This window comes from Triticum aestivum, chromosome 4B (genome assembly GCF_018294505.1).
Source record: "Triticum aestivum cultivar Chinese Spring chromosome 4B, IWGSC CS RefSeq v2.1, whole genome shotgun sequence".
Lineage (NCBI taxonomy): Eukaryota > Viridiplantae > Streptophyta > Magnoliopsida > Poales > Poaceae > Triticum > Triticum aestivum.
In genome coordinates, this window is record NC_057804.1 from 526625606 (window position 1) to 526697694 (window position 72089).

Here is a 72089-nt window from a genome sequence, read left to right on the forward strand (position 1 = left end):
TAACACCAAATTAAGTAAAGAATGAGTTCATTACAATACCTTATGTGGTGTTTTTGTTTTCTTTCACTAACGGAGCTTATAAGATTTCCTGTTGAGTTTTGTGTTGTGAAGTTTTCAAGTCTTGGGTAAAGCTTTTATGGACTATGGAATAAAGGATGGCAAGAGCCTAAGCTTGGGGATGCCCAAGGAACCCCAAGACATTCAGGAATAGCCAAAAGCCTAAGCTTGGGGATGCCCCAGGAAGGCATCCCCTCTTTCGTCTTCGTTCATTGGTAACTTTACTTGGAGCTATATTTTTATTCGCCACATGATATGTGTTTTGCTTGGAGCGTCGTGTATTATATTAGTCTTTGCCTTTTAGTTTGCCACAATCATCCTTGCTGTACACACTTTTTGGGAGAAGCCTATTTGATTATAATTTGCTAGAATACTCTATGTGCTTCACTTATATCTTTTGAGCTTGATAGTTTTTGCTCTAGTGCTTCACTTATATCTTTTAGAGCACGACGGTGTCTTAATTGTGAAGAAATTGCTAGTCTCTCATGCTTCACTTATATTATTTTGAGAGTCTTTTAGAACAGCATGGTATTTGCTATTATCATAAAGTTGGTCCTAGAATGATGAGCATCCAAGTTGGGTATAATAAAAACTATCATAGGAAGTGAATTGGATGCTATGATCAATTTGATGCTTGATAATTGTTTTGAGATATGGAGGTAGTGATATTAAAATGATGCTAGTTGGGTGATTATGAATTTAAAGAATGCTTGTGTTAAAGTTTGTGATTCCCATAGCATGCACGTATGATGAACCGCTTTGTGATGAAGTTGGAGCACAATTTTATTTATTGATTCTCTTCCTTATGAGTGGCGGTCGGGGACGAGCAATGGTTTTTTCCTACCAATCTATCCCCCTAGGAGCATGCGCGTAGTGCTTTGGTTTTTGATGACTTCTAAATTTTTGGAACAAGTGCATGAGTTCTTTTGATTAATGTTGAGTCCATGGATTATACGCACCCTTTCACCCTTCCATTATTGCTAGCCTCTCTTGTGCCGCGCAACCTTCGCCGGTACCATACACCCACCATATACCTTCCTCAAAACAGCCACCATACTACCTATTATGGCATTACCATAGCCATTCCGAGATATATTGCCATGCAACTTTCCACCGTTCTGTTCATATGACACACATTACTTTTGTCATATTGCTTTTTGCATGATCATGTAGTTGACATTGTATTTGTGGCAAGGCCACCTTCATAATTTTCATACATGTCGCTCTTGATTTATTGCATATCCCGGTATACCGGAGGCATTCATATAGAGTCATATCTTGTTCTAGCTTTGAGTTGTAAATCCATAAAAGTGTGCTGATCTTCATTATTAGAGCATTGTCCTCGTGAGGAAAGGATGATGAAGGCTATGATTCCCCCACAAGTCGGGATGAGGCTTCGGACTTTACAAAAAGAAAAAAAAGAAAAAAAGAAAAAAATGAGAAAGGCAAAAAAGAAAAAAAAAGGAAAGGCCAAAGAAAAAAGAAAAAGAAGAAAAAAATAAAATGAGAGAAAAAGAGAGAAGGGACAATGCTACTATCTCTTTTTCCACACTTGTGCTTTAAAATAGAACCATGATCTTCATGATAGAGAGTCTCATATGTTGTCACTTTCATATACTAGTGGGAATTTTTCATTATAGAACTTGGCTTGTATATTCCAATGATGGGCTTCCTCAAAGTGCCCTAGGTCTTCGTGAGCAAGCGAGTTGGATGCACACCCACTTAGATTCTTTTGTTGAGCTTTCATATATTTATAGCTCTAGTGAATCCATTGCATGGCAATCCCTACTCACTCACATTGATATCTATTAATGGGCATCTCCATAGCCCGTTGATACGCCTAGTTGATGTGAGACTATCTTCTCCTTTTTTGTGTTCTCCACAACCACCATACTATTCCACATATAGTGCTATGTCCATGGCTCACGCTCATGTATTGCGTGAAAGTTTAAAAAGTTTGAGATTATTAAAGTATGAAACAATTGCTTGGCTTGTCATCGGGGTTGTGCATGATTAAATACTTTGTGTGATGAAGATAGAGCAACAGCCAGACTATATGATTTTGTAGGGATTACTTTCTTATGTCAATATGAACTTTTATCTTGTATTCATTTGGATCTAAACATTCATGCCACAATAAAGAAAATTACATTATGAATTATGCTAGGTAGCATTCCACATCAAAAATTCTCTTTTTATCATTTACCTACTAGAGGACGAGCAGGAATTAAGCTTGGGGATGCTTGATACGTCTCCAACGTATCTATAATTTTTGATTGTTCCATGCTATTATATTACCCCTTTTGGATGTTTATGGGCTTTATTTTACACAATTATATCATTTTTGGGACTAACCTACTAACCGGAGGCCCAGCCCATATTGTTGTTTTTTTGCCTATTTCAGTATTTCGAAGAAAAGGAATATCAAACGGAGTCCAAACGGAATGAAACCTTCGGGAGCGTGATTTTTGGAACAAATCTGATCCGGAGAGCTTGGAGTGCAAATCAAGAAGCTCCCGAGGGCCCCACGAGATAGGGGGCCACGCCCCCCTGTAGGGCGCGCCTCCTGTCTCGTGGGCCCCTCGGGCGGCCACCGACATACTTCTTCCTCCTATATATACCTACGTACCCCGAAAACATCCAGGAGCACCACGAAACACAATTTCCACCGCTGTAACCTTCTGTATCCACGAGATCTCATCTTGGAGCCTTCGCCGACACTCTGCCGGAGGAGGAATCAACCACGGGGGGCTTCTACATCAACATCCTTGCCCCTCCGATGAGTTGTGAGTAGTTTACCACAGACCTACGGGTCCATAGTTATTAGCTAGATGGCTTCTTCTCTCTTTTTGGATCTCAATACAATGTTCTCCCCCTCTCTTGTGGAGATCTATTCGATGTAATCTCTTTTTGCGGTGTGTTTGTCGAGATCCGATGAATTGTGGGTTTATGATCAAGTTTATCTATGAATAATATTTGAATCTTCTCTGAATTCTTTTATGTATGATTGAGTTATCTTTGCAAGTCTCTTCGAATTATCAGTTTGGTTTGGCCTACTAGATTGGTTCTTCTTGCCATGGGAGAAGTGCTTAGCTTTGGGTTCAATCTTGCGGTGTTCTTACCCAGTGACAGAAAGGGTTGCAAGACACGTATTGTATTGTTGCCATCGAGGATAACAAGATGGGGTTTATATCATATTGCATGAGTTTATCCCTCTACATCATGTCTTCTTGCTTAATGCATTACTCTGTTCTTATGAACTTAATACTCTAGATGCATGCTGGATAGCGGTCGATGTGTGGAGTAATAGTAGTAGATGCAGGCAGGAGTCGGTCTACTTGTTTTGGATGTGATGCCTATATACATGATCATGCCTAGATAATCTCATAACTATGCACTTTTCTATCAATTGCTCGATAGTAATTTGTTCACCCACCGTAATACTTATGCTATCTTGAGAGAAGCCTCTAGTGAAACCTATGGCCCCCGGGTCTATCTATTATCATATTTGCTTTCAATCTATCTTTATTTGCATCTTTACTTTCTGCATCTATCTTATAAAATAGCAAAAATATATTTATCTTATCTTACTATCTTTATTAGAACTCACTTTCGCAGGTGGCCGTGAAGGGATTGACAACCCCTTTATTGCGTTGGTTGCGAGTTCTCAGTTTGCTTGTGTAGGTGCGTGGGACTTTTGAGGAGCCTCGTACTGGATTGATACCTTGGTTCTCAAAACTGAGGGAAATACTTGCGCTACACTTTGCTACATCACCCTCTCCTCTTCGAGGAAAACCAACGCAAGCTCAAGACATAGCAATGCTTAGCAAGCTTATTAACTTTCTCTTGTTTGGCGCTTAAATCCTCCAGCGCTTGTTGTTGCACTAGAAAGTATGCATATGAATTCTGCAGGGACTTTCTCAGTCCTTCGGCTTCTTGGCGTAGCACAACTGACTGATGCCTTTCATCTTGTAGCTAAGACTGAAGAAGCCGAGGTGATTCAGGCAACGAGTTCGAAGAGCTTGTGCCAGCGGTACTGGCCAGTAACTCGAACACTACATCAACGCATGACTGTGGGGTTTTCTCACTGTCTACAAGATCGTTTTTAGCACCTTTCTTGGAGACCAATAGGGTTGTCTCACTATCTTGAACCTTATCTGCATTACTTTCTCTACCATTGCATAGTGGGGTGCTCTTCTCCAATATTCTGTTTGCATACTACAAGAGAAACAAGCAGACACATCACATGTTTAGCTTGTAGTATACGAAACTCATTTTGGTAAACCGGTTCAGTAGTAAGGTGGACATGATAACATCATGAAACAAACACATATCTATGTACTATGGTCACTGTATTGTCCATATCATTCTAGTTTATGTTCCCTAATCAAGATAGAGACACAATTCAACTCATATATTTTTAAGACACAACAACATAGACAGAATATAAGTGTGAGAAACTACACAGCATTGGTAGCACTTGTAATGTGCATCACATGAGAACATAACTGTTTATACAACTTAAACTAAAATCAACATAGAGCAAGAAGTTAGAACAACAATCCAGTTAAAGAAATAGGTTTAAAACATACCTGTTGTGCCATTGGAGTTTCAATTGGATCCTTCAAATTCTAAAGTAGTTGGTATGAGTAAATACAGTGATGCAACAGCAAAGGAGTATGGACCATAGCTACGGAATCTGACTTGAGAACAATTGCTCTTCTACTTTAAACGTGGAGTTTGGGTTAGCTGTGGTGGTCTTCGTGCTTTGGGCACTGCAGTAGCTTTACAAACTGCTCGTGTGGGGGTACTCTGTGGTGGACATGGTGCTTTGTCAACTAGAAGTGGGTTACTATCCGCTGGGGTTGCGGTTAGATGGGTTGTAGCTGGTTCTCTGCCCAACGGTGTAAGTGTGCAATCTGGAAGAGTCTCGATTATGTGTGGTGGGCTAGTTTGTGGGCCAGTACAACCATGGTTCTAGCTGCATCGACGGGTAGCACTGTATTTTGTGAAGAATGGGTTTTTGCTCCCTTAGATACTGCCATCACCCCCTCCAATTCAAATGACTGATAAACAAGAAAAGAAATTGAACATCCAGACATTGTATGATAGACATATGTGGTAATTCACATATATGTTGTCTAACCAAACATGACAGCATGACACAATTTCACATATATGATGCCTAACTAAACAGGATAGCATGACACAATTTCAGATATATGATGGATAACTTAACGGGATATAATGGCATAATTCAACATATGATGAGTACCTAAACAGGATGACATGACAAAACTATATGATGTCTTTCTAAAATAGGTTGGGATGAAATAATTCACATACATGTTGTCTAAGTATACAGGATGGCATGATATAATTGACATAATTGATTCATATACTAAGCAGCTGGCACTCGCATGTATGATCTCTAAACTAAGCAGATGGAATTCAATATTGTGCATATGATGTCTAAACTAAGCAATGCAAGACACCATATGCATCATATGAGAAATATAAACATTGCAACTTAGAGCATACACCTCAGGTGGGATATAGGACTGGTCATCTGTCTCTGAATCCTCCTCTGAGGAGCTCCCTGTAACCATCGAGATATATGCTTCAACAGGTACCATTGCCTGCTCTGAAGACCTTGTTTTCACTCCAGATTTTTCCATAACCGGCTCAAATGGCTGATACACATGAAGAGTAGTTCAATATACACAGATTGTCGACAAATGGAATACGTAATGAAAAAAAGATGGCATGAGATAATTCACATATATGATGCCTGGCTCCATGGCGGTGCATAATTCACATATATGATAACTGGCTGAAAAACATGGCATTGCATAATTCACATATCTGATATAGAAAGCAAACAGGAGGCATTCACACAAAGCATGTCTAATCTAAGCAGATGGCATGGCAATGCAAGACACCATATGCATGATATGAGCAATATAACCCAGCCAAGTTAGAGCATGCACCTCGGGGGGGGGGGGATACGACTGGTCATCTGTCTCTGAATCCTCCTCTGAGGAGCTATCTGTAACCAGCAAGAAATCTGCATCGACAGGTAGCACTGACTGCTCAGAAGACCTTGTTTTCACTCCAGATTTTCCCATGACCGACTCAAATGGCTGATGCACAGGAAGAGTAGATGAATGTATAAACATTGTTGACAAATGGAATACATTATGGAAAAAATATGGCACGATACAATTCACATATACGATGACTGGCTAAACAGGATGGCATTGCATGATTCACGTATATGATGCCTGGCTAAAGAAGATGGCATTGCATAATTCCCATATACTCCCTCCGTTCCTAAATATTGTCTTTTTAGAGATTTCAAATGGACTACCACATACGGATGTATATAGACATATTTTAGAGTGTAGATTCACTCATTTTGTTCCGTATGTAGTCACTTGTTGAAATCTCTAAAAAGACAAATATTTAGGAATGGTGGGAGTATGATATAGAAACCAAACAGGTGGCATTCACACAAAGCAAATCTAAACTAAGCTGATGACATATAAGATGTATAATGTAAGCAATGCAAGGCGCCATATGCATGATGACCAACATCAGCATGCCAGGTTAGAGCAAACACCTCAGGTGGTAAACAGGCGTGGTCGGCTCCTTCTGAATCTCCATCTGAACAGTTATCTTCCTCTGGAATACAATCTGGAAATGCAGGAGGGGGGGCCACTTCGCCCACCATGGAGCGGCGTCTGCATGACATTATATTCCCACGCAACGGTCTTCTCTTTTTCTCTACATGTTCAGTACGATTGTGTACAATATCTGACATGCATAATAAAAAAATAGTTAGATTTTGTAAGGCCTAAGGGGTGCATGCAAAAATCAAGACTGATGGTAGCAAACGAGTGGATGGATCCAAAACTAATGATAGCAGGTAGATTATAGCTTCAGTTTAAAAAGATAGACAATGGATCATCTATTGTTTGTTGCCCACCCAACATGAACCACATAGAAGACCCCAGATGAACCAGATAGTAGACAGATACTATTCGTTGCTGGCTCGATATGAGACCCATGGGCATTTCAAAACTCAAGTTTGAACGATAAAGTAGCAGGTAATAATAACCGATGTATAACGTAAGCAAACACGAAAGACTGCGACCTCTCTTCCGGAACTGTGTAGTCCTCAGGTTCATCTGCTCAGTCGATGATGGTAATGCAGTTGGCGTGGCTGCCGGCAACGGGGAAGATGATCTGAGGCGGCGAAAGAAAGTCTGCAGGGGGGATCTCTGCTGCAGTGAACGCTTCTGTCGATGGTGCACCTCAGGTGGGGTGGATGACGGCACGGCAGGAGCAGGACATAACACACAGAGTTTTCTTTGACGCCTATCTGAAAATGAAGTAAATCTGTAAGGGCTCCTTAGAATTGGAGGATTCTATAAACGCAGGGACAGGAAAAACACAGGAATAGGATAGGAATGCACGTGCAAAACAGAGCATTTGGAAACATAGGATTTCAGTCAACCTGGGTGTTTGGTTCACATGAATTGGAAGAACACAGGAATGGAGAAACATGGTCAAATTAAAGTCAAACCACGTGAAAATGAAAAAAATAAGAATCTTATTATGCCAGTAATGCAATTAGTTCTGTTCTTCATGCATATTAATTTGAAAAGGACGTCCAAGTGAATAAAATTCCTACGTTTTTTCTTCGAAAGAGACACCAAAGGAAAAAAAATCCTCCAGTTTTGCTTTGCTCCACTCCTTCTAACAGATTTGCACGAATAGTAGTTCCATAGCAAAGGATCCCTGAGGGATCGACATGAATGCAGAGTAACAAAGTGATGCGACGAGTATACAACCTCTTTGGCATAGCCTTGTGGACCTCGGCATCATTGGGTTGGACGTGGAGGATGGTGATGATGCTGGTGTGACTGTCAGAGGCGGGGAAGAAGATCTAAGGCCTCTGGAAACGGTGCCAAGGGTACTGCTCCACTGTGATGGACGGTTTCGTCGTTGGAGCAGCTCCGCTAAGGTGTACGGCGACGAGGCTGAAGCAGGACAAGACAGACAACGTTAATCTGAAGTGGGACCCTAATATCATCTGCAATAGATGATATAAAATACATCACCAAAAAGTGCTAGATGTAAAACACATCAGCCGCACCACGGCTGCTCCGACAGATGCTGTAAGTACTCTTCACTCTGAACTTAACTGAAGAAAATGAACTTTACAGTCGAAACTGAATTTTACTGTCGAAACTGATTGAACTAGTAATAGAGCATTGTGATAGATGTTTAGGGCGTTCGAGCACTAATAGCAATGAAGCAGTGATCTAAATCAGCAGACGCTCGAGTAGGGAACGCACTAGCAGAGAGCAAGTCGTGCAGTAGCACCGCGAGCGAGTGCTAAAGCAGCAACTCTTGTAGCTGCCGGAGGTCGTGCAGCAGCAGCAGCAGCGCAAGCAAGAGCAAGAGCAGAGCAGCAGCATGAACGAAAGCATGAGCAGTGCAGCAGCGTGACCGACAACAAGAACAGAGCCGCGATGCGAGTGAGAGCCGGAGCAGCTGCAGCTAGTGCCGTTGTGGAAGCCGCCGCCGAGGAAGCAACGACATGGGGGAGAGACGTCGTGGATGATGTGGCCGACGACGGCGCCGTTGATGGAGACCCACCATGTCTACTCGGTATCGAGCACTGGCAGCCCCGTCAGATTGAATAAAAGATAAAATGCAGCGGTGAGTGTAGAACCTCCTTGGTGGCGCCAAGTTGGCCTCGGCTTCATCGGAGGAATTGGTGAGGGTGTTGCGGTTCCGGTGGGTCAGGTCAAGACGGCGCTGTGGGGATTGAGGTGGCGCGATAGACGAGGCGAACATCGAGGCAGCTCCTTGGAGGTGTAGGACGGGGCGGCTGATCCAACCGGACGACAAGATCGACAACAGATCCTCATCCGGTGCGGTGGATGATGGACGGCGAGCTGTTGCGGTGGACGACATAGTCGGGGAAGAGTCTTTGGCTGGGCGGCGGTCGAGAGGCCGACAGAGGATCGTGGGGTTTCGCAGGTTTTGGCCGCCTCAGTGTACGAATGGGGGGGGCGAAGGGGGAGGGGGAAGCCAAGCTTAGGGACGCGCTTGTCCGAAATGTAGGGTAAGTTACCAGCATACCCCCACCGGTTTTGACACCGCGACGTGGAGCTTCATTTCTGGCTGAGGGGTAGAAGGGGGATTTCACGTGTCTGGGTTGTGGGACCGATTTCAGATGAGGAGGGAGTTCTCGTGCGTGTCCAAATTTCGGGATAACAAGGCGCGGCACGGTTTGAAGAGGCGGGAGTTTCAAAGCAGGTGAGACAAAAGATACTCGAGCTTGAAAATTTCGGGATAACAAGGTGCGGATTCCTTGTTCGGCAGAACAAATTTAACATGTAAAAAAACAATTCATACAAGACACAAGAGAGTCATGTCCCCTTTTACTATATTGCTATACATGCCATTGAAAAAAACTACAAGAAAAATGTAAAAAAACCGGGAGAACAAGATTACACTGCACAATACCAAATTGATTCGCACTTCCCTCAACAACAACAAAAAACAAATCAATTCCCACCAAAGAAAGAGTAATGTCCCTTTTTATATGATTACATATGTGAGGATCTTGAGTTTCAATTTTTGAATCCACGTTATGTTGAATTCGAATATATCGTTAGGTGACCTTGCGGTTTATAATTGATGTAGTCGTACATTTTGATCTTCCATCATATATAAACATTTTACTCCACCATGTGAACATATATATTGTCATCTACCATATGGACTAAATTTGAATCAATTTTCCTTATTTGAATACGATTGTTATCAAGTTATACAATAATTTAAATATTATCTTGATAACAAAAAACATGCATATAGCAGTAATCATATTTCACTATGAACTACATGTACCATACGCTCTCCAATTCAAATATTTGTATCCATTTTATGTTGAATTCAAATCATAGTACATTATTGGTCTAGGTAGCGAGATGTTCGGGATAATCTAAACCCTGTTTTCATATGTATAATTTTTGGCTGAATTGGGACAAGTTTTGGTATAAGCTTCTTGCAAAACCGGAGATTCTCTCAACAAGCCTCGTGGTTCCGAGAGGGAACGTGTCACCTTTGTGTGCGAAACGATATACGCTGCCTCCCCCCTGATTTTCTTTACAGAGGCAACATAGAACTATATGAGTGCCCTGTTAAATTTTGGAATTATTTCGGGTTCATTTGGCCTTTTTATACATTAATTGAGTTTCTGGACTTTTAATGTGCATAATCTAAATATGAATTGCATGCACATGCTCCGGTGCACCAAAGTGGGTTGAAAAATCACATGTGTGTCCTTGGTTGAATTTCTAGGTCCCATGGAAGAAATGAGAATGAAATTCAAACATCTGGGCGTCATGACTCGGCCGAGAACATCGAGAAACTTAGATTTTAAATTCATGTAAATCCAAAACTCGCCTGGAAATCATGAAACTTGGCATGGTGTCATGTCATGGCACTAACATGTTGTGGTAAAAAATTGGGCCGATTTGGAAGCTCGTGGTTCTAAGAGGGAACGTGCCACCTTTGAGTGTGAAACGATATACGCTGCCCCCCCTTGAGTTTCTTAACAAAGGCAACATAGAACTACATGAGTGCCCTGTTAAATTTTGGAATTATTCCGGGTTCGTTTGTCGTTTTTATACATTAATTGAGTTTCTGGTCATTTAATGTGCATAAGTCAAATTTGAACTACAAGCACATGCTCTCGTGCACCAAAGTTGGTTGAAAAATCACATTTGTGTCCTCGGGTGAATTTCTAGGTCCCATGCAAGAAATGAGAATAAAATTAAAACATCTGGGCATCGTGGCTCGGCCGAGAACATTGAGAAACTTGGTTTTAAAATTCTTGTAAATCCAAAACACGTCTGAAAATCATGAAACTTGGCATGGGTGTCATGTCATGGTACTACCATGCTGTGGTAAAAAAATTGGCCGAATAGGAACAGATTTTGGTATAAGCTTCTTGCAAACCGAAGCTTCTCTCAAGAAGGCTCGTGGTTCTGAGAGGGAACGTGCCACCTTTGAGTGCGAAACGATATACGCTGTCCCCCTTGAGTTTATTTACAAAGGCAACATAGAACTACATGAGTGCCCTGTTAAATTTTGGAATTATTCCGGCTTCGTTTGGCCTTATTTACACATTAATTGAGTTTTTGGTCATTTAATGTGCATAATTCAAATTTGAACTACAAGCACATGCTCCCGTGCACCAAAGTTGGTTGAAAAATCACATTTGTGTCCTCGGGTGAATTTCTAGGTCCCATGCAAAAAATGAGAATAAAATTCAAACATCTGGGCATCGTGGCTCGGTCGAGAACATTGAGAAACTTGGTTTTAAAATCATGAAACTTGGCATGGTGTCATGTCATGGTAGTACCATGCCGTGGTAAAAAAATTGGCCGAATAGGAACAAATTTTGGTATAAGCTTCTTGCAAATCGGAGCTTCTCTCAAGAAGGCTCGTGGTTCTGGGAGGGAACGTGTCACCTTTGTGTGCATAATTCAAATTTGAAATACAAGCACATGTTCCAGTGCACCAAAGTTGGTTGAAAAATCACATGTGTGTCCTCGGGTAAATTTCTAGGTTCCATGCAAGAAATGGGAATGAAATTCAAAATTCTGGGCGTCGTGGCTGGGTTGGAAACATTGAGAAACTTAGTTTTTTAATTCCTGTAAATCCAAAACACGCATGAAAATAATGAAACTTGGCTTGGTGCCATGACATGGCACCAACATGCTGTGGTTATTTTGCAGTCCGATTTGCTAAGACGCACACAATAACAATCAACAAAGTCATTTTGGAACAAGTGCTGTCACGTTACAATCGGAAACACAAGTATTATTGAAACCGTGGGCGTTCTACTTACTAGTACCATTTACATGCCGCCACGCGTCCCCATTTTTTATTAGCTAGGAGGCACCATGCAGGGTAGCTATTTGAGTACGAGAGGCGTGCGATCAGACCCCTGCGCGTGCTTATCGGGAGGAGAGCCCTTTGACCTCCATATGCCGTCCACCTCTCTCCCAAGGTCTCCGTTAATGGCGCCTGAGCCTCTGTTTGAAGGCGTGGCTATGTCTCACTCGATTGAGATTTAAGAAAGAAAAAAGAAAATCTAAAAGCACAGATCTTGATGTAAGATCCGACGGACCTATATAGCATCTACTGTGACTTATAGCAAGACTGATGAATATATAAGGACGATTAATTGTCTTACATAATTAGAAAGATAATTTAAAAAGCCACATGCGGCTACGCCCAAAATACACAAGGGCAAAAGAAGAAGGAAGACAAGGATCTGGCTTGCTGATCTCTACTTTCTTGATGCGTTGCTGCAGGCCGCGGGAACTAGTCTCCGCGGCGAGTGGCGATGAGCTCTTTCGTGTCCTCAAGACGCTGCTTGAGAACTTCCACGGATTCCTCCACCAACCTTTGGCGCTCATTGCGGAGCATGTCATTCTCGTCCATAAGTTTCTTGATGATGACACCGGTCCTCTTCGACAAGGCACTGGTCCTCTCCTGTTGGTCTGCACTTCGGACGATCTTCTCCCTCAGCAGGTCGCGCTCGGCCCGGAGCCTCTCATTGCCCTCCCTTAGTTGTCGGATGACGCCGGTAGCCTGTTCAAATGAGGCTTTCATGTTGTCCTGCAACCTCGCCCAGCCAGAGATCTGATCCATCTGGCTATGGACGACCGCATGCATGCGCCTATAACAGTCGTCGCCTGCCTGCGAGAAATTTTCCCAGGCCGCCGCGGCGCGGCGGGACATCTCTACTGCATTCGCAGCGCGACGGGACATCTCTGCTGCTTCCGCGGCGCGGCCGGACGAGTCTGCTGCATCGTCAATGCGGCGGGACCTCTGTGCTGCTTCAGCGGTGCAGCGGGACCTCTGTGCTGCTACTTCCGCGCGGCGGGACATGTCGGCTGCTCTTGCAGTGAGGCGGGACATCTCTCGTGCTTCCGCTTCCATGCTCGCCTCTCCCTGGTGGCAATCTCTCAACCCAGAACTCACACTGGCCATGGCAGACACAAGGGAAGGATGCTGAATGACTTGTTTGTTTTTGTGGATGAGGAGTTGAGGAGGAATGTGCTGTCATCTTGGCATACTAGTATTTATAACCGAGTACTAATACGCTCCTAAGTGGGAAACCGTTTAGGTTGTGATCGGTGTGAACAGGTTTGCAATTCAATATAGCATGGTACTAATACGCTCCTGAGTGGGAAACCGTTTAGGTTGTGATCGGTGTGAACAGGTTTGCAATTCAATATAGCGTGGAGTAATTTGGAATGTGACGAGACGCAAGCTCAAAATTTATTGACGGTTCTAGTTTCGAAGTGCGGCACTATTCCCGGATGGAGTAGTTCTTTTTCTAGTCCCTCCTTTCCGGTTTATAGGGCTTATCTCAAAATTTTAATTTTTCCATTTTATAAGGCTCAATTTGGTTGTTCCCCATCACATGTTCAGATTCCAAGGTGCATTAAATCATTGCATGCAAGTATTAAGAGAAAATTGACCAATGCATGCACTTTATGCATGCATGCATTGCAATTAATGCGTTGATAAACATAATTTTATAAGAAAAACAAGAGCATTAATTAGGTGCTTTTGCAAACTACAAAAAATATTCCACCACTCACCATCTTGGTTGGTGAGATTTTTGAATTAAGCCCTATAAACCGGAAAGGAGGGAGTACTGCTGTGTACGTGCAATAACTGGCACCGTCGTATACATATCTTACGGTTAATGGGGCGTTCGACAGGAATAGCCGCGTGGCGAGCTCTAGGCTAGTCTTTTTTTCAGACGCATTAAACCTATCTCTCGGGACTTCTCGCACGCACCATCGTGCCACCCACAAAAACTTGTACTCTGAGTTTAGTACGTTATACAGGAAGAGAAGAGGTGCACGCACGCACTCGTCCTCTCACACACGCGTCTGTTTTTTCTCGAAAAGGAGGATGATGACCCCCGGCCTCTGCATCTGGGAGTCACACACGCATCTGTAGCTACGAATTGTAGTGTTCTCAACCATCCGATTGGCTCTATCATGGATGTACCTATATACTAAAACATGTCTAGATACATCTATATTTTGACAAATGGAAGGCGTGTATTGTGGAACGGAGGGAGTGCTTGTCATCAAAATGGATAAAAAGGGACGTATCTAGAACTAAAATACGTCTACATGCATCTCCTTTTATCCATTTTGATGACAAGTAGTACTTCTTACCCAAAGGAACTTTATTTCCAACCGACACAAAATATCCGTTCGACTGTTGGAAATTACTGATCTGATGTCGAAGTAATTGCTGCATTGCCACCAAAACCCACCATTTCTTAAGCTAAAGTAGACCGAGTTAATCCCTATATTAGCATATTACTAAGATAAACAGAAGGAACTGTAGAAACATTTAGGACGTGAGCTTGTCAATCTGAATGTGGAGGGACACCAGCTTAGCCCCGGCCAGCAGCTTGGGCGGAACTATGAAGAAGGTCAGCTCCTGCACATCGACATCGCCGGGATCCTTGCTGCTTGTCACCTCCATTCCCACCTTGACGGCGGCGGTCGTGCCTTTGGCTCCCCTGGCGGGCCGTTCACCCACAGCTTGGCCACGTAGTGCGGCAGTGGGGACGCCCCAGCTCTGATGCAGACGGCCGACACGGCGATAGGCGCGCCGATGTCGAGCACGCCGCCGACCAAGAAAAACGCGCGGCCGTCCTCCTCCGCAAACAGCAAGAGTCATGGCTCCGACAGTGGCACTTGCAGCTGGAGCACCTTGCCGTACTGGATCCTGTGTACGGGCATGGGATGCGCGGTGCTGATGTGGTGGTAGAGCGCCGGCGGCGGGCCTTCGTAGCCGCAGATGGGCATGGGGCATTTGCACGGTGCGAGCGGACGCACGCTCTGGTGATCGGAGAGCTTGTGGTAAGTGACGTAGAGCCCACAGCCTTCGTGCGGGCACTCCACCCTCACCAACGAAAGGACGGAGTCCACCGCCGTGTTCCGCACGTTGAAGCCACCGCCGCGCTCGCACTTCTAGCACTGCCGCTGGTTCCTGGGGCGCTCGACGCGGCAGTCCGCGCAGGCCAGGTGCCCTCCCTTGCACTGCAGAAATCAATCGAACAACACATCAATCAAGAAACCTGCACCTTGCTCAATCAGCCGAACGGACGAGGTGTATTCGAACCTCATACACTGGAGGAATCAAGGGGCGGAGGCACAAGGGGCAGTGGATCAGGGTGAGGTCCATTGAGACCTCAGAGAGCTCCATCGTCGGGTCCTGTTCGGTCTGCATGATCTCGCCCTCCTCGTGCACAACCATCTCTCGACTTGGGCCGGGGCATTACAAAGCTTTACCGTCACATATTTTATACTACTTCAAGGTGCATTAAATCAACACATGCAAGTATCAAAAGGAGAGTCACGGCATGCATGCATGCATTGTAATTAATGCATCGGTAAACGAAGATTATTGAAATATATCGAGTGCAGTGCTTTGATGTGTTGCGTCAACTCGTACATCAACGAGAAGTTTGATTATCCTCTCCCTCGCTGTGACGCTCCCGATTCAATCGTACACTAATCATGCACGCAAATGTGTACGATCAAGATCAGGGACTCACGGGAAGATATCACAACACAACTCTAAAAGTAAAATAAGTCATACAAGCATCATAATACAAGCCAGGGGCCTCGAGGGCTCGAATACAAGTGCTTGATCATAAACGAGTCAGCGGAAGCAACAATATCTGAGTACAGACATAAGTTAAACAAGTTGCCATAAGATGGCTAGCACAAACTGGGATACAGATCGAAAGAGGCGCAGGCCTCCTGCGTGGGATCCTCCTAACTACTCCTGGTCGTCGTCAGCGTCCTGCACGCAGTAGTAGGCATCTCCAGTGTAGTAGGGGTCATCGTCGACAGTGGCGTTTGGCTCCTAAGCTCCGGCATCTGGTTGCGACAACCAGGTAGAAGGGAAAGGGGAAAAGAGGGAGAAAAGCAATCGTGCGTACTCATCCAAAGTACTCGCAAGCAAGGATCTACACTACATATGCATGGGTATTTGTGTAAAGAGGCAATATTGATGGACTGAACTGCAGAATGCCAGAATAAGAGGGGGATAGCTAGTCCTATCAAAGACTACGCTTCTGGCAGCCTCCGTCTTGCAGCATGTAGAAGAGAGTAGATTGAAGTCCTCCAAGTAGCATCGCATAGCATAATCCTACCCGGCGATCCTCCCCTCGTCGCCCTGTGGAAAAGCGATCACCGGGTTGTATCTGGCACTTGGAAGGGTGGGTTTTATTAAGTATCTGGTTCTAGTTATCATAAGGTCAAGGTACAACTCCGGGTCGTCCTTTTACTGAGGGACACGGCTATTCGAATAGATAAACTTTCCTGTAGGGGTGCACCACATAACCCAACACGCTCGATCCCCTTTGGCCGCACACACTTTCCTGGGTCATGCCCGGCCTTGGAAGATCAACACGTCGCAGCCCCACCTAGGCCTAATAGAGAGGTTAGCACGCCGGTCTAACTCCTATGGCGTAGGGGTCTGGGCCCATCGCCATTGCACACCTACACGTTGCGTGGGTGGCCGGAAGCAGACCTAGCCTTCCTAATACAAGAGCAGGCATTCCAGTCCAATCCGGTGCGCACCGCTCAGTCGCTGACGTCTAGAAGGCTTCGGCTGATACCACGACGTCGAGTGCCCATAACTGTTCCCGCGTAGTTGGTTAGTGCATATAGGTCAGTGGCCAGACTCAGATCAAATACCAAGATCTCCTTAAGCGTGTTATTATGAAGCAACCGCGAACGCCGACCAGGGCCAGGCCCACCTCTCTCCTAGGTGGTCTCAACCTACCCTGTCGCTCTGCCACATAGTAATAGTCGGGGGCCGTCGGGAACCCAGGCCCACCTCTACCGGGATGGAGCCACCCGTCCTTTCAGCCCCCTTATCCGAATCACTTGCGGGTACTCAACGAGCCAACCCGACTTTAGTCACCATCTGTATAGTATGTATATACGTATAGTATATACCCGTGATCACCTCCTGAGTGATCACGGCCCGATAGTATAGCAAGGCAGACTGACAAGAATGTAGGGCCAATGATGATAAACTAGCATCCTATACTAAGCAATTAGGATTGCGGGTAAGGTATCAATGACTGTAGCAACAATGATAGGCTATGCAACAGAATAGGAGTAACCGAACAGTAACATGCTACACTACTCTAATGCAAGCAGTATAGAGAAGAATAGGCGATATCCGGTGATCAAAGGGGGGCTTGCCTGGTTGCTCTGGCAAGGAGGGGTCGTCAACACCGTAGTCGAACTGGGGGTCGTCGGCAGCCTCGGGGTCTACCGGAAAGAAGTACCGGAGGGGGAACACAATAAATAACAGAGCAATCAAAGTATCACAAAGCATAACATGGCAATATGCGGTGCTAGAGGTGACCTAACGCAGTAGTAGGTGATACCCGCGAAGTGGGAAAACATCTGGGAAAGTATCCCCGGTGTTTCACGTTTTCAGACAGATGAACCGGAGGGGAAAGTTGCGTGTTTGCTATGCTAGGGATGTGTGGCGGACGAATGGGCTGCATATCCGGATCCGTCTCGTTGTTCTGGGCAACTTTCATGTACAAAGTATTTTCATCCGAGTTACGGATTATTTATTATTAATTTTCAAAGTTTTAATCATTTTTTGAATTTATTTTAATTCGAAATAGAAGCTAAAATGTTACAAGTACCCAACCCTGGGTACACAGATGTGTACCCAGAGGCTGACAGGTGGGCCAAGGGGGACCCAGTTGACCGGTCAAAGCTTGACTGGTCAACAGGGGTGGGGCCACCTGTCATTCTTTGATTTACCTAATTATAGTTTAATTAGTTAACTAGCAGGTTAACTAAAGTTAAGTTAATTAAACAGCTTAATTAATTAATTAATTTTAATTCTTTTTATTATGACTTTTTTTGATCGTTTTCTGGGGCGGGTCACACTTGTCATTCGGCCAGGGGCCTTAACAGGTCGCTGGTGGCGGTTCTCGAGCGTCGAGCGGAACCGGGCGACGGGCGCCAGCCCGTCCGACAAGGCGCTCCGGCCAGCGGGTGAAGGGGGCCGGCGCATGGCCCGGCACGGGTGACAGTGGCCGGAGCGGGGCGGCACGGCGAGGTGTGGTGGTGTGAGCGGGAACGGTAGGGCGTGGGCGTGCGCAGGAGATACGGTGGCGATGCGAGCCAGGGGGAGCGACCACGCGGCCGGCGCAATTATGGTGCGCATGGACCACAGTCGGGAGGTGCAGGTGGTTTGGCCGGGGCACGGCCTCATGCGAAGTAGCGCAGCCAGAGCGGGAGGGGGGAGCCGGGCGGCCATGGCAGGTGCGTAGCGGGTGCAGGCGGTGCGAGCCACAGCGGGGGAAGGACACGACAGCGACGGCGCGCGGCGATAGCCGCAGCAGAAGCAGAGAAGGAGCAAGGCCAAAGCCCAGGGGCTTACCCACGTTGCAGGGATGAGGGGAGGCGAGGCTCGTTGGAGCCGTTGAGGAGGAAGACGGGGACGAGTAGGCGACGGAGAGGACGACAAGGAGGCAGTCCGGCGATGGCGTCCAGCGAGGTCCAAGCGAGGCGGCGGTGGCCGCTACGTCTGCGGCCTTTGGGCGTGATCTTGATCAAGGGGGAAGGGCGAGGGAGAGATGACGGGACGATGCCGACGGGGTCTGACGAGCGCCTGGCGACGGGGGATGGCGGGGTAAGCAGCGGGACACCGGCGCCGAGGTTGTTGCCTCGATCCAGAAGGGGATCGAGGAGTGGGGGAGCGAGGCGTGTTGGGAGAGTGGGGGGATCGATCCCGATCCAGGGGAATCGGGGGAGGGAGTGGAACGAGTGGGGGTTAGGGTTTCGGTTTAGTGGGGTTAAGGGGATATAGGCCAGGGGGTAGTGGGCTGGCCGGCTGGCTGACTAGCTGGGCCGGTTGGCCCAGTGGGGGGGGGGGCTCCCTTTTTCTTGTTTTTTTTCTTTTGTTATTTTTTCATTATTTCTTTTCTGTTACTTTTAATTTCACTTTTATTTTAGATTTATGACTTATAAAAGTAGTCCCTAATTTAGTCTAAATAATTATACTACGGCCACATAAGTTTGGGCAACTAGATAGAATAGTTTAATAATTTATTAATTGTAAAAAGCATTTGATTAATTGTTTTGCTACTATTTTATTTACTTTAGGACAATCAAACACTTTCAAAGAGGTTGGTTTCTCCACCATTATTACTTATTCATTATTTGGCTCTCTCCGAACATTTTAGTTTTAAGATTGGAAAACTTTTATTATTTGTTTGATTTTGAATTTGGATTTGAATCGGTTTTGAACTAACGCGACATTAGAAACAGTAACTGAGATGATGTGGCATCATTACCAGAGGGTTACTATAGCTTGATTACCCGGGCGTCACAAGTCTCCTCCACTACAAGAAATCTCATCCCGAGATTTAAGCTGTGGAGTAAGGGGGGAAAAGTGCTGGTAGCGAAAATCTAACGAGTCTTCTCGGTCTTGGCTGCCCGTTCGAAGAGGTTGATCCCTTTCGTTGATGTCTTCATTTCCCTCCTTTAAGTCACCATGATCAAGTCGTCATCCTTTCCTCGGTATCTCCAACGTCCTACGAACGCGGCCAAGGGGAAAAATTCCGGAAGAATGCATCTCCACAAAGTTGGGCATCTAACGGTGAACTCAATGGGAAATACATAAGGTACCCCACAAGTTGGATTTCAGTGAATTCGTTGAGTGCAACATACGATGGTACCAAAGTTTCAAACGGGTAGGCAACCATTCGATGACTAGACAAAAGCTGAAATGAGGGTTTTGAACAACAAGAATAACATGGTGTTTGATTCCAGGATGAATAATGGTATAGCATTTAGCTCGTGAATCACATACGAAGCGAGGTGCAAAGGATACATTAGAATCTGGGTTGTAAAGAAGAGTCAGGTTTCGATCTAGTGGACCTGTGGGTTATGGTCCCACCATGTGGGTTGAAAGTAGGAAGGGTGGTGACATCTTGCACAGCCACGACATGGAGGCATGTTAGTGAATAGCTTGTCAGCTATGCCGGCAACAATGTCGGTACCAAGGACGGGGAACAAAGAGAGCAATTTTCCTACTTGTTGAACGAGGCAAACCAATTGGCAAAGTTATCACCCTTAAGTGGTTACCGGAATGTCATCAACAATAGTAATAGGATCTTACAGAATTACCTCTGCTTAGTTAAGTCAGATTCAGGAAAGGTTAAACAAAAGAATGGAAAGGAAAATGATTACACACAATTATTAGGAGTATATCCTTCCCATGTACAAGCAGAGCATGGCATACAGGGTGGGAGAGTAAGTACTCAACCATTCAGACAAAGAGGCAAGGATTAATCAAGATGTTACCCATACAAAGGTCTTTGGATAACTGACCAAGAAACATTTAGCATCGCGCCTCCAAAGTTCTTGTTGATGAGCGGGGTACCATAGTCATGCTTCGAGGTAGCGATGATATGGTGTTTCAATCAAGGGACGGACTTTGGATACACAAATGATCCATCAAGAGCAACTTATAAAATAAGCCTTACAATTTCCTCATGGAAGAATGGCTAACCTTGTGAAAAAGAAAACTATAACAATAGGTCCTCAGGCCAGGGGTGCTAAGCAAAGGCACCACCTTGCCGGGTCATGTAAAGATGTTATAACTCCTGGAAATATGTTCCAACCATCATATCTGACCGAGATTTAGATCTGATTGGTGTCAGGATACCTCAGACTCAGGATGTCTGAGAAGAAAAGGTGCAACACAAATTGTCGAGATGACATTGTAAGATTCTCGAGAATTGAACCATGGAAGCGAGTTCCAAAACAAGAGTTCATCATTAAATCAAAGAGAGGATAAGGGGGTGGCTGATGGTCTCAGCAACAATTCATCGAGATTTCCAAAAGATGGATCTCCACAATTATGTGAACAAGGAGATAACATTTAACAGATCAAATGATATAATGATGTATGCTCGAGGGAAACATACACAATTAATCACTGGTTGAAAGGTGCACCCGAAATATGGGCTTAGGTAGCAGGATCAATGTTACAATGGTGATTCGATAACCAATGGTCTAAGAATGAAATGTCGACCATTAACTTCAAAGCAATAGGGTTGCTAGAAGTATAGAATCCAAGCAGCATGGTTCACGTGTTGGTATCCCGATTAGAATCAACACGGGGACCAAGAAAGAATGGTGAGGGTGAGAAGTATCACAATACCAAGAATTCCTTAAGAGGTGGAGCAGTCCTCACAACATCCTTGACATAAAAGATGGTAATACTCCAAGGTAAAGAAGAACAAATACTGGATAGCAAGGAACTCAAAGGTATAACACAAAATACGAACAAGTTTGTGTTGGAGGGAAGGCAGTAGAGTGGTCGATGATAACACTAATCATCGAGGGCAAAGATGGTCTTTCTCATCATGAATTCAATTGTTATCCTGGAAGAGCTCAGGATGATGATGATGATCATGACACATTTGTCGAGAGATTTCATGAAGATGTAATCGATCGGCGATGACATCAAGTAAAAGGAATGATGAAGTGAAAGGTTATTGGAACCACGAGTACGACACAAACTCGAAATCAAGCTTGCTGTTCAAGGCGAAATGATATGTCGAGGAAAATCGACGTAAGCTTAGCTCATCATCGAAAGTGGTGCTCTGGGAATAAGGACTAGGTAGCACAGTTAAAATCATCACGACAATGGAATAGCCAAACAGGCTAGGAATGGCGTGATCGGGTACAAACTCGTACGTAAAGAAGATTACTAAGAGTTGTTGAACCGTAGTGCGGACTCGGTTCAGTTATCGGTGTCTTTGGGTGTTCAATAACTTAGAGCCCGTGAAAAATTGGAATCATTGACAATGTATTACTTGATGAAGAGCTCATAAGAAGTTATGAAGTTCCATGATAATCTCGAGATACCAGGGGGTAATACTCGATGACAGATCAAAGTAGAGGTTGGACTTGGGTATTGCTCTACGGAAGACAAGTGCTAAAACTTGCACAAGAAATGTTATTTAAAGGAGAACATGGTTGGAACCACGATTGCAAAAGGCCAGATCCCAGATATACGATGAACTTATACCAAAGGAATAATTAATTTAAGAGAAGCTTTAATGATAAGATCTACATCGTGTCCATGGGCATGAACATGAGGTTCAAGGTCGACTCCCACTTCTCCAATGCATGACCATTCATTCACTGCTCTATTAAAACTGATTTGAGTGTGAAAACCTACCTTGTGAATTAGCAAAGTATGACCCGTGAAAACTTTCGGGTTCACACAGGTTAAGGAAAGCATAGGTTCATCCCATCAGGGCATCTTAGAACATATACCATGAACTGTAGGATCAATTAACACATTCTTGAAGCAGAGCATGGTTGACAAAGGCATAGGATATAACTTGCCAAAGGCAGAAGACACAATTTACCAAAGGCATTATGTATCAGGGGAGAAGCTCTCAAGGTTATTGGATATGAAGGACGCCGTCGAATAATAACCAAGCAATTGGTCTCGCGGACCACAAGGAACCTGACATGAGTATCGGTAATCAGAATGAAAAGAATGCAAAGATATCGGATTATAGAAACAACTGACTAATTCAGAGCTCAAATGCAAACAAATTATGATTTTAAAATCAAGGTATCAGAAGCCAATGATCTGATTAAGAATGGATAAGTCGAATAGACTTAGGGGTGCAATCGACGGCAATTTGATTGGTCGATAACCAGCTCATGTTTAAAATGACGTCTGAGCCAGAAGGAAGAATTCTAAGATCTGATTGAGGATTGTGAGCATTCGCAATATTTTGAATCAACAGACTCAAATGATAATGATAAGGGATGACAGTAAGATTACGAGACTTATGGGATTAACCATAATGCAAGCAAGCAAGAATTTCAAGAGCAATAGGTTGCTCAGGATTTTCGGAAGTCCAAATAGTATTTCAAAGACGTTTTTGAATTACTTGAATCAGCTGGGGATGAGCGGATACTCGATAAGTGCAAGAAATTATTCGTGGGGGTATTCAGGTGGCAAAGAACTGCAAGGTAGTAGGCACAAAGTATTCTCGTGGTATCTTGTAATAACAAGATCGAGTGGGAATAAAAGTAAGCACGGCAGGTGTAAGTATTTATCCATAGGGATATTTCGGTGGTAGGGAATTGCAAAAGCAACAGGCACAAGGTCTCGAGAGAATATTAGAGAGTATCTTCGAAATCTTCTGGTGCAGCCAGCGATCATCTAGACTGAAGGGGCTCTCCGGGAGAAAGTATTTTCGAGAACCTAAAGTTAGATTTTAATAAATTCATTAAACCCGAATAGAAGAGAGATCAGAGTCCCAGAGTATAGACGAGGAGTAAAAGATCCTAATACCACCCAATGGCGACGTGGGCCCATAAGCCGCACGGCCAAGTTAGTAAAAACTTTTCCAATGACTAGACTCAACTTTGGCCAAGGAGTTTGGAAGGGGGATTCCTAAAGGCAGTCGGCTCTGATACCAACTTGTGACGCCCCCGATTCAATCGTACACTAATCATGAATGCAAATGTGTACGATCAAGATCAGGGACTCACAGGAAGATATCACAACACAACTCTAAAAGTAAAATAAGTCATACAAGCATCATAATACAAGCCAGGGGCCTCGAGGGCTCGAATACAAGTGCTCGATCATAAACGAGTCAGCGGAAGCAACAATATCTGAGTACAGACATAACTTAAACAAGTTGCCATAAGATGGCTAGCACAAACTGGGATACAGATTGAAAGAGGCGCAGGCCTCCTGCCTGAGATCCTCCTAACTACTCCTGGTCATCGTCAGTGTCCTGCACGCAGTAGTAGGCACCTCTAGTGTAGTAGGGGTCATCGTCGATAGTGGCGTCTGGCTCCTGGGCTCCGGCATCTGGTTGCGACAACCAGGTAGAAGGGAAAGGGGGAAAAGAGGGAGAAAAGCAACCGTGAGTACTCATCAAAAGTGCTCGCAAGCAAGGATCTACACTACATATGCATGGGTATTTGTGTAAAGAGGCAATATCGGTGGACTGAACTGCAGAATGCCAGAATAAGAGGGGGATAGCTAGTCCTATCGAAGACTACGCTTCTGGTAGCCTTCGTCTTGCAGCATGTAGAAGAGAGTAGATTGAAGTCCTCCAAGTAGCATCGCATAGCATAATCCTACCCGGCGATCCTCCCCTCGTCGCCCTGTGGAAAAGCGATCACCGGGTTGTATCTGGCACTTGGAAGGGTGGGTTTTATTAAGTATCCGGTTCTAGTTATCATAAGGTCAAGGTACAACTCCGGGTCGTCCTTTTACCGAGGGACACGGCTATTCGAATAGATAAACTTCCCTGCAGGGGTGCACCACATAACCCAACACGCTCGATCCCCTTTGGCCAGACACACTTTCCTGGATCATGCCCGGCCTTGGAAGATCAACACGTCGCAGCCCCACCTAGGCCTAACAGAGAGGTCAGCACGCCGGTCTAACTCCTATGGCACAGGGGTCTGGGCACATCGCCCATTGCACACCTGCACGTTGCGTGGGCGGCCGGAAGCAGACCTAGCCTTCCTAATACAAGAGCAGGCATTCCAGTCCAATCCGGCGCGCGCCGCTCAGTCGCTGACGTCTAGAAGGCTTCGACTGATACCACGACGTCGAGTGCCCATAATTGTTCCCGCGTAGTTGGTTAGTGCGTATAGGCCAGTGGCCAGACTCAGATAAAATACAAAGATCTCGTTAAGCGTGTTATTATGAAGCAACCGCGAACACCGACCAGGGCCAAGCCCACCTCTCTCCTAGGTGGTCTCAACCTACCCTGTCGCTCTGCCACATAGTAACAGTCGGGGGCCGTCTGGAACCCAGGCCCACCTCTACCGGGATGGAGCCACCTGTATTTTCAGCCCCCTTATCCGAATCACTTGCGGGTACTCAACGAGCCAACCCGACTTTAGTCACCATCTGTATAGTATGTATATATGTATATTATATACCCGTGATCACCTCCCGAGTGATCACGGCCCGATAGTATAGCAAGGCAGACTAACAAGAATGTAGGGCCAATGATGATAAACTAGCATCCTATACTAAGCAATTAGGCTTGCGGGTAAGGTATCAATGACTGTAGCAACAATGACAGGCTATGCAACGGAATAGGATTAACCGAACAGTAACATGCTACACTACTCTAATGCAAGCAGTATAGAGAAGAATAGGCGATATCTGGTGATCAAAGGGGGGGCTTGCCTGGTTGCTCTGGCAAGGAGGGGTCGTCAACACCGTAGTCGAACTGGGGGTCGTCGGCAGCCTCGGGGTCTACCGGAAAGAAGTAACGGAGGGGGAACACAATAAATAGCAGAGCAATCAAAGTATCACAAAGCATAGCATGGCAATATGCGGTGCTAGAGGTGACCTAACGCAGTAGTAGGTGATACCCGCGAAGTGGGAAAACATCCGGGAAAGTATCCCCGGTGTTTCACGTTTTCAGACAGATGAACCGGAGGGGAAAGTTGCGTGTTTGCTATGCTAGGGATGTGTGGCGGACGAACGGGCTGCGTATCTGGATTTGTCTCGTCGTTCTGAGCAACTTTCATGTACAAGGTATTTTCATCCGAGTTACGGATTATTTATTATTAATTTTCAAAGTTTTAATCATTTTTTGAATTTATTTTAATTCAAAATAGAAGCTGAAATGCTACAAGTACCCAGCCCTGGGTACACAGATGTGTACCCAGAGGCTGACAGGTGGGCCAAGGGGGACCCAGTTGACTGGTCAAATCTTGACTGGTCAACAGGGGTGGGGCCCCCTGTCATTCTCTGATTTACCTAATTATAGTTTAATTAGTTAACTAGCAGGTTAACTAAAGTTAAGTTAATTAAACAGCTTAATTAATTAATTAATTTTAATTCTTTTTATTATTACTTTTTTATCGTTTTCTGGGGCGGGTCCCACTTGTCATTCGGCCAGGGGCCTTAACGGGTCGCGAGTGGCGGTTCTCGGGCGTCGAGTGGAACCGGGCGACGGGCGCCAGCCCACCCGACGGGGCGCTGCGGCCTGCGGGTGAAGGGGGCCGATGCATGGCCCGGCGCCGGCGACAGTGGCCGGAGTGGGGCGGAACGGTGAGGTGTGGTGGTGTGAGCGGGAACAATAGGGCATGGGCGTGCGCAGGAGATACAGTGGCGATGCGAGCCAGGGGGAGTGACGACGCGGCCGGCGCGGTTGTGGCGCGCGCGGACCACAGTCGGGAAGTGCAGGTGGCTTGGCCGAGGCACGGCCTCGTGCGAAGTGGTGCAGCCGGAGCGGGAAGGGGGAGCCGGGCAGCCATGGCAGGTGCGTAGCGGGCGCTGGCGGTGCGAGCCACGACGGGGGAAGGACACGATAGCGACGGCGCGCGGCGATAGTCACAGCAGAAGCAGAGAAGGAGCAAGGCCGGAGCCCGGGGGCTCACCCACGTTGCAGGGACGAGGGGCGGTGAGGCTCGTTGGAGTCGTTGAGGAGGAAGACGGCGACGATTAGGCGACGGAGAGGACGACGGGGAGGCAGTCCGGCGATGGCGTCCGGCGAGGTCCAAGCGGGGCGGTGGTGGCCGCGACGTCTGCGGCCTTCGGGCGTGATCTTGAGCAAGGGGGAAGGGCGAGGGAGGACGACGGGACGGTGCCGACGGGGTCCGACGAGCGCCTGGCGACGGGGGACGACGGGGTAAGCAGCGGGACGCCGACACCGAGGTTGTTGCCCCGATCCAGAAGGGGATCGAGGAGTGGGGGAGTGAGGCGTGTGGGGAGAGTGGGGGGATCGATCCCGATCCAGGGGAATCGGGGGAGGGAGTGGAGCGAGTGGGGGTTAGGGTATCGGTTTAGTGGGGTTAAGGGGATATAGGCCAGGGGGTAGTGGGCTGGCCGGCTGACTGACTAGCTGGGCCGGTTGGCCCAGTGGGGGGGGGCTCCCTTTTTCTTGTTTTTTTTCTTTTTTTCTTTTGTTATTTTTTTCATTATTTCTTTTCCGTTACTTTTAGTTTCACTTTTATTTTAGATTTAGGACTTATAAAAGTAGTCCCTAATTTAGTCTAAATAATTATACTACGGCCACATAAGTTTGGGCAACTAGATAGAATAGTTTAATAATTATTAATTTTAAAAAGAATTTGATTAATTGTTTTGCTACTATTTTATTTACTTTAGGACAATCAAACTCTTTCAAAGAGGTTGGTTTCTCCACCGTTATTACTTATGCTTTATTTGGCTCTCTCCGAACATTTTAGTTTTAAGATTGGAAAACTTTTATTATTTGTTTGATTTTGAATTTGGTTTTGAATCGGTTTTGAACTAACGCGACATTAGAAACAGTAACTGAGATGACGTGGCATCATTACCAGAGGGTTACCGTAGCTTGATTACCCGGGCGTCACACTCGCGGACTTAACTGCACCTACCTTTGGCTATATGATAGGTTGGCCACACACCTGTCAGGCCCACCTGTCATACACGCAAAGGCGGGAGCGTCCCTCCCTCGCCCATGAGCGTGGTGGCTAGCAAGACTAGGAGAAGCTTTCGCTACACGCTCTCCCTCCCGCACGCGGTGGACATGCACCAGTTCAATCGGTGTCAGATGGCCAGAAGCGTATTGTAGTACTCCTCTAGTGCAGTAGTACTCCATCATTGTTTGACTTCCCGAGGCGAAGAGCCAAGCGCTGCCCGGACGCTCGTGTGGCAGTTTCATGTGTAGAGTAGTCTAGGATAGCATGTACCGTGCCTGTAAGCTTAAAATCGTTAGGGTCGGCTCCATGCTATGTGGCCATCTCGAAGTTTAAAAAAATTAAAATAGTCTTCTGGCCCTACCTGTCACCCTGGTGATTGTAGTTTGCACGCTCATCTGGTCAAGACAGGAATATATATTTTAATTTTTTTGAAAAGGGGGGACTCCCCGGCCTCTGCATCAGAACAATGCATACGACCACATATATTTTAATTTGTGGTGGGTAAATGTTAGAGGTTGCAGCAAATATATTGTACACTGTGGGTCTTTTAGCCAAGTTTAGAGGCAAACTTGTGGGGCCAGTGCTATGATGTGTCGCGTCAACTCGTACAATGAGGAGAAGCTTGATTTTACTACACGCCTTCTCCCTCGCCCATGCGCGCAGTTGCTCGCAAACGAGGACAGACTTTTGCTTAGTAGTACTTCTACAACAAGCTATCCGTCCCGCTCGTGGTGGACGGACATGCAACAGTGAATTCGACACTGTAGAAGCAGTAGTAGTAACATCATTGTTTGTCTTCTCGAAGAGGCGAAGAGCCAAGTGCAAACCGAACGTTGCAGTTGCGAACATTGGAGCATGCATATAGCCAGGCTCTTGCATGATACAAAATTGCTATGTGAGCCCACTATTGTACTAGTACGTACAACTACTTGCTAGTATAGCCCTGTAAACCAGAAAGGAGTATTTTCCCTTCTAGAAATTTCAACAAGTGACTAGACTACAGCGAGACGGAGTACATATGGAGCAAAATGAGTGAATCTGCACCGTAAATAAATGCGTACTAGTTCTATCGTTTTCCTCTTTGAGGTGCACAATATTGAGTATACTGACTAGTCTCTTTTTGACACGCATTTACATTTTTTTGACACAGTACAGACGCAAGAGCTCATATACACGCGCATACACTCACCCCTATGAACGCACACACGCACGGCACTATCATCTTGAAATTTACGAAGTCACCATAGGCACCTCGTCGTCGACGGGTCCATAGGTGCTTGAATGCCAAGGAGGGAGAGGGTAGTGATACGTCTCCGTCGTATCTATAATTTTTGATTGTTCCATGCCAACATTCTTCAACTTTCATATACTTTTGGCATCTTCTTATACTATTTTTGGGACTAACATATTGATCTAGTGCCCAGTGCCAGTTCCTGTTTGCTGCATGTTTTATGTTTCGCAGAAACCCAATACCAAACGGAATCCAAACTGGGTAAAAATGGACAGAGAATTATTTTGGAATATTTGGGATTTTCCGAAGGAAGAATCAATGCGAAATGGTGCCTGAGGTGGCCAGGAGATAGGGGGGCGTGCCCTCCCCCTGGGCGTGCCTGGCACTCTCCTGGGCCACCCGTAAGGCGGTTGATGCTCTTCTTTTGCCGCAAGAAAGCTAATTTTACGAGAAAAATCTGGCGGTAGATTCACCCCGATCGGAGTTACGGATCTCCAGATATAAAAGAAAGGGCGAAGGGGCAGAATCTGGGAACGCATAAACAGAGAGATAGATCCAATCTCGGAGGGGCTCTTGCCCCTCCCATGCCATGGGAGCCAAGGACCAGAGGGGAAACCCTTCTCCCATCTAGGGAGAAGGTCAAGGAAGAAGAAGAAGAAGGGGGGCTCTCTCCCCCTTGCTTCCGGTGGAGCCGGAGCGCTGCCGGGGGCCATCATCATCACTACGATCTTCACCAATACCTCCATCATCTTCACCAACGTCTCCATCACCTTCCCCCATCTATATTCAGCGGTCCACTCTCCCGCAACCCGTTGTACCCTCTACTTGAACATGGTGCTTTATGCTTCATATTATTATCCAATGATGTGTTGCCATCCTATGATGTCTGAGTAGATTTTCGTTGTCCTATCGGTGATTGATGAATTGCTATGATTGGTTTGAGTTGCATGTTTTATTATTGGTGTTGTCCAATTGTGCCCTCCGTGTCGCGCAAGCGTGAGGGATTCCCGTTGTTGGGTTTGCAATATGTTCATGATTTTCTTATGGTGGGTGGCGTGAGTGACAGAAGACCAGACCCGAATAAGTAGGTTGTTTGCGTATGGGATAAAAGGGACTTGATACTTTAATGCTATGGTTGGGTTTTACCTTAATGAATCTTTAGTAGTTGCGGATGCTTGCTAGAGTTCCAATCATAAGTGCATATGATACAAGTAGAGAAAGTATGTTAGCTTATGCCTCTCCCTCAAATAGAATTGCAATAGTGATTACCGGTCTAGTAACATAGTCAATTTCTTAGGGACAATTTCACAACTCCTATCACCACTTTTCCACACTCGCTATATTTACTCTATTGCTTCTTTATCTAAACAGCCCCTAGCTTTTATTTACGCGTTCTTTATTATCTTGCAAACCTATCCTATCACACCTACAAAGTACTTCTAGTTTCATAATTGTTCTAGGTAAAGCGAACGTCAAGCGTGCATAGAGTCGTATCAGTGGCAGATAGGACTTGAGATAGTATATTTTCTACCTTTAGCTCCTCGTTGGGTTCGACACTCTTACTTATCGAAAGAGGCTACAACTATCCCGTATACTTGCGGGTTATCAAGACCTTTTTCTGGCGCCGTTGCCGGGGAGTCATAGCGTGGGGTGAAAATTCTCGTGTGTGCTTGTTTGCTTTATTACTATGTAATTTTTATTTGCTGTTCTAAGTTGTTCTCTATCTTTAGTTATGGATATAGAACACGAAATACCAAAAAAATTAGGTGTACTTGCTACTCATGGAGATGGGGAACCTCCTAAAACCCTCGATGATCATCATGTGAAAAATATTTTGTACTACTTTGATAATCCTGAGAAAACCCCATTCAACTTTATAATGGGAGTAACGTTTGATCAACGTGAATACTTTAGGGATTATCGCTTGACACAAAAAGGGAAACTATTATGGGATCAAATTCTAATGTTGAAGTGGTATGCTAGGCAACTATGCTTGATACATGATTATACTTGCTTCCCTAGGATGAAAGCTCCACACCTTCCCTTTTCATGCAAATTTAATGATAATGAAACCTTAGCTTCTTATGCTAATGGTATCTATGATTACAATGATGTGGAACAAATAGAAGAATTTGTTGCTTTTATGGGTGCTTATGAGATTGAATCTATGTTTAAAGCGTTTGACGATTTTGATGATTCATTTTATAGACCAGAAAATTTTGCTATACTTAGATATTGTTATGAAAATTATGAATACAATTACAATATTAATGCATTTATTGAGAAAGTCTCCGCTGTCCAAGAAGAGACTAATATTTTGCAGGAAGCTATGGAAGAAGAAATTGATGAAACTGTGAGCTCATTGGATGAAAAAGATGAGGAGGAGAGCGAAGGACAAAAGGAGGAAGAGCGGATTGATCACCCATGCCCACCTTATAATGAGAGTAACTCTTCAACTCATACATTGTTTAATTCCCCTTCGTGCTTACCGAAGGATGATTGCTATGATCCCGCTGATTCTCTTGAAATATCCCTTTTTGATGATGCTTGCTATACTTGTGGCCAAGATGCCAATATGAATTATGCTTATGGAGATGAACTTGCTATAGTTCCTTATGTTAAACATGAGATTGTTGCTATTGCACCCACGCATGATAGTCCTATTATCTTTTTGTATTCTCCAAACTACACTATATGGGAGAAGTTTGTGCTTATTAAGGATTATATTGATGGGTTGCCTTTTACCATTGCACATAATGATTTTGATAGATATAATATGTATGTGCTTGCTGCTCCTACTTGCAATTATTATGAGCGAGGAACTTTATCTCCACCTCTCAATGTTTCCAATACGATAGAATTGCAAGAAACTGCTTGTACTATGCATTGGCCTTTACTTGGTGTGCATGAATTGTTCTTTTATGACATGCCGATGCATAGGAAGAGAGTTAGACTTCGTCACTACATGATATATGTTACTACTAAATTACAAATCATTATTAATTAAAATTGGCTTTGATATTCCTTGGGATCCGGGTGGATCCATTACTTGAGCACTATATGCCTAGCTTAATGGATTTAAAGAAAGCGCTGCCAGGGAGACAACCCAGAAGTTTTAGAGAGTCATTTATTTTTGTTGAGTGCTTTTATATAGTTTAAAAACACAAAAGTAAAGAGGGGAACTGAAAACTTTTCAAAAAGGAAAGTGGAAGTGAGAAAGACAAGCATTGTTGAAGTGGGAGAGCTCCTTGAACTTTGTTCATGCTCACGGAAACTTTCTGAATCTTAATTACAGAAAATTTTCAACAAAAATAATTATCCCCTTGTATAATTCCATTGTTTTATAAAAATAATGTGCTAAGGTTTGCCTTTAGGATGTTTACAATACTTGTTGGTTTGTGCGGTGCAGGACAGAAACTTTGGCTGTAGTGCATGATTTTACATTTTTTTACTGGAACGTCAAACGGTTCTGATTCCTTTTGCACTGTCTTGCTGTACAACTTGTTTATTTTTGTAGAATTTTTGGGGTACCAGAAGTATGGTGAATGTTCAGATTGCTATAGACTGTTCTGTTTTTGACAGACTCTGTTTTTGATGCATAGTTTGCTTGTTTTGATGAAACTATCAATTTATATCTGTGGATTAAGCCATGAAAAAGTTATATTAGAGTACACACAATGCAAAAACAAAATATGAATTGGTTTTCTACATTACTTATAGTAGTGATTTGCTTTATTATACTAACGGATCTTACTGAGTTTTCTGTTGAAGTTTTGTGTCGATGAAGTGTCTAATCGAGGATGTCTCGATATGAGGAAAAGGAAGAAAGGCAAGAGCTCAAGATTGGGGATGCCCGAGGCACCCCAAGTAAATATTCAAGGAGACTCATGCGTCTAAGCTTGGGGATGCCCCGGAAGGCATCCCCTCTTTCTTCAACAAGTATCGGTATGTTTTCATATTCATTTTGTTCATGCGATATGTGCAAGTCTTGGAGCGTCTTTTGCATTTAGTTTTCACTTTTCTTTATGCTCCATGCTGGTATGAGATAGTACTTGGTTGATTTATAGAATGCTCATTGCACTTCACTTAAATCTTTTGAGTATGGCTTTATAGAATGCTTCATGTGCTTCACTTATATCATTTGAAGTTTGGATTGCCTGTTTCTCTTCATATAGAAAACCGCCATTTGTAGAATGCTCTTTTGCTTCACTTATATTTGTTAGAGCGTGGGCATATATTTTGTAGAAAGAATTAAACTCTCTTGCTTCACTTATATCTATTTAGAGAGATGACAGGAATTGGTCATTCACATGGTTAGTCATAAAATCCTACATAAACTTGTAGATCGCTGATATGATATGTTTGATTCCTTGCAATAGTTTTGCGATACAAAGATGGTGATATTAGAGTCATGCTAGTGGGTGGTTGTGGATTGTAGAGACACTTGTGTTGAGGTTTGCAAGTCCCGTAGCATGCATGTATGGTAACCGTTGTGCGACAAATTTGAAGCATGGGGTGTTTCTTTGATTGTCTTCCTTATGAGTGGCGGTCGGGGACGAGCGATGGTCTTTTCCTACCAATCTATCCCCCTAGGGGCATGCATAGTAGTACTTTGCTTCAAGGGCTAATAAACTTTTGCAATAAGTATATGAGTTCTTTATGACTAATGTGAGTCCATGGATTATACGCACTTTTACCTTTCCATCATTGCTAGCCTCTTTGGTACCGTGCATTGTCCTTTCTCACCTTGAGAGTCGGTGCAAACTTCGCCGGTGCATCCAAACCCCGTGATACGATACGCTCTATCACACATAAGCTGTCGGATTTTGGGTTCCGGCAGACCCTCAAGGCTCGAACTCTGGGGTGCACGCGGAGATCACACCCCCCGCCTACCCATGTCTCGTCGCCTCGCTAGGACCTAAACTACACGAAGAACAACACAGAGGACACGAGATTTATACTGGTTCAGGCCACCATTGTGGTGTAGTACCCTACTCCAGTGTGTGTGATGACGGGAAAATGGCGGGCGTGAGAATACGCGTCCACGTCATTGATACAGAATGAATATATTTAAATGCATAAATAAAATGGAGATCAAACATTGTAGGTACATTATTTCCAGAGCTCTTACATTTACATAAAAGGTCTGTTAATTACATCTCCGTGGAGAAAACCCCTGATTAAGAATTCCAACTATCCTATTACATAGAATTGCAACACATGACTATTACAAAATGCTAAAGAAAAATCGCTCCTCCTCGCTGACGTTGACGCCAGTGTGCTCGGGGGAGCGTCCTCGATCTTCTTCAAGTTATCATGTGTCTTGTTCATTTATATTTTTACCCTTGTACTATTATGAGTAGTACAAAGAGTACGAGTGCAATGTATGCTTTTTGCAGATATCTAATTTGTGTAGTTGACTTAACCAACATATGCCAGTATAACCATGCTATCTTAATCAACTTTCAGGTCATTTCATTTTAAGGAGTGACGAGTCGACTAGAAGAGTACCCACTTACATGCATGTTACATCTTTTATTGATGCATATATGACCCTGCATGAGGTGATGGGCCATATGATTTAGTTCATGTTGGATCTACGCATGAAAAAATTTAATATAAGGAGGGGTCATCATATTAGAACCATCCCATTTTAATTTTGATTGGTGAGTTTGATGACAACATCTACTAAGCAAGTTAGTCTGTTTTGGTCAGGACTAAAGCGAGCTAGATGCAATATCTTTTTATTTTATTATGGGTCACATGCATATATTCTAACCATCAGTGGGCAGTATATGCGTGTTGCATAGAGTCTGTACGCTATAGATTTCATATTATAAATAAGTAGGATTACATATTCATTTTCTTTTATGGGCATATTTTATTTAAGTGTGGACCCAGACAACTAGTATTTTCATTATCTCGTGTCTACACGTTGGATATTTTATATGCACTAGAGTATGCTCATTTAATCATCTATATGATAGATGTAAATAACATTTGAATCTTCATGTTTGTATTACTACTGACGTGTCATAGCATGTATGTCCGTAGTGTAACCAACAAGAAGCTTGAAACATAACTTGGCGAGCACCATATTTATACATTTTCATGCTCTAGATTGAAGGTACACGCACAATTTACATTGTCTTGTTTTGTGCAACTCAAACAAATGAAGAGTGCATTTTTTGTAAGCACATATTTATTTTATGATTTTATGTAGATGGTCATTTAGGGTTTGTGTATGTTTCATATTTGTTTTCCCCTGAGCTTTACCTTTGCGACGCTCTCATCTATAATGGAAGGGAAAATATTTCCTCCTTAGTTTGGGCCGCCATAATCAACCAAGGAGTGGAGTCTATCCTCTTTGACATAATCGCACTTTGGCTCGTATCACGATGATCAGCCAAGGCAAAGATGACAAGATGGAAATATATGTTGTGTGCTCCTTGATTTGTATCATGATGATCCGCCAAGGAGTATTTTCTTTCTGCTCTTAAACATATTTGCACTTTGGTATGTATCATGATGATCAGCCAAGGCGAAATGTCAAGATGAGACTATATGGAGAATGCTCCTTGGTTTGTATCACAATGATCAACCAAGGACAAATTTTCTTCTCTTAAATATAAGTGCTCTTTGGCTCGTATCACGATGATCAGCCAAGGCAAAATATCAAGATGAAGATATATGGAGAATACTCCTTGGTTTGTATCACAATGACCAACCAAGGGGCAAATTTTCCTCTCCTAAACATAACTGCTCTTTGGCTCATATCGCGATGATCGGTCAAGGCAAGATGTCAAGATGAGGATACATGGGGCATACTCCTTGGTTTGTATCACAATGATCAACCAAGAAGAGAGATGAATGTGATGAGAGATATAGGGAGGAGCAAGAAGATTAGAGAAGGATAATGATTCCCACCAACTACCTTCCTCACGCTCCTCGCCGGACGATGGCCTTGCAGCGGCAGTGTATATGAGCCTTTTTTCTACAGCAGCAGTATATGTGCGTGGTTGAGAGCAGCAGCAACAGAACAACAGCAGCAGCGGCAGCACAGCGGAGATTAGTAAAGGACCGACACTGTGTATGCTGAGCGAGGAGGTATTTATAGGGAAGGCTGGAGTTAGCGCTGATTTTTGGATCGCTGCCGTGCTCGCCTGCCCATGTTATGTGTATGTGGGATCGTGAGATCGTGGGAAGGTGGGCTGCTCTTTTCCTTTTTCTTATTTCTTTATTGCTAATTAACCGGCAAGGTCCCATCAGCCATTATGGGCTTAGTTAAGCCAAGTTTTTCTATAACGTGTAGGCCATGGGCCCATTGAGCCTAATTGTTTGATTAAGCTCTAACACATGCAGCACAGTTTTCTTTCTTTTTTTGCGTACCTATGGCCTCCTGATTTAGTTAGGAAGCCTTAATACACGCACGTACATGCATGTCTATGCATGGGGAAATCCTATTTAGCGCTGCAGGCGCCGGTTTCTTTCGTTTCTGCAAACCGGCGCCTGCAGGCGCCTTAGCTGGGCTCGGCCCATTTAGCGTTCCTTTTTATCTGTTTTGAAGTGCAAAAATGTTGCGAGCCAGAGAATCGAACACTGGACCTCTTCGTTCTCAGCGCACCTAGCTAACCACTAGGGCCATCGCGAACTTATGTATGGAACTGCTTCTGTTTTCTTTCTTCTCCGCTAGTTCGCATCTCTTTTGCTTTTTTTCTATTTTTCTGTCCTTCTTTCCTTTTCTGAAATGCGCAATTATAAATGAATTAAAATTTCCTTCATAAGCAACGGACGTTTTTTCAAAAGTCCATGAACTTTTTTCAAAATTCATGAACGTTTTTAACATTTGATGAACTTCGCTCAAAAATCCATGAACTTATTTTTCAATTTCGATGAACTTTTCTCACAGTTAATTAAAATTTGAAATTCATTGAACTTTAATGAGAACCAATGAACTTTTTTTCAAGTTCGGTGAATTTTTTTTCAAATTTGATGAACTTTATCTTAAATTCGATGAACTTTTTTCCCAAATCAATGAACTTTTTACAAATTGGATGAACTTTATCTTAAATTTGATAAACTTTTTTCAAAATCAATGAACTCTTTTCAAAATCAATGAACTTTTTCCAAAATTGATGAACTTTTTTCAATTTGGATGATTTTTGTTTCAAATTCAATGAACTCTTTCTCAAATTTGGTGAACTTTTTTTAAAATTCATGAACTTTTTCCATTTTTGTGAAGTTTTCTTTTCAATTCATGGTTTATGTGAATGCTTTTTCATATTATTTTTTCTTTAGTCAAATAATTTATAGTGGGTATATAATACTAGTATATGTTTAATGTATGTACTGGATGACAGGTCAAAGTGCTCAGTTTTCCTTAAGTAATCAACAAACTGAATATGGTCCAGTGGTTAACTCGTGTTGTCGTGTACTACAGCGCCGGGAGTTCGAGTCCCACTTCTCCCAGAATTTAACGTAGCATTTTTCCTTCGCCTTTTGCTTTTATATAGCACGTTGCTGGGCCGGCCCACTTCCCGTCCGTGCGAGCGCCAGCGGCGCGAACCGGCGCCTGCAGCGCTCAATAGGGGTCCCCTATGCATGGACCAAGAGGAAAAGGAAAAATTACATTACGTATCTGATTATATAGGCCATGTTACGTACATACATCCTACACGTGTATGTACATGTGCACTTTTTACCCAATGAATCATTTTTTTTGAAGTTCCATTAATCGACCTTATTATTGGCTTTCTCCATCCAATTATATTTTGTGTGCATCCATTAAGATACGACTATATTTTGATGGAGGAACATATTGCACCATCCTTCGACAATATTGATGTCGTCTTTGACGGTGAAATTTTAGATCAATATCCGTCGGCGGACGATGCGCGTACATACATGCCAGAACTTTATGAATATTTATTTATTTTGTCATATCTCATAATTGTTGGTTTAATGTGTGCATTATCAACGTTCGAACATATAATATGCCTATTTTTGTCGATCGTCGATTGAGCGGTTGATTATATTTTTTTAATTGATTCTTCTCATTATAAAACGGATTTTACCGTTTCACATTAATATTTTATGTGGTTTATGAATTTTATTTTATCTTGGTCAAAATACATGTCAACAGATGCCCCTCGAGGTCTGGGTCCGAAGAACTATTTTGATTCGGGTTCAGAGCTCGAAACAGGACACCCTCTTTTTTTTATGCTTGGAGTATTTCCATGTGAACATGGGCTTTGGATTTAGTTTTTCTTGAGCATATGATCTTACTCAAGTGTATGCCAGCTATACGTGGATATGTAGGTTTTTTATGTACACAGTGCATTTTCTATTTCAATTTAGGCTCGGAAGTTTTTTCTTTTTGGAGCGCACAACTTAACATTGCGAGATTAAACTCAAGAAGGTTGGATCAAATTTAACATTTTTGAAACACGCTTATAGTTAGGCTCATATAGCATTGGAGCATTTTCTATGTGCGTAAAAAAATGTTTCAATGATGCTTGTAGTTTAGGCTCATATAGCATTGGAGCATTTCTATGTGTGTTCGAAGTTTCACACGACGCTTGTAGTTCAGGCTCATATAGTATTGGAACATTTCTATGCGTGTTCGAAGTTTCACACGACGCTTGTAGTTTAGGCTCATATAGCATTGGAGCATTTCTATGTGTGTTCGAAGTTTCACACGACGCTTCTAGTTTAGGCTCATATAGTATTGGAGCATTATATATCTTTTTCTTCATATATGGCTACTAGTTTATACTCGTATAGCATGGGAGTGTTATATTTCTTTTTTTTATCACATGTGGCTACTAGTTTACACTCGTATAGCCTGGGAGTTTATATATATATTTATCACATGTGGCTACTAGTTTACACTCGTATAGCCTGGAAGTTTATATTTTCATATGAAGGATACACATATCATGCTTTTGTAGTCATGCGGCTAGCGAATCATGCTTTATGTAACATCGAAGTATTTCTTGTCGATGTGTTTGCATGGTGCCAATAATTTATGTTGGGGTATGTTTTTTTGTTCATTTTAGTCGTAACTCTGACTGTTTGTAGTCATGGGTCATTCGATGAGAAACTTTTTTCTTCGTGGTTTCCTTTGTTGGTGACTTTCAGGGCCAAGTCCTCAAAAGTGATTGGTCACACCCCTTGTAAGTGCCAACACACTTGGTAGGAGACTATCCACGGACATCCATATTGTGCCAACCTCAATGAATTGTTCTTCACACTGAGGCTCAAATTCTCCACCTAATAATAACTTAGAAAGCGATTTTGTTCAGCTTTTTCTCTGTATATAGGCCAATTTGTGGAAACATGCGATATTTTTTCTTGTGTGTTACAAAATATCCAAAAAGGAGATCTTGCATTTTTTCCGAGTCCTAATCGAACATGGTTGTACTTTTTTTTTGTACCAATGACACAATTAGTCCCGATGAAATTTGAACAACTGTCGAAAAGAATATAGCTTTGCTACGTGTCGAATCTTGGTACGCGACAACTATATGAGCTATATGTTAACATTCGATTGGAAAATGAGACAAACCACCATATGGAGGGTATGGTTTGACATACCTTGGCCAGTTGGCATGCTATATCTCTATATATTGAGCCTTAGCTTGCTGGAAATCACATATTTTATTATCTCAAGAGTGGAACAAGAAGATACATAATTTTCTATGCTTGAGGATGTGTTATTTATTTCCAAGGTGTGCAGATTCTTCCAGAAAACATTTAATTGAGATAACTGCTCCTCAACAGAAGTCACTCCTCAACCCGCAGAATTTGTTCTGCATGAAAATTGGCATAAACATATGTAACCTGGAGGCCACTGTGTTTGATGTCTGGTTGCACTACAATGCACCCTTAGCATTATATACCATATGAAAGATCATGGTATGAGCTCATCCACCACTTTTTCGTTGAGAAATTCGAAAGCATGTGAATTGACATATATATATATATATATATATATATATTATTTTGGACATATTTTGATGAGTTTGCCCCCAGTATTTTAGGATATGGCAAGATTAGATTTATCGCCAACCTCTTGGGAGGGATTTATTTTTGCACTAGATGTTGAGTGTGCATTTTCCCTATATGCCATTGGATATATGCTTCACATGTAGCATCCTTGGATGATGGTGCCCCTGTCCCAATGCTCTTGATTTACCACCATATTGTAATGGTATCCCTTTTGCATACTTGCAATTCTAGTTTGAGCTGGTGAGGCAAGTTTTGGCGAAATATGATTTTGCTCTTGCACCTTTTGCTCGAGAGAACAATGTATGCCTGCAGTTTTATATCTCGAAGCATTGGAGCACTTTTAGACATATGGTTATTTAATTTGATGTTAGGAGTATTTACTCCTAGGTGCACATGTTTGAACTTTATTTTTTTGGTGAATATTTAATTTTCGTTGATTTGTTAAACCACAGTTTATACTCTTAAGATGTTGGAGTACATATAAATTTATAATGTTTTCTTTTACATTTGGCTAACAATCCATACTCATGTTGCCTTGAACATTTTATTATACTCATGTGATTCAGAGTATGTTGTTTTATGTAGCTCATGTTGTAGGGTTTGATGTACCCTGGCCTCATGATGCAGTATGCATGTTTATATGCACAATGAGTCTTGAGATAGATGGTCGCCTCGACTCCATGATGTATTTCGTTTTGTTATATATGTTAGTAGCCAAATGATTTCAAGATTCAGAAATCTCTTCCCACTTTTGCTGAAGTGCGAGATGAACTTTACCCATGCATTCCTAGATAGAGGTTTTGGCATTCAACATGAATATAAAGGTGATATGTATGTGACATTTGTGGATGCCTTAAACCATAAAATATAATGTGTTTGTCTAGCCTTGGACATGATTGGATGAGTTTGTTGTTAGCATACTGGATAAGGTAAGGTTGATTTTCCCCCAACCTCCTGGGGTAGGATATTCATGTGCTTGCATAAAGTTATATATAGGAGTGTTGTAGATGAGCTTCCCTCCTGCGCGCCACGGGGTACATAACAAATTTCCATTTCCACGTCTCACAAGTCCTACATATTTGCAGATGTTTGGATCGAATATTCTCCCAACATCTGTAGAGAACATTTTTCTGAAGTCATGCTTAGTACTATAGGAGATTCAGGATAAAACTTGCTCCCTGCACTCTTTTGAATCTTCTCCCATAAACTTGCATATTTATTTACTTTCAGTGGATTTGCATCCGTTTGGGGGTGTTGAAAACTTTTTGAGCATGGTGGTGCTCTTTTATGACACCACCTTCTTGGCGCTAGTATCCCCTTTGGGCCCATCATGAAAGTAACCAACAATATTCAAGCATAGAGATCATCATGGAGCACACATTCCTTCTTCAAAATTGATAGGAATGAGTCATTCTCATATTTGTGTTTCATTTATTTTGCCTTTTATTATATAGCATTTTACTTTACGATGGGCAACTATGTCATTCCTTATGTTTGACTCGTCGTTATAACCATTTAAAAAAATGATTTTGATGTCTTGAGTAGTTGAAGCATGGTTTGTATTTTCTTAGTGCACCACACCTTTCACTCATCACATAAATTTGCCCAGGTTGACCATAGTTAGCTCGTAAGGTATTTGAAGCATCAGTTTATTTCTATTTGTAGTGCCATAGTTTAGACTCCTAAGATATTGGCGTAGTATATTTTTATGTCGTAATTTATACTCGTAAATTATTGGAGTAAAATTGCTATACTTTATCATGTGGTTTAAACTCATGAGATTTTGGAGTAAATTTTATTTATATGACACAATCTATACTCACGTTATTTTAGAGTTTGTTTGATGATTTTTTTGCAAAGTTTGTTTGATGATTTTTCCGCATCACATTTTAGACTCGTAAGTTGTTGGAGTAATATTTTCTTTATATATGCCATAGTTTGCACTCATGAGGCATTGGAGTAGATTTTTATGTCACAATTTATACTCATAAGTTTATTGGAGTGATAGATTTTTATGTCGCAGTTTAAACTCGTAAGTTGTTGGAGTAATATATTTTTGTCTTTTAGACATAGTTTAGACTCATAAGTTTTTGGAGAATATTTGTTTTTTATGCGACAGTTTATACTCGTGAGGTATTGAAGTATGTTTGGTGAATTTTTTTTGCATCACAGTTTAGACTCGTAAGTTGTTGGAGTAGTATATTTTTTGGTGCCCCAGTTTAGACTCGTGAGGGTATGGAATGATTATGACGATTTGATTTTTTTTCATCCCAGTTTATAGTCGTAAGTCGTTGGAGTCTTATTTTTTGTGTATGCCCCAGTTTATACTCTTGAGGGTATGGAGCATGTTTGATGATTTTTTTTTCATCACAGTTTAGACTCATAAGTTGTTGGAGTATATTTGTTTTAATGCCACAGTTTATACTCGTGAGGGTATGGAATGATTATGATGATTTGATTTTTTTCATCCCAGTTTATAGTCGTAAGTCGTTGGAGTCTTATTTTTTGTGTATGCCCCAGTTTATACTCTTGAGGGTATGGAGCATGTTTGATGATTTTTTTCATCACAGTTTAGACTCATAAGTTGTTGGAGTATATTTGTTTTAATGCCACAGTTTATACTCGTGAGGTATTGGAGTATTTTCCTTTGTGTGCCCCAGTTTAGACTCGTGAGGGTATGGAGTATATTTTTCTTGTGAGCCCCAGTTTATACTCATGAGGGTATGGAGTATGTTTGATGATTTTTTCATCACAGTTTAGACTCATAAGTTGTTGGAGTATATTTGTTTTTATGCCACAGTTTATACTCGTGAGGTATTGGAGTATGTTTGATGATTTTTTTTCATCACAGTTTAGACTCATAAGTTGTTGGAGTATATTTGTTTTTATGCCACAGTTTATACTCGTGAGGTATTGGAGTATTTTCCTTTGTGTGCCCCAGTTTATACTCTTAGGGGTGTGGAGTATTTTGATGATCTTTTTTGGCATCATAGTTTATACTCGTAAGTCATTGGAGTTTTTTTTGTGCCCTAGTTTATACTCATAGGGGTGTGGAGTATTTTTTATTTTTGGGTGCCCCAGTTTAGACTCGTGAGGATATGGAGTACGTTTGATGATTTTTTGTTTGCATCATAGTTTATACTCGTAAGTTCTTGGAGTATTTTTTTGTGTGCCCCAGTTTATACTCGTGGGGATATGGAGTTTTATATATATTTATTTTGGTGATTTTTTTCATCACAGTTTATACTCGTAAGTCGTTGGAGTTTTTTTTTGTAAGGCACTGTTTAGACTCGTAAGTTATTGGAGCATATGTTTTTTTAGGCGCCCCAGTTTAGACTCGTGAGGGTATGGAGTGTATTTTTCTGTGTTCCCCAGTTTATACTCATGAGGGTATGGAGTAATATTTTTTTATCACAGTTTAGACTCGTAAGTTTATTGGAGTGTATTTTTTTGGGTGCACATAATGAAGCAATATTTGTATTGCGGGCATTAATGCAAAATATATGTCATTTCCCTTCAGATTCACTTGTCTTCTATGAGAACAAAATTATGATGATACAAGAACATTTTCTTCCCTGCATCATCTTATTAAAAAAATGCACCTAGTGAAATAGTCATAGCCATAATATAAAGAAACAATGGTCATGTACATCCTTTTCTTTGATAAAGACTGAACAACCTTTTTCTTACATATTTCACCTATGAACAAACCTTTCAACGAGTTCTAAGATAACCGGTTATGTTGGAATGTCGCCTGTAAACCTCGAAGCTCGCATAGGCATCCAAGCATGCATACTTGATCTGGGCATGATCCAGGTTGGACTTTTCCCACTGACTGAGAGTGATGCTTTTGTCCTTGTTAAGACTTATGTTTGCAACCTTCTTTGCTAGCTTCTCAAATGAAGCCAAATTGCCTACTTTTTGGTTAGGAACCTTGATACCCAGTCCCTGCACATCAACAGATTTTCTGATACCCAAGTTATAGAACTTGAGTTTTTCTATGTCATTGCCAATGGCCGCACCCGCGAATTCGACTGTGTCATTGTCAAGGAAGTTGCGCAGAAGTGGAGGGATAAAACTCTTGGCATGAGCCTGGTATAGCTGGTAAATTAGGCAATGCTTGCCCACACAAAGCTGCAAGACAGCAGCACGTTGTGGCTCTTGATTAGAGAGAACAACTTGTTGCTCAAGTGGAAGCTTCTTACGCTCTTTGCTGTGAACATATCTAGTGTATTCACAGTCAAGGCCAACAACACGCCACTTGGCGTGATTAAGATACTTTTTCCAGATGAACCTGATGAAGGCAACAACTGTTGAAGGGTTGCTAGTCACCGTAGTATGAATTCTTATACCGCCCTTGTTGATATGAAAAAGGCGACCTGGATGATTGTTGTCGACACTCTTGGGGAATTGGATACAGACTTTGCCGACCTTAATATTGTGAAGGTTGACATGGCGAACATTTCTTTGTTGAGGTTGATGGCACACCGACTCCAACGAAGTCTGAGAGGAATCATATGCAATGGGTGTTGATGACGACAAAGGACTTGACAATGTTGACGTTGGGTTCACATGACATGTTTCATAGCCATGGGAATTGGGGTGCTTTTTCTTGCATTCAAGGGGAAACTGGAGAACCGTCTCAGAGCATTCTCCAATGGATTTATCAGCCAGCGGAAGAATAGGCTCTGAAGCATCAACTTGACCTTTATTATGAACCTTTGACGTCCTTCCATGAAGGAACGATAAGGAGCGAAATATAGTCATGGTATTGCCCCCATTCATAGGTTGCTCATAGTGGAGTTTGTCCATTGCCTTCCCTTTTCCTTCTTTGTCTATCCTCATACTTCCCCCAAACTTGAGTGGAGAGAAGACTTCCATTCCTTGATCATGTTCAATCGGTGATGCAATCATATTATCTAGATGTTGATTTGTTGAAGCCGCGCATGGACCAACTGGCACATCAAGCCAAATGTCTCCGATGCGGAGCGCGACCGACTGTGGCACTTGACCATCCATACCTTCCAAATAAAGAAAACCATATATTAGTTTTCTTCATCTATATTTCTTTTTGTATATGTGTACATAATGTTTTATGCTTTATGTACTATGGAAATTCATATGTTGCAATCCTATGTTGGAATTCGAAGATGAGGGGAGAAATATATCCCACTGGGCGTGCCAGAATCTGATGACAGGAAAATGGCGGGCGTGAGAATACGCGTCCACGTCATTGATACAGAATGAATATATTTAAATGCATAAATAAAATGGAGATCAAACATTGCAGGTACATTATTTCTAGATCTCTTACATTTACATAAAATGTCTGTTAATTACATCTCCGTAGAGAAAACCCCTGATTAAGAATTCCAACTATCTTATTACATAGAATTGCAACACATGACTATTACAAAATGCTAAAGAAAAATCGCTCCTCGCTGACGTTGACGCCGGTGTGCTCGGGGGAGCGTCCTCGATCTTCTTCAAGTTATCATGTGTCTTGTTCATTTATATTTTTACCCTTATACTATTATGAGTAGTACATAGAGTACGAGTGCAATGTATGCTTTTTGTAGATATCTAATTTGTGTAGTCGACTTAACCAACATATGCTAGTATAACCATGCGGCTATCTTAATCAACTTTCAGGTCATTTCATTTTAAGGAGTGACGAGTCGACTAGAAGAGTATCCACTTACATGCATGTTACATCTTTTATTGATGCATATATGACCCTGCATGAGATGATGGGGCATATGATTTAGTTCATGTTGGACCTACGCATAAAAAAATTAATATAAGGAGGGGTCATCATATCAGAACCATCCCATTTTAATTTTGATTGGTGAGTTTGATGACAACATCTACTAAGCAAGTTAGTCTGTTTTGGTCAGGACTAAAGCGAGCTAGATGCAATATCTTTTTATTTTATTATGGGTCACATGCATATATTCTAACCATCAGTGGGCAGTATATGCGTGTTGCATATAGTCTGTACGCTATAGATCTTTATAAATATGTAGGATTACATATTCATTTTCTTTTATGGGCATATTTTATTTAAGTGTGGACCCAGACAACTAGTATTTTCATTATCTCGTGTCTACACGTTGGATATTTTATATGCACTAGAGTATGCTCATTTAATCATCTATATGACAGATGTAAATAACATTTGAATCTTCCTGTTTGTATTACTACTGACGTGGCATAGCATGTATGTCCGTAGTGTAACCAACAAGAAGCTTGAAACATAACTTGGCGAGCATCATATTTATACATTTTCATGCTCTAGATTGAAGGTACACGCACAATTTACATTGTTTTGTTTTGTGCAACTCAAACAAATGAAGAGTGCATTTTTTGTAAGCACATATTTATTTTATGATTTTATGTAGATGGTCATTTAGGGTTTGTGTATGTTTCATATTTGTTTTCCCCTGAGCTTTACCTTTGCGACGCTCTCATCTATAATGGAAGGGAAAATATTTCCTCCTTAGTTTGGGCCGCCATAATCAACCAAGGAGTGGAGTCTATCCTCTTTGACATAATCGCACTTTGGCTCGTATCACGATGATCAGCCAAGGCAAAGATGACAAGATGGAAATATATATTGTGTGCTCCTTGATTTGTATCATGATGATCCGCCAAGGAGTATTTTCTTTCTGCTCTTAAACATATTCGCACTTTGGCATGTATCATGATGATCAGCTAAGGCGAAATGTCAAGATGAGACTATATGGAGAATGCTCCTTGGTTTGTATCACAATGATCAACCAATGACAAATTTTCTTCTCTTAAATATAAGTGCTCTTTGGCTCGTATCACGATGATCAGCCAAGGCAAAATATTAAGATGAAGATATATGGAGAATACTCCTTGGTTTGTATCACAATGACCAACCAAGGGGCAAATTTTCCTCTCCTGAACATAACTGCTCTTTGGCTCGTATCGCGATGATCGTCCAAGGCAAGATGTCAAGATGAGGATACATGGGGCATACTCCTTGGTTTGTATCACAATGATCAACCAAGAAGAGAGATGAATGTGATGAGAGATATAGGGAGGAGCAAGAAGATTAGAGGAGGATCATGATTCCCACCTGAACTACCTTCCTCACGCTCCTCGCCGGACGATGGCCTTGCAGCGGCAGCGTATATGAGCCTTTTTTCTACAGCAGCAGTATATGTGCGTGGTTGAGAGCAGCAGCAACAAAACAACAGCAGCAGCGGCAGCACAGCGAAGATTAGTAAAGGACCGACGCTGTGTATGCTGAGCGAGGAGGTATTTATAGGGAAGGCTGGAGTTAGCGCTGATTTTTGGATCGCTGCCCCGTGCTCGCCTGCCCATGTTATGTGTACGTGGGATCGTGAGATCGTGGGAAGGTGGGCTGCTCTTTTCCTTTCTCTTATTTCTTTATTGCTAATTAACCGGCAAGGTCCCATCAGCCATTATGGGCTTAGTTAAGCCAAGTTTTTCTACAACGTGTAGGCCATGGGCCCATTGAGCCTAATTATTTGATTAAGCTCTAACACATGCATCACAGTTTTCTTTCTTTTTTTGCGTACCTATGGCCTCCTGATTTAGTTAGGAAGCCTTAATACACGCACGTACATGCATGTCTATGCATGGACCAAGAGGAAAAGGAAAAATTACATTACGTATCTGATTATATAGGCCATGTTACGTACATACATCCTACACGTGTATGTACATGTGCACTTTTTACCCAATGGATCATTTTTTTTGAAGTTCCATTAATCGACCTTATTATTGGCTTTCTCCATCCAATTATATTTTGTGTGCATCCATTAAGATACGACTATATTTTGGTGGAGGAACATATTGCACCATCCTTCGACAATATTGATGTCGTCTTTGACGGTGAAATTTTAGATCAATATCCGTCGGCGGACGATGCGCGTACATACATGCCAAAACTTTATGAATATTTATTTATTTTGTCATATCTCATAATTGTTGGTTTAATGTGTGCATTATCAACGTTCGAACTTATAATATGCCTATTTTTGTCGATCGTCGATTGAGCGGTTGATTATATTTTTTTAATTGATTCTTCTCATTATAAAACGGATTTTACCGTTTCACATTAATATTTTATGTGGTTTATGAATTTTATTTTATCTTGGTCAAAATACATGTCAACAATGTGGTGTGGTGGATTGTCTCTGTGGGCTGATGATGAACAATACAAGGAAGAACTGCCTCGCGAGGGGAGGAGCTCTTATGGTGGTGTTGGCTAAGGTTCTACTCTCTGGTCGATCTCTCGATCCGCTAGATCGATCCCTCTACCCTGGGGGTGGCTAGTCCTATTTATAGGCGGAGGCCCTGGGCCTCTCCCCAAATATTGAGCGGGAAGGGCGCCAACAATTGGCCGTTTTGAAGGGGAACATCTAGTACACTTATCCTGACTAAAGCCGGTCCTTGCCTGCCAAAGACTCTGGTGGTAACGCCGGCTTGGGCTCCACGATGACCTCCATCCTGCCGTTCAGCTGGTCTTGGTATTGTTGCACCGAAATGGTTGCCTTTGCTTGATACCCTCGCCTGCGCTTGCCCCCTTTGCACCAAAGAGGAAACAAGGACTCTGTGCAGGCCGGCGCCCGCCTGGCCTTGGTCGTCATGGCTTGCGTCATGAGCACCTCGCGAGGTACCCCTGCCTTGATCTCTTCGCCTCCTCGTGAACCAGCCTGACGAGGCCGTGCCCGAGGAAGCCTCCTGTCGTCTGCCCCGCGAGGCTTGGCCCCTCGCGAGGGTCTTGAGCATGTGTTGATGAAGATGGGCCGTACTGGGCCACTCCTGGAGCCATGCCGCAGGCCGCACAGGCAGGAAAGTCTGGGTACCCCCGTTCACAGAACACCAACAGTAGCCCCCGGGCCCAAGGCGCGCCCGGACTTGGCTTAGCAGAGAAGCGAAGGGGCAAATGCGAAGCGCCACGGGCCCCAATAGCCTACGGCCTTGGGCGCCGCCTGGCGGTTGATTGGACGTGGGTGTCCTGGCTCCCCCACAACGCCTCGGCAACTGCACGAATTGACAAGTCCCTGTATGCAAAACGGGTCATGATTACCTGCGATCGTGGAGGCCGACGGTTGGCCTCCCTCGGCTATATGTACGGAACGGCGCGAGCCTTTCCAGTTCACCCCTTCTTGCTGCTCCCCTTCTTCCTCTCTGGCTGCTAGCCATCTCCATGGCCCCGCCAAAGAGGTTCTCGGCCGCGGAGAAAGGAAAGGTCCGCCAGGAAGGGCCTGACCCTTCTCCGGCCAAGCGTGGCCGAGGCCGCCCCCGCAAGCACCCCGGGGCCCCCGCCGCAGCCTCCTGTGGCCGTGGAAACAACCCTCTGCACGATGGTGGGCGTTCGGCCACCAGCGAGAGGTACGCCGAGGCTGTGCGACCCCCAAGGCCGCGCTTTTGCTTGGCGGAGGTGCTGCCGGAGTTCGTCGTGTGGTCGGCGGATCCGACCGGCACCTGGCTCCAGCTTCCCCGCTTCTTCATAGGTGAACTTCCGGCTGGTGCCCCGGGCGGCCTCTGGCTTCAGGCTGATGGTTGCTGCAGTAGGGCCTCTTGGGCTACCCTGGAGGTCTCCACCGCCGGGGAGGCGGCCTTGTGTAGGACCTTGAAGTATGTATATAGGGGGGGTGATTAGACTACTTGACCAATAAAAACTTAACCTTTTCCCAATTTTAGAGTTTGGCAGATTTTAGCTACTTTAGGACAAGTCAAGCAATCATCACACAAATCAAGCAAGCATGCAAAGAGTGTATAGGCAGCGGAAATCAAAGCATGCAACTTGCAAGAAAGTAAAGGGAAGGGTTTGGAGGATTCAAACGCAATTGGAGACACGGATATTTTTGGCGTGGTTCCGATAGGTGGTGCTATCGTACATCCACGTTGATGGAGACTTCAACCCACGAAGGGTAACGGCTGCGCGAGTCCACGGAGGGCTCCACCCAAGAAGGGTCCACGAAGAAGCAACCTTGTCTATCCCACCATGGCCGTCGCCCACGAAGGACTTGCCTCACTAGCGGTAGATCTTCACGAAGTAGGCAATCTCCTTGCCCTTACAAACTCCTTGGTTCAACTCCACAATCTTGTCGGAGGCTCCCAAGTGACACCTAGCCAATCTAGGAGACACCACTCTCCAAGAAGTAACAAATGGTGCGTTGATGATGAACTCCTTGCTCTTGTGCTTCAAATGATAGTCTCCCCAACACTCAACTCTCTCTCATAGGTTTTGGATCTGGTGGAAAGAGGGTTTGAGTGGAAAGCAACTTGGGAAGGCTAGAGATCAAGATTCATAAGGTAGGAATGGAATATCTTGGCCTCAACACATGAGTAGGTGGTTCCCTCTCAGAAATGGTAAGTTGGAAGTGTAGGTTCATTCTGATGGCTCTCTCCATGAATGAAGAGGAGGTGGAGGGGTATATATAGCCTCCACACAAAATCTAACCGTTACACACAATTTACCAAACTCGGTGGGACCGAATCGTTAAACTCGGTCGGACCGATTTAGTAAACCTAGTGACCGTTAGTGATTTTCGGTGGGACCGACATGCAACTTGGTAGGACCGATTTGGTTAGGGTTAGGGCATAACGTAATCTCGGTGAGACCGATTACACAAACTCGGTGAGACCGATTTGGTAATAAGCTTACCAGAGAGTTGGTCAGGTAAACTCGGTGGGACCGATTTGCTCTTTTCGGTGAGACCGAAATGTTACAAAAAGGAAACAGAGAGTTTACATTGCAATCTCGGTGGGACCGATCGCTCACTTCGGTTAGACCGAAACGTTACGAAGGGAAACAGAGAGATTGCAATCCCATCTCGGTGAGACCGAGATCCCTATCGGTAAGACCGATTTGCTTAGGGTTTGTGGCAGTGGCTATGACTTTTGGAATCGGTGGCGCCGGATAGGAAGAATCGGTGTGACCGATTTTGGCTTTGGGTTTAGGTCATTTGTGGATGTGGGAAAGTAGTTGAGGGTTTTGGAGCATATCACTAAGCACATGAAGCAAGAGGCTCATTAAGCAACACCTCATCCCTCCTTGATAGTATTGGCTTTTCCTATAGACTCAATGTGATCTTGGATCACTAAAATGTAAAATGAAGAGTCTTGAGCTTTTGAGCTTGAGCCAATCCTTTGTCCTTAGTATTTTGAGGGATCCACTTTCATCATCCATGCCATGCCATTCATTGAGCTTTCCTGAAATAATAGTCTTGGAATAGCATTAGCTCAATGAGCTATATGTTGTTATGAATTACCAAAACCACCTAGGGATAGTTGCACTTTCAATCTCCCCCTTTTTGGTAATTGATGACAACATATAGATCAAAGCTTCGACAAATGATAATAAAATTAAATAACATCGTCGCTTTGAGAAGTATGTGATAAGCAAGAGCTCCCCCTAAATTTGTGCATAGTTTTAGATTTGCTTTGGACTGCAAATGCACAATGAATTAGGCTCATGGGTTACTCTTCCATGTCACATACATCTTGGTGGAGCACTCAAAATAATAAACAATGAATACATGCACTCATCACCAAGCATAGTGAGTGATCACATAAGATAGATAAGATAATATCAAGCATGCATAAGTGTAGCTTATGATCAAACACATGATCATCAATGTCTCACAAGCATAGTATCTCAACCAAAAGCAAACAAAGTTGAAAAACACCAAATAAAGCAAGAGAGAACAAAAGCAACACTCTCTCTCTCTCGAAGCCTATGATCTATACATTTTCTCCCCCTTTGGCAACAAGTTACCAAAAAGTTCATAGAAAATGCATAGTGCTAGATAGACTCTCAGGCTTGATCTTCTGGTGGTGGTGTCCTGATAACTCCATGGACGAAGGCTTCAGTTGAAGTAGAGGGTGCTGGAGTGGATGCTGGAGCTGGTTGCACTGGAACTGAAGGGGCAGTAGCTGGTGTTGAAGTTGTTGCTCTAGTGTCTGGCACTGGCACAACAGCTGACCTATGGGCTCTGGGTACTCTGGAAAACACATTGGTAGTGGTCTTGCCCTTCCTCTCCTGCATGTCATCCTACAGCTGCTCCACAACTGACTGAATCTCAGTTACCTTGACATCTAGATCATAGAATTTTTGTTCCATGATTCTTTCCAGGCTCTCCTGGTTTTGAGTTAGGGTGGCCAACCCCTTCTCAATCCTCAGAGATGATGCTATCAAGTAACCAAGCTGCTCTTGTTTGGTTTTCAAGAAATATTCAGATGCCTCCTCTTGAGTTGGCATCTTGGCAGCCTTCTCCTTCTTTTCCTTCTCCTTCTTCTCCTGAGCTTGAACTGATTGTGGATCATCTTCATTCATGACAACCTCATTGTCCTCAAAGTCTGGATAAAGTGGAAGTGTTCCTTATCCAACTGATATTTTCCTGTGCCCATCTTTGAGTTTATCAATTCTTGAATCTGAGGTGCATATCCACAGCTCCTCTTCTGATCTGCTGCAGTCCTCTTGATTGTTTCAATGATCAGGCTCATGACTTTGAACTTCTGTGGCACATCAAACACATGCAACATGTTGATGGCATGCCCTCTGATCATGTTATGGTCACCAGACTTGGGCAACAAAGTGTGCCTCAGAATCCAATTTATGGTTGGCAACCCTGACAGCAGAAAGTGAACTGATCCAAACTTGTGAGTCTCTAATGCCTTGTCTGGAATTTCCTTGTACATGTGAGCCATTGAATTGTGACCCAACTTCTTCTTTGCATAAATGTCTAGGTCATCCTCTTTCTCCTTGGGGGCATTGATCAGACTTTCCCATTCTTCAATAGTGGACTGGTACCTTGTACCTTCAGACATCCAAACTATTCTTCCATCTGGGTAAAAGTGTGCTGTGGAGTAGAACTGCATGATAAGCTCATCATTCCAGTTGGTGAACTTTTGTCCAACAAAATCTGCAACTCCACAAGCAACAAAGCTGTCTTGCACTTCAGGATAGTGCTGTTCATTTTCCTTGATGAATTTCCAGTCAACCCACCTCATATCACAGAGTATGGGCTTCTTGTCCAACAGAATTGTTTCATAGAAGTCCTGTTGTTCCTTTGTGTGGAATCTGTAGTCAACAGCAGTTCTTCTTCTTGAAGCATATGGATCTTCCATTCTCCACAGTCTCATCCCTGAATCCTTCCTGATTCTCATGTCCTCAGCCACAGGATGGGCATCATTGTGGTCTGGTATCTTGGGCTTGAGCTTTCTAAGAACCTGTCCTTCTTCATCTGAATCTTCTGCAGCATTGGGCACTGGGGCCTTGTTCTTCTCAGCAGTTGGAATACTCCTAGTATTCCTCTTTGGAACTTGCTTGGCCTTGGAGGTAGCTTTGGGTGCATTCTTGGGCTTGGATGTTGCAGCCCCTGATCTGATTGCATCTCCCATAAGCTTAGCTGCCTTTGGAGCTGGTGCAGCATCCTCTTCCTCTTCCATCATGGAAGGTTGACCAACAACCCTGCCCATGGTCTTCCTGACCCTTTCTTTCCTTTTCTTTCCATCAGCTGTTGGCTCTTTGGGATCAGGATTTTCAGGTATTTGAGTTGACCCTCTGATCTTCAGCATAGGTGTCCTCTTGGCAGGGACCTTCCTATTAAGTCTAGGCTTAGTGGTCTTGGCTGAGCCATACTCCTTTTTGAGCACTACCTTTTTGGAAGTAGCCTCATCCTCTTCAGCTCTATAATCCTCATCTTCAGAGTCTGAAGTTCTCTTCTTCCTTTGCCTGGTAGCAGCCTTAGGCAAATTGCTAGGAGTACTTCTGCTGCCTTCATCTGAAGTGCTGGAGGGACTAGTGCCCTGACTCAAGTCAATCTGCTCTTCTGACCTGTTCTGGCTGTCACTTTGATCAGACATGCTGCAAAAGCTAACTGCTGACCCTGTGAAGAGTTATAGATGGGATAGAAAAGATGAGCATCACAAAATGCAGAGATTTTTGCAAAAGAATGACTCAAAAGTTCAGTTTTAGTTTTCCATAAAAAGCATTTCGGATCCACCGATTTTTAAACTCTGTGATACCGAAGCAGTTTTGGAACCTAAACTGATGATCTCGGCTGGACCGAGTTTCAGTTCGGTGGCACCGAGACTGCTAGGGTTTCACAGAATCCTCAAATCGGTTGCACCGATTAGTGATTCTCGGTCAGACCGAGAGTCACTAGTGCAATGGCATAAGCCAAATCGGTGAGACCGAGTTTTTCAACTCGGTGGGTCCGAGATGGTTTCGGCGGAAACCTAACCCTAAAAATTTGAATCACATCTAATCTATGAAGTGCTTTGGCTGGATAGAAGAGTTTCAATCGTGGCAAGAATCAATATGAAAACAATGTGCCAGGAATCAGACGTGGATAGCACAAAGATTAAGTCCATACCCTAACTTGGCGGTGGACTTGCTACGGCAGCAACGGAGGGGATGAAATCCGTTGACGGCGGCGGAGACCAGCGACAGGAGGCTGCTGGCGAAGTGGAGACGATCCGGAGACCACGATGGTAGAGCGAGCTGTTGCGCGGGCGAAGGGTTTCGGAGAAATTTCTAAAATTTTGCCCGTGGCTATATATAGCCCGACCCTGTCGGTGTGACCGAGTGGAATAACTCGGTGGCACCGAGATGCATAACTGTGTTCAGTTACAGCAACTCGGTGTGACCGAAAAGTTCAAATGGGTTGCACTGAGATTGAAAACTCAGATCAACTTAATGATCTCAGTAGGACCAAAATGATGGAATCGTTCAGACCGAGAATCACAAAGAGGTTTTGGAAGTTTAAGTCTATGACGAATCGGGGACTCCGAGTGCTCCTCACACAGAGTGGTTCGAATCTGACTTGATCAAATTTTGTGATGTAGCATGAATAGAGTTTGAGACGAGAAAAGCATAGATAGCTAAATAAGGTTCTTAGGCATTCTTGTCGATCCACTTGGCACAAAGAAAAGAATCCAAACAATCAAAACAACAAGTGGATGTCCTTGAATGAGTAAAATATGCACCAACATGCTCACACAATAAGATGGCAAATGAAATATGTGGCAAAGCATGCACAACCAATTCTAGCATCTATCAAACAATTGGCGATGACTAGGTCATCTATATATGAGTATATTGACTTAGGAGTCAAATGAGAACATTTGATCATAGGTCATACTCATCGTTTAAGCTCAAGTGGGGTTACCACTTTTACATAATGCATTTATGTGTTCACACCATTAGAGTTGCTTTGATTCAATTCTTTGAGTTAAGCTCCCCCTAGATGTGAGATCCCCCCTTAGAGGGATGAACTAACCTTGGGTTTTGTCGATGATGACTTCATGTAGGTGTTGAAGATGTAGATGCTCAATGTTGATGTAGATCATTTGGAGCAATCCTTTGGAGTGAGTTGCACTTTCAACTTGCCTACATGGGTTAGTCCCACAAGGAACAAACAAGAATATCCATAGACATAGAGTGATGCACACACAAGATGATGTCCATGAGAACATTAGGTTACCTTGTCCCTTGCCTTACCAACATGAGGGTTTGTGACTCCTTGAACTAGTGCAAGATGTGGAAGTTGATTGCACTTGTTCTTGCCAAAATGATATGAGTGAAGAATGTTGGCGGAGTCACCCTCAAGGACTCTCTAGTTCTTCTTCTTCGGGATCCACATCATCTTGATGGGAATCCTTGGAGTTGTAGTTGTGCTTGATGAAGTAGAACTTGACGTAGTCTTGGGGACCCACTCGAACATGGCTTTAGGTGCTTCTTCAAATGCATCAATCTCTTCTTGAAGCTTGTCCTTGCCTTTGTTCTTGTGGTCTTGTGGTGGAAGATCATCTTGAGCTTGTGTTCCTATGAAGGAAGTAGGATCATACTTCTCTTGTTGAGGAACAAACTTCGTCTTGGGGTATTGATCTTCTTCCCACTCAACTCCATTGGCATTGAACTTTTGTTCAAAACCAACACCTTGATTCTTCCGATGCCTTCCTTGCTTGCGTACAATTTCCTAGAATTGCTTACTCCTGGCAAGGCTCTTGTAAACACCTTTCTCTATAATTCCCTTCAATAAGCTATTTTCTTGCTCAAGTGTAACTTGGCTAAGAGAATCATTAGTGGAATCAAGAGAACTACTAGAAGCAACAATATTGGATTTGACATTATTATTGTTACTACTAGAGGAAGTATCTTTCTTGTACTTGTTACTAGACTTGACTTGACGCATGTAAGTAGATAAGAGTAAATGCTTGGCAATGTAAGAAGAACTTTTCTTGCGGAGATCATCATTGATTGCTTTTAAGAACTCATGCTCTTGCTCAAGATTGAGCTTTTCAAAGCGTAACTTCTCATGAGCCCTTAAAAGTTCTCGATGATCTTCGAAGATAGTTTCATGAGCTAACTTAAGAGAGTTTAGTTCTTTAGTTAGAAGCTCAATCTTCTCCTTATCATTGTCATTCGTTTTAGCATGATTAGCATGATTAATTGACATTCCATCATAGTATTCATCACTAGAGTTGTCAACAAGTAAATCATCATCCACAAGCAAGTCATCTTTATCACTATTAAAATCAACATACTCGGGATGTGTTACCTTTGGACCTTTGGCCATGAAGCATCTTCCAACACCTTCATTTGGTGAGTCAAATATGTCGTAGGAGTTGGTTGACACAAGTGCTAGACCGGCAACACCTTCATCTTGAGTATATTCGGAGTCGGAGTGATAGCTTCTCTCGGAGTGATTGTCGGAGTCGGAGCCGGAAACCCATTCACCAATATGAGCTTGATGTCTTCATTTTGTGTAGGTCCTTGATGACTTGTCCTTCCTTTCCGAATCCTTGCTTCTCCGTGAGGGTCTTCGTTCATAACGATCATCTCTACTCCTCCTCTCTCTTGGTGGTGATTCTTCTCTTTTGCTTCTTCTTTTTGGAGAATCTTGTCTTCTTTTGTAGGGTGCCGTACACTCATTGGAGTAGTGTCCGGGTCTCCCACAATTGTAGCAATTTCGCTCTCGACTAGAAGATCTCTTGTCATGATAAGACCTTGACTTGGAGCTTCTCTCTTTGGTTATACTCTTGTAGAATTTGTTGAAGTTTTTCACCATTAAGCTCAATTCTTCATTGAAGGTTGGTTTCTCACTTGATGATGTGGGGGCTTCACTTGAGGCTTTGTAAGCACCACTTGACTTGTTGTGAAGTTCCTCCTTATCCTTGAGTGACATCTCATGAGCAACAATCCTTCCAATGACTTCCGTTGGCTTGAGATCTTTGTAGTTTGGCATCATTTGGATCAATGTGCACACGGTATCATACTTTCCATCCAATGCTCTTAGGATTTTCTTGATGATGAATTTGTCGGTCATCTCTTCACTCCCTAAGCCGGCAATCTCATTTGTGATAAGAGCAAGCCTAGAGTACATTTCAGCGACACCTTCACCATCCTTCATTTTGAACTTGTCAAGCTGACTCTGGAGCACATCCAACTTGGATTCCTTGACGGACTCGGTACCTTCATGCATATCAATCAAAGTATCCCAAATTTCATTTTCATTCCCATGACGGCTGATTTTGTTGAATTCTTCAGGGCACAATCCGTTGAAGATGATGTCACATGCTTGAGCGTTGTATTGCAGCATCTTCAATTCTTCCGCATTAGCTTCACGGTTCGGTTCTCTCCCACCGAAGAATTCACCTTGCAAGCCAATACAAATAATTGCCCAAACGGCGGGGTTATGTCCAAGAATATGCATTTTCATCTTATGCTTCCAACTAGCAAAATTAGTACCATCAAAGTAAGGACCTCTACGGTGATAATTTCCCTCGCTAGACGCCATACTCTCCTAGGTTGTGAAACCAAGGCTATGACCACCAAAAGCTATGGAAATCAAAGAAAATGGAGACCAAAGCTCTGATACCACTTGTAGGACCTTGAAGTATGTCTAGAGGGGGTGATTAGACTACTTGACCAATAAAAACTTAACCTTTTCCCAATTTTAGAGTTTGGCAGATTTTAGCTACTTTAGGACAAGTCAAGCAATCATCACACAAATCAAGCAGGCATGCAAAGAGTGTATAGGCAGCGGAAATTAAAGCATGCAACTTGCAAGAAAGTAAAGGGAAGGGTTTGGAGGATTCAAACGCAATTGGAGACACGGATGTTTTTGGCGTGGTTCTGATAGGTGGTGCTATCGTACATCCACGTTGATGGAGACTTCAACCAGCGAAGGGTAACGGCTGCGCGAGTCCACGGAGGGCTCCACCCAAGAAGGGTCCATGAAGAAGCAACCTTGTCTATCCCACCATGGCCGTCGCCCACGAAGGACTTGCCTCACTAGCGGTAGATCTTCACGAAGTAGGCGATCTCCTTGCCCTTACAAACTCCTTGGTTCAACTCCACAATCTTGTCGGAGGCTCCCAAGTGACACCTAGCCAATCTAGGAGACACCACTCTCCAAGAAGTAACAAATGGTGCGTTGATGATGAACTCCTTGCTCTTGTGCTTCAAATGATAGTCTCCCCAACACTCAACTCTCTCTCATAGGTTTTGGATCTGGTGGAAAGAGGGTTTGAGTGGAAAGCAACTTGGGAAGGCTAGAGATCAAGATTCATATGGTAGGAATGGAATATCTTGGCCTCAACACATGAGTAGGTGGTTCTCTCTCAGAAATGGTAAGTTGGAAGTGTAGGTTTGTTCTGATGGCTCTCTTCACGAATGAAGAGGAGGTGGAGGGGTATATATAGCCTCCACTCAAAATCTAACCATTACACACAATTTACCAAACTCGGTGGGACCGAATCGTTAAACTCGGTCGGACCGATTTAGTAAACCTAGTAACCGTTAGTGATTTTCGGTGGGACCGACATGCAACTCGGTAGAACCGATTCGGTTAGGGTTAGGGCATAACGTAATCTCGGTGAGACCGATTACACAAACTCGGTGAGACGATTTGGTAATAAGCTAACCAGAGAGTTGGTCAGGTAAACTCGGTGGGACCGATTTGCTCTTTTCGGTGAGACCGAAATGTTACAAAAAGGAAACAGAGAGTTTACATTGCAATCTCGGTGGGACCGATCGCTCACTTCAGTTAGACTGAAACGTTACGAAGGGAAACAGAGAGATTACAATCCCATCTCGGTGAGACCGAGATCCCTATCGGTAAGACCGATTTTGCTTAGGGTTTGTGGCAGTGGCTATGATTTTTGGAATCGGTGGCGCCGGATAGGAAGAATCAGTGTGACCGATTTTGGCTTCGAGTTTAGGTCATTTGTGGATGTGGGAAAGTAGTTGAGGGTTTTGGAGCATATCACTAAGCACATGAAGCAAGAGGCTCATTAAGCAACACCTCATCCCTCCTTGATAGTATTGGCTTTTCCTATAGACTCAATGTGATCTTGGATCACTAAAATGTAAAATGAAGAGTCTTGAGCTTTTGAGCTTGAGCCAATCCTTTATCCTTAGTATTTTGAGGGATCCACTTTCATCATCCATGCCATGCAAATCATTGAGCTTTCCTGAAATAATAGTCTTGGAAAAGCATTAGCTCAATGAGCTATATGTTGTTATGAATTACCAAAACCACCTAGGGGTAGTTGCACTTTCACCTTGACCCGCAGCTGGCAGACATTTTCCCGCGCGCGCGGCCTGAGTCGTCGATGCACTCTACACTTCAAGTTCGACGGCGACGCCACCCTCTACGTGAGGGTGTTCAGGGAAGACGGCCGCCGTGCCGGATGCTGCCCCGAAAATGATGACCGCGGGCGTGCGCCCAGCCCCAGCATTGGTTGGGGTGAAGGTGGCGGTGGGCGTGCGGGCAGTAGTGCCCGAGGCCCGCCGACAACTCCTCCAGTGGCGGCCGTGACCAGCCCCCTCGCCAACGCGCTCGCCTGGGAGAGGGCAGCGGGCCGGCCCGACGCCGCGCTCCATTGAAGCGGGAGGCAGAATCCAGCTGAGCTCCGGAGGCAGTACGGGCTTTCGCTGAGAGTTGGCGCCGGGCAAGTCGTGCCCCCTTTTGCTTTCCTTTCCTTCCTGCACGAAAAGAATGTAATCCAATGCCCCACGGGGCGTGCTGAACTGTCGCTGTTTAATCGGTGCACTATTTCTACTTTTTATGTGCTATGTTTTTGTTATGTGTGTCTATGTGTGGAAATCACTTATCTTGGGGGGAGCTCGCCACGGTCCTCGCCCCGGAGGTTAGGGCTTCGTCCTGTGCCTTGCATCCTGCAGAGTTTAGTCAGTTGGGGTAGCCTCCAGCCTCGGTGGCGAGGGCAACATACTCAGGCCCCATGACCGTGTCGCGATGCCCGTGGGGCATGGAATGGGAGGGGGTGCCCCCGCAGCGGACTCGGACAAGGGAGTTCCAAACCACTGGGCAGAAAAAACACTCGCGAGGGTGCCCATGCTCCTCCCTCGTGAGACTTCGCGCGAGGGAAAACAAAACGAATAAGCAAAATGGACGAAGGGCCGCGAGCTCGAAACGGCAACGGCCTCAGAAAAACTCCAAATAAAAACAAGCAAACCAACTGCGGAAAGCAAATGAAAGAAGCCGTGTCCGGCACCTAGTCTAGTCTTCGACGTCTTCTCACCAGCGCCAGAGCTAAGTGCTGCCACTGGGTGTGGGCGGGAGCCCCCGAGGCCCGAGGGCGGCTCTCCGGAGACTCCGGGGCATGTACAGCCCCACTCATTATTACGTGAGAGTGTCACGGGCGGCGAGCTTCACAGGCATTTGCCTTCTTCACAAGCACCGGGCCTTTTCCAAAATGCTGATACTTCACAGGCATTCGCCTTCTTCACAGGCACCGGGCCTTTTCCAAAATGCTGATACTTCACAGGCATTCGCCTTCTTCATAGGCACCGGACCTTTTCCAAAACGCTGATACTTCACAGGCATTTGCCTTCTTCACAGGCACCGGGCCTTTTCCAAAACGCTGATACTTCACAGGCATTCGCCTTCTTCACAGGCACCGGGCCTTTTCCAAAACGCTGATACTTCACAGGCATTCGCCTTCTTCATAGGCACCGAGCCTTTTCATGGGTAAAATCTTCGGAGATGTTGGATGTTCCATGCGTTCTGGATGGGCACCCCCTCCTGGGTCTCCAAGCGTGCGGAGCCAGGCCTGGAAACATGAACAACCTTGAACGGGCCCTCCCACATGGGAGATAGCTTGTCAGTCCCTCCCTGGAGAGAACCCGTCTGAGCACGAGATCCCCTACCTCAAGAGTCCTGGGGCGGATGTTGCGGCAGTCGTATCGCCGCATTGCTTGTTGGTACCTTGCTGCTCGCAGTGCGGCTTCTCGGTGGTGTTCCTCCCCCAGCACGAGATCCGTCCCCCGCATGGCGTCCTGCTGCGTCTCGTCGAACGTGTCACATCCCTAGCTTCTGGTAATGCTCTAGGCTAGCTTCATGTGTGCATCATGTTTAAATTCTGAAACTTGAATTGAGGAATATTGGAAGCCTCAAAAACCTTAAATAAAAGAGGGGCAAAAACCCTAGAAATCTCATTCATTGCTCCAAAATGCTCTTCTTAAATGTTTGATAATTTTTGGTAAGGGTTCTGGTCCCAACCAAAATATTGAACTTTTTTAAGGATTTATTTTTGGGACTTTGGATTTAATTCATTAGCTATTTGAATTTGAATTATATCATATAATTAGAATATAATTTCAAATACCCCCGAAATATTTATAAGCTTTTGGAAAAGTCCATCTAGCAATATAAAATATTCAGAGGAGTTTTTGGCATTGTTTGAATTATTATTTTTTAATTCAAAACAGTGGCAAAAGTTTAAATAAAACAAAACAGAAGAAAAAAAATAAAAAGAACAGAAGCCTACCTGGGCCACTTACCTGTAGCCGGCCCAGCTGGCCAGCTCCTCCCGCTGGCCCAGCCCACCGCTACTCCCCCCCTCTGTCGTCTTCCTCCCCGACAGGGGAACGGCGTGTGCCCGACGCTCGCCGGCACGCGCGCGCGCCACCTCCCCCCCTGCTGGCCACCTCCTGCTTCCCCGGACTCCCTCGATGCCCCGGACGAAGCCACGCAGCTGCCCCGCACCGCTCTCACTCTCCCTCGCCCTCCTCTTCTCCCCCTGCTCTCTCTCCCTCTCACCCGAGAACCACCGCCGCCGCCGACGGGCATCACCGTAGCCACCGGCCTCCCCTCGCCTCCCCGACACACGCGGAAGCTCCGCTCCTCCGCCCTGAAGCTCCCCGTCAAGCCGTGCCCCTCCGGACACCCCGTGGAGCCGTCGCCGTCGCCAAATTCGACTCCGGCCGCCGTGGATCCTCGCCGGCGATTCGGGAGCTACCGGGCATCCCCGACCTCGCCCTCGCGCTCGCTGGTTCCGCGGTGAGCCCCCGCACCGAACCCCCTCCTCCCCGTGTCCGTTTGCGCCGTCTAGGCCTTAGCTCCGCCATGGCCGAAGCTCGCCTCCGCTCGAGCTTGTCGCCGGCGTTGCTCCGGCGACCTTTTGGCCACGCCAGTGCACCTAGCACTCTCGCCGCACCTCGTAGTGCCCCGCTAGCGCTTTAGTTCGCTCGTTTGCACGCTGCAGCCGCGTCCCCGAACACAGCCGAGCTCCGACCGCCGCCGCAAGCTTGCTCCGGCGAGCTCCGGCGCCCCCGCAGCCCCCCCATCAGCTCCCCTGGTTGCGGACGAAGACGGGCTACGCCCCGGTGGTCTTCGCGCGATCAAACGCTGTCTGAAACGCAAGTCCGGCGAGTCGCCGCCGCGCTAATGGTCGCCGCCGGCCAGAACTCCGGCGGGCTGACGTGGCTTAGTTAATTAGTCACTAACCCCCCACCTACTGACGCTGACAAGTGGGCCCCAGGGCTTAGTCAAAGCTAACCAGCCCAGGTTTGACTCGGGGTTAACCCCCTGTCACTGACGTGTGGGTCCCACACGTCAGGTTTGACCCTGGACAGCCGCGTTGACCCGCTGACGTCGTGCTGACGTCATGCTGACGCAATAAGTATTTTCTGGATTTAATATTATTCAGGAAATTTCAGAAAATAGCTAAAACTTCAATAAATCATAGAAAATTAACCGTAACTCCAAATGAAATAAATTATATATGAAAAATTATCAGAAAAATTCAAGGAATCCATCTGTACCATTTTCATGCATGTTAGAACAACTTATAGCTGCTGTTTAGCACAAATCAATTAAAGGGCATTTAAATAATCACATATGGAGTTTGAATTTGAATCTTGTATTCAAACCAACTTCATTTAACTTGTTGCTAGATGCATTAGCCCAAAACACATTCATTTTGCTATGTCATGATCATGCATCATATTGTGCATTGCATTGATTGTGTTTCCTTCTGTGTTGCCGGTATTTGTCCCCTCTCGATAGACGTGATACCGAGGATGTGATCGTTGACACTGATGAAGACTCAATGTTATCTTCAGAAGTGCCAGGCAAGCAAAACCCCCTTGTTCATTCCGATACAATCCTACCCTCTCGCTCCTGCTCTCTTTTACTGCATTAGGACAACACCGATTCAACTGTTACATGCTGCGGTAGTTGAACCCCTTTATCCTTTGCATGACCTGTCATTGCCACAGTAAATAGATGAAACCCACTAGCATGAGTAGGAGTTGTTTGAGCCCTGTTGTGCCTACTCATTCATGCTTGTTTGTCATGCCTGCTACTGCTTAGAGTTGAGTCAGGTCTGATTCATCGGGGATGAATCAGAGGCGTGTGAACATGTCCTACTGTGTGTGAGCTAAGTGTGTGAACACGATTTGGTAAAGGTAGCGGTGAGAGGCCATGTAGGAGTACATGGTGGGTTGTCTCATTGTAGCCGTCCTCAGGAACTGAGTTCTGTGTTTGTGATCCATGATTCAGTTACTACCATACATTGGGCCCTGAAATATGACCCCGCTCGACTTCTTATTCACCCTTGTCCTCTGTCCAGGAGTTGCAAGTAGTTTCTGGTGTTTGTAGCTTACTGGAGGCCGTGGACAGCGCTGACCGTAGGGGTGGGCTGTGATGCGGTAGGTACGTGGCACGGTGTACCGGATGCCCGTTAGGTATCTCGGGAACCCTGTTCACATCGTTTGGGGCTGTGAGCGAAACTCCGGCCGGATCTCCTCATGGATGGAACCCGAATAGGCGATAAACCTGGACTAGAGACTTGAGTGTTTAGGTAGGTCGTGGTCTACACCCACGTCGGCTTTCGCTTGAAGTCTGCCGAGCACATGTCGTGTGCAGACGCTAAGTGGTGGAAACATGTATGAAGAAGTACACCCCTGCAGGGTTAACATCATCTATTCGAATAGCCGTGTCCGCGGAAAAGGACTTCTGGGTTGCTTATATCAGTTCATAGACAAGTGAAAGTGGATACTTTAAAATGCGCAAGATAAGCGTGAGTGCTATGGATGGCGTTCTCGTAGGGGGACGGGAGCGAATCCATAGTGGTGTATTGATATGGTGAATATGTGGACTCGTGTGCGCCACCTCAAAAGAGTCGCTTGCAGTCGTAGTTTAGGATAGCCACCGAGTCAAAGCTGGCTTGCTGCAGTTAAACCCCACCATCCCCTTGTTGAAAATGATGCATATGTAGTTAGTTCTGATGTAAGTCTTGCTGGGTACATTTGTACTCACGTTTGCCTATTTTATGTTTTTGCAGAGAGACTTCAGTCTCACTAGTAGTTCCACGTGGACTTCGACGTTTAGCTTGTTACCTCAGCTACGATCTTGTGCCCTCGGCAGGATCTGATAGATAGTCAGGCTTCTCAGCCTTTTTCATTTATAGATGTCTGTACCCAGACATGATAGCTTCCGCTTGTGCTTTGATTTGTATGCTCTGAATGTTGGGTCATGAGACCCCTGTTTGTAATATCTCGCTCCTCGGAGCCTATTGAATAAATTACTTGAGTCGTAGAGTCATGTTGTGATGCCATGTTGTGTTTGCACATATCGAGCATATTGTGTGTATGTTATTGAAATGCTTGGTATGTGTGGGATCTGACTATCTAGTTGTTTATCTTTAGTAGCCTCTCTTATCGGGAAATGTCTCCTAGTGTTTCCACCGAGCCATGGTAGCTTGCTACTGCTCCGGAACACTTAGGCTGGCCGGCATGTGTCCTTCTTCGTTCCTGTGTCTGTCCCTTCGGGGAAATGTCACGCGATGAATACCGGAGTCCTGTTAGCCCGCTACAGCCCGGTTCACCGGAGTCCTGCTAGCCCAGTGCTACAGCCTGGATTCACTCGCTGATGACCGACACGTTCGATGCTGGGTCATGGATGCCTGTCCCTGTAAGTCTGTGCCACTTTGGGTTTACGACTAGCCATGTCAGCCCGGGCTCCTTATCATATGGATGCTAGCGACACTGTCATATACGTGTGCCAAAAGGCGCAAACGGTCCCGGGCTAAGGTAAGGCGACACCCGTGGGAATACCGTGCGTGAGGCCGCAAAGTGATATGAGGTGTTACATGCTAGATCGATGTGGCATTGAGTCGGGGTCCTGACAGCGTTGGTATCAGAGCTTGACTGCCTGTAGGATTACCAAGCCAAACTGGTCGAAGTTGAGTCTAGAAATTCTTTAGTTATATAAGGGAATTGATTGTGGGATGGAACGTAAGGCTCTTTTTACTCCTTATACCTCATGACCTTCTGATCTGAGTCATCATCTTCTCTTCTACGGGGATTAAGAACTAGGCTTTCTCTTCTTTCTATCAGGATCACGTGTTACTAATCCGAAGACTTATAAGATTGTTGGATTTAAGCTTGAGTTCAGTTTCTACTACTTCCGTATGTTAATTGTTGATCTCGAAACCTTGATATCGTGCTTCTGAGTGGTTATGCCACCATTTTGTGAATGTCTCAAATCTTTTCTGAGCATTTACAGCCGTTATGCTGTCCGAGTCATCCCAGGTTTCTAAATAGTCTGATGCATTTGCAAAATCCTTTCCCTCTGGTCTCGATGTTCCTTTATGCCAGCTCAATCACACTAATTGTTGAGTTGAGGTATTCTATTGCCTTGACATTATGTTGGAGTTACTATAATGACCTTAGGTGTCTCAGGGGATCATCTAGTAGCCTAGCCATGATTTATGCTCCAGTGTGATGACTCTGGCCGTCATTATCGAAAGCATCCCGTGATGCCATCTAGTAGTAGGTATTCTATCCCTGGGTTTTGAACCCGAGATTCACCCTACTTGCTTCATGTTGATAGTTTTGCTCGTTCCTTTAGGTTATCAGTAACCTTTGCATTAGTCCTCGATGTTCGTGGTATTCCTTTCTTCCAAATACTATGAACCGCTTATGGCAGATGTTCCTCGCTGATCGAAAGATCACAATCAGAGTGCTCTCGATGGGTTCTCGATTCTACATTGTGACTCTGCCAGTTCTACCTTTCTGCATGGGTTATCCGGAAGAAATATGTGGAATTCGTTCGACATGCTAAACCATGCATCCACAACTCAGAAAATCGCATGTTCCTTTGAGTTGCTCTCTTTAGTTGCATTCTGACCCTCGTCTATCAATTGATAGTCAAGAGTATGCGTGCGTTCGTTCATCGATGCCTATGACTCTTGTGGTCTGTCAAGCCATTCCATTCCGGGATGACTAGGAGAAACAAACTCCAGTACCTCTTCCATATCTAGGATTGGGTCAAAAAGTTGTGCTCCACAGAACAAATTGCTAATCCAGCTTTTGTTCTGCTCTATCTTGGAGTATTACCATCTTTATATCGGGATGTTATAGGAATTGCACACCATCCTATGCACTCTTGGTACAGTGATACTTCTTGCCATCATTGTTCATTCCTCGGTTCCTGTATTATTGTAACCGGAATGCCGACAAGTGAATCGTGATGTGTGAAATCAATACTCCTAGCAACCTTGTTGCTTGGTAGCTAAAGGACAATAATTTCATTCTTAGCGTGTTGTTTATTGAATCATCATTCTAAGATTGATCGTGCTACCTAGTCCTTATTTCCTGGTGCACTCTTTGATTGATGAGTTAGGATTTTGTCAAGTCCTCGCTCATTTGATCATATCATCTTGCCCTGAAAAGCAAGATTGTTCTCGAGCTTAGTAACATATCGGTGGTTCGTGATTTCCGAAGATCTTCTCGGAAGTATTACCAGGTCGTCACCTGACCGTTATGTTGAGCCCGTGATCAAGTTGGTTTCTTGTGAACCACCTTCTCTCCAAGAATCGGTGTTAGATATCCCTGAGCTAGTTGGTTAAGCTAGACAACAACTTGGAGAGTTGGAAGATAAAAGCTTGTCTGACTTAGTTCGTTCCAAAGGGATATTCTTGTGTAGTGTGTGTTGAAGAAAGATGATATCTTCATCGATTGGTCCCTGTGATCAGTTGCTGGACCTATTGTCTTATCAATCCTTTGATTTGAGTGTGGGCTATCGTCAAATCAAATCAGTACCAACGATGCTCGTAATGTTGTCTTACTCGTGGTTGATCCCTCGAGCATACACCCCTACATCTTTGGTCTGACCAATGCTATCACTTGTTCACTTAACTATGGAATTCCTTTTAAAAGGAAACCCGGATGAATTGTTGTTGAGCCCATTGACAACATCCTTATTCCCTCCATGATTTTGTTGAACATTAAGTTAGTGTTGGAAACTTTTGAAAGCATTTCTTCATGCTAGTTCATGGAGCAAATGTTCGGATGTAAGAAGTGACTTCCTCCAGTCCATGTGCATTTGATGCAAGTTGCCGCCGTGGATTCGAGAAAGTCAATGTTGTTTCCTTTGGAATCATCCCAAATCAGTCATGCATACGTGCGAAGTATTCTGTGGTTCGGAGACTTGCAACCTCCATTCTATATGGGTCCCTAGCACACCAAGCCACTGATTGATTTGTTCAAGATTAATAAGTTTTAAGTGCTAGTCCCGAAGGTACCAGATGGATTTGTACAAAACTTCGATATCCTCGCTGATGGTTCCCCCTCCTGAACTCGGTAGTGTTTTATTATAAGACTACTTTGTGGTCATGCTTGTCTTGGACAACGTGTTCACATGTTTGTAGCAGAACCAGCTCATGTTTTGGAGCTTGCTATCGTAGTTCATTTCCCGAGAATCTCGCAACGTCATCTCGTCGAATTGTGTTGCAAACTTTCATTTTTCTTCCTAGACTCGATGAGTCTGGATTATCCTGACACCAACCAGATCTGAATCTCAGGCAGATATGATGGTTTGGAACATTTCCCAAGAACTATAATATTGGTCCCTTGATAACCGGTAAAGTGGATGTCGTGGCCAGCACCACCCAGCCGAAGGACCTATTATTGTGGTATCTTGATTGAAGCAGTTGGCCACCTTCCCATAAGGACTTCGTAGGATTTACTTCCTAGTTGTGCGTTATGCTTATTGTGTTCCCGAAGTCCGACCTTTTACTTGATGTTCTAGTTATCAAACCATATCTATGAATGGGATACACTAGCACGTCAAGGAGAACATTAGAAGCGGAGTGCTAAATGTCTCTCGGTCGATCATCCAGATTTTGTTTCCTTGGCCTCGCTAAGGTGAAATCTGAGAAAGTGTTATCTTCCTTTGCATCTGCATCCTCCATCACCATTCATCATGGTAGTAAGTTGTGCTACCGGACCCTTGACACGGATGTTGGTAAAACCTTGATGAATGTGGAAATGCTTAAGTTCTTGAGAGCACGCACAAGCGCTACGTCTTATCATCGGCACTAGCTGGGATTGCCCCAGATTCTTCGGTTATGCTATAACCACTCCAACAGTGAATTCACTCTCTATTGTTGGGTTCTTCCCCAGTTACCAGAATCATTCCCAGCATTTGCATTTTGTTCCCAGCTTGCACCGCCAATGTGCCATTCTACCATGGGTCTCTTCCATTTCCGGTGATAAGCAAAATTCATTCATTACGTTGTTTTCAACAAGGTAATCCACATCATCCAAGTCCGAGTATGCCATTCTACCGACCCCCTCCAAATGATCGCTTGTGATTACCTTAGGCTGGTATAAAGAGTTCCAATGATCTCTGAATCAAAAGTAATTCTTTTTGCCACTTAAGATAATAATCTACGAATCACCCTCCTCCAGGATGTTTCGTCGTGGTATCATGGCAACTCAACTCCTCGCTACGTTGACAATCGTTTACCACCTTCTTAAGTGTGGAATTGTTGTCCACCTAGTGAACCTTCGTCATCCGTCTCTTTCCACCCCTCTTGATGTGTAACTCGTGTCTCAACCCGAGAGATGGTCCTATGTCTCATTCCGTGAGTTGTTCGATCTTCGAGAAGACCGATCCTTCTAGAGTTTTCCTTTCCTCTTCTTGTCATGATTAGCTGGAGTTCTCAGAGCAAGACGACAAGACAATAATGGTGATCGAATCAACGTTCATTTGAAGTGCAACCTGGATCGTGAAGATTGTACTAGTTTGCGTTACCCCTTCACCCTACCCTACGCTTGAATCTCGAGACGAGATTCTTGTTTAGTGGGGGTGAGTTGTCACATCCCTAGCTTCTGGTAATGCTCTAGGCTAGCTTCATGTGTGCATCATGTTTAAATTCTGAAACTTGAATTGAGGAATATTGGAAGCCTCAAAAACCTTAAATAAAAGAGGGGCAAAAACCCTAGAAATCTCATTCATTGCTCCAAAATGCTCTTCTTAAATGTTTGATAATTTTTGGTAAGGGTTCTGGTCCCAACCAAAATATTGAACATTTTTAAGGATTTATTTTTGGGACTTTGGATTTAATTCATTAGCTATTTGAATTTGAATTATATTCATATAATTAGAATATAATTTCAAATACCCCCGAAATATTTATAAGCTTTTGGAAAAGTCCATCTAGCAATATAAAATATTCAGAGGAGTTTTTGGCATTGTTTGAATTATTATTTTTTAATTCAAAACAGTGGCAAAAGTTTAAATAAAACAAAACAGAAGAAAAAAATAAAAAGAACAGAAGCCTACCTGGGCCACTTACCTGTAGCCGGCCCAGCTGGCCAGCTCCTCCCGCTGGCCCAGCCCACCGCTACTCCCCCCCTCTGTCGTCTTCCTCCCCGACAGGGGAACGGCGTGTGCCCGACGCTCGCCGGCACGCGCGCGCGCCACCTCCCCCCTGCTGGCCACCTCCTGCTTCCCCGGACTCCCTCGATGCCCCGGACGAAGCCACGCAGCTGCCCCGCACCGCTCTCACTCTCCCTCGCCCTCCTCTTCTCCCCCTGCTCTCTCTCCCTCTCACCCGAGAACCACCGCCGCCGCCGACGGGCATCACCGTAGCCACCGGCCTCCCCTCGCCTCCCCGACACACGCGGAAGCTCCGCTCCTCCGCCCTGAAGCTCCCCGTCAAGCCGTGCCCCTCCGGACACCCCGTGGAGCCGTCGCCGTCGCCAAATTCGACTCCGGCCGCCGTGGATCCTCGCCGGCGATTCGGGAGCTACCGGGCATCCCCGACCTCGCCCTCGCGCTCGCTGGTTCCGCGGTGAGCCCCCGCACCGAACCCCCTCCTCCCCGTGTCCGTTTGCGCCGTCTAGGCCTTAGCTCCGCCATGGCCGAAGCTCGCCTCCGCTCGAGCTTGTCGCCGGCGTTGCTCCGGCGACCTTTTGGCCACGCCAGTGCACCTAGCACTCTCGCCGCACCTCGTAGTGCCCCGCTAGCGCTTTAGTTCGCTCGTTTGCACGCTGCAGCCGCGTCCCCGAACACAGCCGAGCTCCGACCGCCGCCGCAAGCTTGCTCCGGCGAGCTCCGGCGCCCCCGCAGCCCCCCCATCAGCTCCCCTGGTTGCGGACGAAGACGGGCTACGCCCCGGTGGTCTTCGCGCGATCAAACGCTGTCTGAAACGCAAGTCCGGCGAGTCGCCGCCGCGCTAATGGTCGCCGCCGGCCAGAACTCCGGCGGGCTGACGTGGCTTAGTTAATTAGTCACTAACCCCCCACCTACTGACGCTGACAAGTGGGCCCCAGGGCTTAGTCAAAGCTAACCAGCCCAGGTTTGACTCGGGGTTAACCCCCTGTCACTGACGTGTGGGTCCCACACGTCAGGTTTGACCCTGGACAGCCGCGTTGACCCGCTGACGTCGTGCTGACGTCATGCTGACGCAATAAGTATTTTCTGGATTTAATATTATTCAGGAAATTTCAGAAAATAGCTAAAACTTCAATAAATCATAGAAAATTAACCGTAACTCCAAATGAAATAAATTATATATGAAAAATTATCAGAAAAATTCAAGGAATCCATCTGTACCATTTTCATGCATGTTAGAACAACTTATAGCTGCTGTTTAGCACAAATCAATTAAAGGGCATTTAAATAATCACATATGGAGTTTGAATTTGAATCTTGTATTCAAACCAACTTCATTTAACTTGTTGCTAGATGCATTAGCCCAAAACACATTCATTTTGCTATGTCATGATCATGCATCATATTGTGCATTGCATTGATTGTGTTTCCTTCTGTGTTGCCGGTATTTGTCCCCTCTCGATAGACGTGATACCGAGGATGTGATCGTTGACACTGATGAAGACTCAATGTTATCTTCAGAAGTGCCAGGCAAGCAAAACCCCCTTGTTCATTCCGATACAATCCTACCCTCTCGCTCCTGCTCTCTTTTACTGCATTAGGACAACACCGATTCAACTGTTACATGCTGCGGTAGTTGAACCCCTTTATCCTTTGCATGACCTGTCATTGCCACAGTAAATAGATGAAACCCACTAGCATGAGTAGGAGTTGTTTGAGCCCTGTTGTGCCTACTCATTCATGCTTGTTTGTCATGCCTGCTACTGCTTAGAGTTGAGTCAGGTCTGATTCATCGGGGATGAATCAGAGGCGTGTGAACATGTCCTACTGTGTGTGAGCTAAGTGTGTGAACACGATTTGGTAAAGGTAGCGGTGAGAGGCCATGTAGGAGTACATGGTGGGTTGTCTCATTGTAGCCGTCCTCAGGAACTGAGTTCTGTGTTTGTGATCCATGATTCAGTTACTACCATACATTGGGCCCTGAAATATGACCCCGCTCGACTTCTTATTCACCCTTGTCCTCTGTCCAGGAGTTGCAAGTAGTTTCTGGTGTTTGTAGCTTACTGGAGGCCGTGGACAGCGCTGACCGTAGGGGTGGGCTGTGATGCGGTAGGTACGTGGCACGGTGTACCGGATGCCCGTTAGGTATCTCGGGAACCCTGTTCACATCGTTTGGGGCTGTGAGCGAAACTCCGGCCGGATCTCCTCATGGATGGAACCCGAATAGGC